This window comes from Sprattus sprattus (assembly GCF_963457725.1).
Source record: "Sprattus sprattus genome assembly, chromosome: 9".
Lineage (NCBI taxonomy): Eukaryota > Metazoa > Chordata > Actinopteri > Clupeiformes > Clupeidae > Sprattus > Sprattus sprattus.
In genome coordinates this window covers 15,483,960-15,547,814 of record NC_137928.1, presented here as the reverse complement: position 1 = coordinate 15,547,814, position 63,855 = coordinate 15,483,960, and the positions used below count along the sequence as shown (strand labels likewise).

At 44.3% G+C, this 63,855-nt stretch overlaps 4 protein-coding genes across 9 annotated transcripts in view; all 4 read left to right on the top strand.

Annotated features, from left to right (window-relative positions):
* Window positions 1–6,223: 6,223 nt before the first annotated feature.
* On the top strand, window positions 6,224–6,703 carry LOC308370207 (uncharacterized protein C11orf87 homolog; the record flags this gene model as incomplete). Its single annotated transcript, XM_080844825.1, has 1 exon — window positions 6,224–6,703. One exon carries the CDS (start codon window positions 6,224–6,226, stop codon window positions 6,701–6,703), a length of 480 nt encoding a protein of 159 aa, XP_080700951.1.
* Window positions 6,704–19,073: 12,370 nt separating this feature from the next.
* Window positions 19,074–28,985, top strand: eif4h (eukaryotic translation initiation factor 4h). Of its 6 annotated transcripts, XM_080844821.1 has the most exons (8): window positions 19,090–19,596; window positions 21,915–22,108; window positions 22,924–22,988; window positions 23,096–23,195; window positions 23,972–24,049; window positions 24,612–24,800; window positions 25,426–25,541; window positions 26,818–28,985. In XM_080844821.1, exons 1-8 carry the CDS (start codon window positions 19,532–19,534, stop codon window positions 26,821–26,823), a joined length of 813 nt encoding a protein of 270 aa, XP_080700947.1. In that variant the 5' UTR covers window positions 19,090–19,531; the 3' UTR covers window positions 26,824–28,985. The 6 variants fall into 6 exon arrangements, with proteins under 6 accessions (XP_080700945.1, XP_080700948.1, XP_080700949.1 ...); XM_080844819.1 differs by lacking the exon at window positions 26,818–28,985 and having other exon boundaries at window positions 19,074–19,596; window positions 25,426–25,580; XM_080844822.1 differs by lacking the exon at window positions 26,818–28,985 and having other exon boundaries at window positions 19,078–19,596; window positions 23,096–23,171; window positions 25,426–25,580.
* A 6,338-nt stretch (window positions 28,986–35,323) lies between these two features.
* rffl (ring finger and FYVE-like domain containing E3 ubiquitin protein ligase) lies at window positions 35,324–49,170 on the top strand (the record flags this gene model as incomplete). The annotated part of the gene is made up of 5 exons (XM_080844818.1): window positions 35,324–35,500; window positions 40,637–41,143; window positions 45,039–45,249; window positions 45,774–45,797; window positions 46,026–49,170. 5 exons carry the CDS (start codon window positions 35,324–35,326, stop codon window positions 46,205–46,207), a joined length of 1,101 nt encoding a protein of 366 aa, XP_080700944.1. The 3' UTR covers window positions 46,208–49,170.
* A 3,552-nt stretch (window positions 49,171–52,722) lies between these two features.
* LOC308369807 (glycerol kinase 5-like) overlaps window positions 52,723–63,855 on the top strand; it is a gene marked incomplete at its 5' end in the record, with an annotated part of 11,924 nt that continues 791 nt past the window's right edge. The window contains 15 exons of the mRNA XM_080844348.1: window positions 52,723–52,845; window positions 52,968–53,061; window positions 53,634–53,709; window positions 53,818–53,911; window positions 54,617–54,748; window positions 54,953–55,028; window positions 55,148–55,209; window positions 55,420–55,493; window positions 56,390–56,450; window positions 58,217–58,343; window positions 58,854–58,958; window positions 60,061–60,155; window positions 60,945–61,048; window positions 61,260–61,319; window positions 61,632–61,765. Of these exons, the coding sequence (XP_080700474.1) occupies window positions 52,723–52,845; window positions 52,968–53,061; window positions 53,634–53,709; window positions 53,818–53,911; window positions 54,617–54,748; window positions 54,953–55,028; window positions 55,148–55,209; window positions 55,420–55,493; window positions 56,390–56,450; window positions 58,217–58,343; window positions 58,854–58,958; window positions 60,061–60,155; window positions 60,945–61,048; window positions 61,260–61,319; window positions 61,632–61,765 (1,417 nt within the window). The remainder of the gene's footprint in view (window positions 52,846–52,967; window positions 53,062–53,633; window positions 53,710–53,817; window positions 53,912–54,616; window positions 54,749–54,952; window positions 55,029–55,147; window positions 55,210–55,419; window positions 55,494–56,389; window positions 56,451–58,216; window positions 58,344–58,853; window positions 58,959–60,060; window positions 60,156–60,944; window positions 61,049–61,259; window positions 61,320–61,631; window positions 61,766–63,855) is intronic.

Genomic DNA, 63,855 nt, shown 5'->3' with positions numbered 1-63,855 from the left:
AGTTCTCCCCCACCTCTGTCTTAGATCTGATTTGGATCCAGTCCCAAGTTAGCTCCTATATAGTCCTGCTCTTCTGTGGACATTATTCATAAACACATTTACCCCATAGAGAAGGCGGCGGCCCCAGTACTATAAGGGACTGCTGTTCTACAGACACTGTTCTTAAACACATGTACTCTATAGAGAAGGCCCCAGTAATATATGGGACTGCTCTCCTGCAGACACTGTTCTTAAACACATGGTCCCCATAGAGAGGCCCCAGTACTATATGGGACTGCTGTCCTGCAGACACTGTTCTTAAACACATGGGCCCCATAGAGAGGCCCCAGTACTATATGGGACTGCTGTCCTGCAGACACTGTTCTTAAACACATGGGCCCCATAGAGAAGTACCCAGTACTATATGGGACTGCTGTCCTGCAGACACTGTTCTTAAACACATGGTCCCCATAGAGAGGCCCCAGTACTATATGGGACTGCTGTTCTGCAGACACTGTTTCTAAACACATTTACCCCATAGAGAAGGCCTCGGCACGTCTGTGTGATGCCGGCGGAGACCCAGAGGGGACAGCTCCTCATTATGTGCGTGTGCATATGTGTGCGCTCAGCAGAAAACAGTACAGGCCTGATGACACTGCGAGAAGCTGCTGTCTAATCCTCTCTGACCTCTGACCTCTCTGAGGTGGACATGTCTAAACGTCTCATCTGCTCTCGGTAGTCCAAACCAATAAGGCCTCTAAAACCAATTGTGACCTCTAATGACCTCTACTCATGCGGACGCACAGTACCGGTACAGACACACATAAGTGTGCACACACAGAGACAGAGATGGAATAACTGAAATAGATGCAGATGAAGTAATAGTACTCTCTCGTTCTCTCTGTCTTTTTATCCTCCATACATTTGTCACCACACATTGCTGAGCCGCAAGCTTGTGTGATCTTATGAGCTCTGGTTTGCAGCTCTGTTCTGTGTCTCAGTGTATTGAGATAATTAGAAATGCTGTACACTTGTCAAAACCGTAGAGAGGTCTTTTTTTAAGTAAGAACAGAACTGCACACTAACTATACCCCTAGAGAGCAAGGCTTTTCAAAATATTTGGGCAGCGCTGCTGTGTCTGTGGACACATTTGTGAACGTTTTTCCCCTTTCTAATACATTTTTGTAAACAAATATCTTGTTGTAGAAAAACACTCCAGAAGACATCTCCCTCAATTAATATTTCATCGACAGTTACGCAAGGTAAATTGTCAGGGACAGCCAAATCATTGTCGGAGCACAGGATAATTGAGGCTTGCATTTAATTTGTCCTTAATGTCTCCTCAGAACAAGAGTGGAACAGACTGCTGACATCAATGCTTTTATGAAGTATACATTTATTAAATAGATTAGTACTAAATGTTACTAATTAGTACACTTCAAACAAACAAACAAACACCTTGAGGTACAAATATATATGCATTACCCTTCATTTCTTCCCAGACAGAAGTTAACACTGAAACGGCTCTGGCCCAGATAGTCTGCCCTCTGGCATAGGCAGTGTGATACCCAGAGAGTGCTCTCATCCTGGCTGGGTGTCTGCCCTGATCTGGGTATGGGCGGTGTGATACCCAAAGAGTGCCCTCATCCAGAGAAAGGAGAGAGAAAGAGAGCGAGAAGAGAGAGATGGAGAGAGGAGAGAGAGGGAGAGAGGAGTGAGAGCGAGGAGATAGAGAGGAGAGAGAGAAAAGAGGGTAGAGAAAAGAGAGAAAGAGGAATGAAAGGGGACCAATGAGACAGAAAAGAGAGATGAGAGAGAGCGAGAGAGAGAAGAGAGTGCCAGAGAGAGAGAGGACAAAGAGAGGAGAGAGAGAGAGAAAATAGGGTAGAGAGGAAAGATAAAGGGGACCAACGAAACAGAGAAGAGAGAGGGGAGAAAGGAGAGACAGACGAGAGAGGAAACAGAGGAAAGAGAGGAGATAGAGAGAGAGAAGAGTGCAGCTGCACGCCTAACCCCAGTCAACGTTTGTTACCCTCAAGAATGGAGACTCAAGACCTGCATGCAAAGTCAGCCAGATCACTGTGGAAAGGCATAGGGTATAGCGGAGACTCGCTACTCCTGTAGGGATGACAAAATGGTATACAAAAATGTGTACAATTACTACACATTCATCTTCATTATGGTTATAAATCACAGAGGTCCTTAAAAGCCACCTTCAGCTTGGCATACTCGCATAATGTTGCGTTTGTCAGTACTTTTATGTAAATGAATGGCTGAACTAGCAGTCTGCAACTTCCATTTCCAACTGTATGCGATGGTGTGTGGCCAGCAATAGGAACTTGCAATGAACAGTTTCACACTCAATTCTCCACAGCGCTTTTATTAAAGTCCCAGGGCGCCGAGCAGTGCAGTGAGGTGCTGTGTGGAGTTTCAGGTTAAATTGTATATGAAGGTGCCTCGGCCTTTGATTCCAATCTCTTTTCCCCCAGCTGATTAAATAACTACATTTCTCCTTCTCCTTTGTGTCCATGCTTCACTGGAAATCGCCACGGAGAGGCAGGCCGCTTCTTGTTTTTGCCCCGCCTGTAATTACCATTGAAATTGAATTTTTGCTGCATTCTGAATCACGCGGTGAGTCAGGGACAGCTGACGCCCGTCCACTCCAAATGGAGTTTCAGTTTTGAGGTCATTGTTGATTATGATTAATAATGCTTTTTAAATGACACCATACTTGCTAAAAACCTCATATAACACTTCATTAGAGAGTAGGAATTAATTGGATGTGGCAATCTGGAGAAATGTGTTAATAAAGATAATCCCCTCTCCCTTGGCACACATGTACATAAATATGAACACACACACATATATATATGCATATTTATACACACACACTCACACTTACACAGAAGTTCACGCACACACATAAACACACTGGCAAGCATACACGTACACACACTCACAAAAAACAGACACACACATAAACCAGTTTCATTCAGTGGAAAATCTAATTAACCCCTACCCCCTCCCTCCTTGTATGATATGCTAAGGTAATGAAATTCCTTCCAGTGTTTTAAGAGTTGGCTTTTCTATATTGAAGGAGCTTACTTCACTTAGTGGGGAAATGTTTCGGTCCAGAATGTTCTTTGCCAAGAGGGGCAGGTGGGGCTAAAGACCGGAGTTGGGAGAGACGGGGACGGTGCGGTGTGTGTGTGTGTGTGTGTCTGTGTGTGTGTATGTGTGTGTGTGTATGTGTGTGTGTGCCTGTGTGTGCGTGTGTTTGTGTGTTTGTGTTTGTGTGTGTGTGTGTGTGGGGGGGGGGTAACAAAAGGGACGTCAGGGAGTTATGAATTCTCTGCTCATAGCGTACATTGTGCATGCTGTTCAGCTCCATAACTAATGTATAAGCAATATCTCCTTGCTTTATGAAAACGGATATTTGCGAGGCTCTACTCTCCGCTCACTACAACACTTGGAGATCTGGCCTTGTGTTGCACGGGCAAAGCCAGCGCAAGCAGAAACTTATATCCCCCAGACTTCTGCTGCCTTTCAAAATGCCTGCAACATGCACCTGGCTCATCGGAGAGACAAATGTCAAAAACTGAGCGCTGCTTCCACACCTAAGGCCTCATGAAACTTTCATTAGATTCCAATTTCGATGAACACTACAGGCATTCAAAGTGATGTAAGTCCTGCTGTCCTGGAGCGAACTTGGTTTCAATGCAGAAATGTCTCGTTATTGTTAACTGGCTTGAATACCTCAGTGACGGTTTCTTGTGTGCCTCTTTCTTATCTGTAGTAATAGTAGAATTGTATGCTTGACATCATGGCTTTAGTTGTAATACTAACATTGCAAGCTTCTGTCTTGAATTGCAACCAGGTCTGACAATTCATGTTTTATTAACATTCTTATGTTCTACAGAGTTGCTGGAAATTGAAAGCTCACCAGAAACCAGTTCAGGAAAAGCCACTGTCATCGAAAATGTGAAACAAATGGGCCTCTTGCACCTTTCACAGTTGGAGACACTGACCTCACCATTGCAGGATCAATGCTGTACAACAGGATTTCTTTGTCTTGCATGAGTGTGTGTGTGTGTGTGTGTGTGTGTGTGTGTGTGTGTGTGTGTGTGTGTGTGTGTGTGTGTGTGCGTGCGTGTGCGGTGTGCGTGTGCGCGTGCGTGTGTGTGTGTGTGTCCGGCATTTGCATTTATTTGTCCAATAGTCTTGGGCACAGCCACCGTGGGATAGCACAGTCGTTACTATGCACTACCCAAGTGCTCATTTTGAATAGTGTTCTCATGCTGTTACTTATCTCTGTAACAATGACATCATACTAGTGTTATACTTTGTTGTGGCTACTCAATGTTTCTCTGTCACACAGCAGGGGAGGAGTTGTCTTTGGGGCTGTCGCTTTGGCAGTTCTCATGAGACCTCAACATTAGCCAGAAATACCTGGGGTTGTTTATACCTGAGTTGCCCTCTGAAATCAAGCCAAACAGTTTGGGATTGAGCAGATCATTATCTCATCTTGTTGCAGGCACAGGGACAAAGCCAGAATAGAATAAGGGCCACAGCTGAGAATAGGATAGAATAGAATTAAATAGAATAATGTGATAAAACATTCGGATATAACCTACACAGTGCTGCACTACTCTTAGCAGTGGACACATCGTGTGTGTGTGTGTGTGTGTGTGTGTGTGTGTGTGTGTGTGTGTGTGTGTGTGTGTGTGTGTGTGAGAGAGAGAGTGTGTGTGTATGTGTGTGTGTGTGTGTGAGAGAGAGAGAGAGAGAGAGATCTATGACAACCAACCAAATTTCTTTCCTTTTCTTTTCTCTATTTGTATGTTGAACCTATGGTGATGGTGTGTGCGTGACAGTGAAGTCGGAGAATAGCCGATTATAGCATACATTAGGCATGTCTCTCCCCTGCATGAACAGATAGAATAAAACCGACCTGGAATTTGACTGCACTGGTCTGAAAATAGCATTCTTAAAATGAATATAATGCTTGTTCAAACCACGTTGCGATCTCATATTTGGCAACGAGAATATATTTCAACCGAATATTTATGTTCTTAGTTAGGCTACGTCTAAGACATTGCTTTCCACGCCCGTAAAGTTAGCCTACACCCCCTGTCCTCCGCTCTCACGGAAAGTTACAACTGACTGAGGGGGTATGACATACACAGCTCCGAATGGCATAGGAGGGAGTGGAAAGCTCGAAGCATATATTCCGAGTAATATGTTGTCTTCAAGTGTTTTCTTTCGTACGTTTGAATGACATAAGGACAACTGACATCCAGAATATGTATGAATGGGGGTGCTGGTTACGGTGAAGCTTGTCGATTATCAAGCACGATACGTCATTGCGATCTGCAGGGATTGGCTGAATTATTTTCCTTTCTCTCAGTTTTTGCAACCACGGCTGGTCTTCGCCTCCGGAACAGCGGGAACCCAACAGTAACGTCAGGTAAACTGTGTGTTTTTATCTTTTCTTAATTTTATGGATGTTATCGTTGGTGTGGATGAGAAAGAATTGATGATTGGTCCACGGCATTCTTAAAGTACGATAATTTAATCAGAATTTCGTGTCTGCGTGCTCGTTTGAATCACTGATTTAGAGGGTTGCCTTATCTGAAGGAATGCCGCAGTTAACAATTAAGGCGAGATTACCACGCTTCACTTTGGCAATTGTGTTGCTGAAAATTCAAGTAAATTGCACACAAACGAGGAAAACAATACACTCGAGCAGGGCTTCCTTAACATTCCGTGCATGGCACAACTTCAAATCTGGTGAAGTGCCCTTCAGATGTTCTACCTTGAGCCTGAACTACAGTTCATGACACAGACGTGCATGACATTTTAGGAAGGGACGAGAATTGAATCTCGGAGGGTTTTTGCACTGCACCGCCCTGCTCCTCGCCGTAAAGAAGCGATTGTGATTCACAGAACCCCCTGTACTGGGTGGTAAGGGAGCTATTACGGCTTTCAAATGCATGGTATAATCTGACTGTGAAACATGTCATTGGCAATGCGTATTTCTTGACTGTGTGAATTGCTCTGTCTAATTTACGATTCTCTATCTGATCCATTTTAGGGTGATTCCTACGGGACTCTGAGACCCTTTACACTCCGGAGGAATGGTCGCAATATAGCGGTTTTTGGAGATACGCTCTGGTGGAGATTGTATTCAAAGCATTTCCCCCGTCATTCTCGGAATACACACTTTATCTGTGAAACGTGCTAAATGAGTACCAGGACATCCGAGAATGTGGCGCTTTCCATACCACACTGCACCCTCAACGGGACTGCCCAAACCAATGGGACCTGCATCGAGCAAATGGATCAGCTGTTCCAGTCGTTCTCATCCACCGCCGTGCTCTTCGTGCTCATTGCGTTGATCATTGGAATCATATTTATTTCCATCGTCACTTTTCACTTTCACAAAAGTAAGATGAAAAAGCGGAAGATACAGAAGGCCCAAGAGGAGTACGAACGCGACAACTGCAGCCCCCAAACCGTTAAAGGAAAGCCGGTGGTCAGGCAGTGTATCATGGTGAGACCGGGGAAACGGTCACCCGCCGCAGTCCAGACAAGTGAACCAAACACACCGTCTCAGGAAGACTCCAGTGTTACACCCATCCCGGAGAACGAGTCAAAAGCGAACACACGACACACAGGACAGGCAAATGACCAGAACTTGCTAGAATCTGTCGCGGTGTCTTGATAATGCAATACCACGAAGCATTTAAGGAACAATGTAAATAGATACCGTGTATTCATACTATTATATTACATAGGGGTTAAATTCGATTCTACAATTCTACAAGCATGAACAATGATAAGTCTTCATTATAGCTTCAGCAGGAGCGCGAAGCAACCACTGAGAGCAGTAAATTACTTTATACAGAGCGAACAATCTTGTTTCTGGATCCTTGACGGTTTCCACCGTCCTTTCCTGGGGGACTTTACCGGCCTAGAGCTTTTTGGAACTGGGGACCACCTACTGGCAAATTGAATTAACTGTAATATAATGATAGTTACTGGGAAATGTGATACTTATTTTCTTGCCGGCGAAGTGTTGCTGTGGGTTATCGAAGTCCGGCAGAGATGCAGGAAGGGGCCGGGCGTGATGTTCATCTTGTATAGTAGACCGCCGCTGTCCAGTGATGAGGTGCTGAAACGAGGACGCGACGCGGAACCCGTAGAACTCCCGTTAGTCGCGCATATTCTTTTGTAGACTCCCTTCTTCTGAGTTTATGGTAAACCAGTCAACGTTAAGTGTTTCAGTAGAGCATAATTACTTCCGTTAAGCTAGCTTATAGCCTCGTAGTTCGAGAGTTAAACCTGGCCATTTTTAGTATACTTTTAACTAAGCGCTGTTCCTGCCGTATTAACCTGGCCTAGACATACGTAATTTTATACCCAGCTAACCCTTTCCCTAGACTGTTAACGTGAAACTGCAGCTACTAGTGGTTGTATACCCTTGTTTTGGTCACGGTGCTGTATAGTGATATTTATGTACTACTACTAAGGCATTTCAGTTTAGTCATAATACAGCTCAGAGTCAATTTAATGCTTTTATTTTGCTCTTTAAACTTCCTTGGTTATTTTCGCTCATATTTTGCTTTAGATAAATATATAAATAATTATTCTTTCTTGATTATTTATTTAAATCATAGGATTATAAAAAGTGTAACTCATGAACTACAATAAATGAGAAACTAATTTTAAAACTGGTGTGTGCATTTTCTTGACACAGTGGTGCTAGGACAATGAGTGACACAGATGCAAATGCTACAAACATTTTGAGAAACACTGGTCTGCCAAACTGATCATTCTGAAACACATATTTTATCTTATATGGGACAGGACGTTTGTTTAACAGTCCTATTCCACATTCATTCGACAAACATTTCCTCAATATAACCCTGAAGTAGTATTATGGAAGGTTGCTCTTAAACTGTAAAACATTTCCAAAAGGAAGCTGCCCAATAAATACAGCTGGTGATTGAGACTTCCGGCAGTGCCATTTAAATCCTGCGGGGAGTGGTTGGGTAGGCTATATGGAGCTCACCAGAATTCTGAACACTCAGTTAAATACACTATAATCAAATTAGTTAAGCATTTTACACACTCACATTGACATACTGGTATGTCTGAATGTCTCTCTGGCCTGTGACACGTTGATTAGCCTGTATCTGCACACTGGAAAGCAGCACATTAGACAGGCCACACAGACTAAGCCCTGAACAAGTTAATTACATGCTGTTAAATAGCCCTTTCTGCCAATGGATTGACAGTTTTCCACAGAAATGGATTAGTCTGAGAATTTCAGCTGGAATGGTTTATTACATGGATTTTCGTGGTGATAATAAAGCATTAACGTGTGTCTTTCTCTCTCTCACACACACACGTACGCACACTGGCATTTTTGTGTCATTTCAATTTCCTTCCAAAGCAGACAACACTATTTATGTAAATATCCTTCATTGCTGAGAGAGGGGCCTGCATGTCAGTAACCACAGGGTGAAGGTTGGACCATGACATCATGTCCAAGCTGTCAGGTGTCCTAGCCTTTCAACTGTGTTAGGTGTCTCTGCTATTCTATTTAAGGCGATCCAATTACCCTCCACAATAGTGCAATGATCCAGCTCCAGTCTCTGTCAAAGGGCTAATTGTTTGATATATACGTGATCCACAGTTTGGTAAAGGGAAAGAAAAACAGTATTAACTGTGATGGCTTACAGATTAGCACGACTCTCTGACTCTCTCTCTCTCTCTCTCTCTCTCTCTCTCTCTCTCTCAATCTCTTGGTTTGTTTTCTTCTTTCTTTGTCTGTGTGTCTTCTTCAAACTGATCTTCTTGTTCTGCATGTGAATGAAGGGAGGACTTGGTTAACTAATGCAAGTTATAATGGATTTTCTCAGAGAGATAATGAGGAGTTAATGATATTTCTTTCCAGCGAAGCTCGCCGCCAGGCACTGAATACCTCCCCTCAGTCCATTTAGAGATGGCTGAAGGAAGAGCTATCACTGCCAACAAACATGGTGAGCCAAACTGGCTCTTTTCCTCCTCTTTTGATGATCTACATCTCTTTTTCTGTTCCTCTGTTTCTCCGTCTGTTTTTCACTCTCATTTGGTCTCTCCCTTTGTCTCTTTCTCTTCTCCATCTCACTGTATCTTTGTCTATCTCTTCCTTTCCCTCTCTCTCTCAATTTCTCTCTCTTTGTCTTGTTCTCTTCTCTCTCTCTCACACTTTCTCTTTCTCTCTCCCTCTCTCACTTCCTCTTACCTTCTCTCTTGCTTAATTTCTCTCCATCGCTCTCTCTCCATCGCTCTCTCTCTCTCTCTCTCTCTCTCTCTCTCCGTCTCTTATGTGTGTTTTATGGTGGGTGGGCAGGCACAGTCATCATCAGCAGGGGCAGCTAGCGCTCCACGCGTAGCGTCTCTCTCCTCACGGCCCACGACACACATTAAGGGGAAGCTACCATGTGTCGACGCTGGAGTGCAATCAACACCGCCTCCCACCTGTGAGCACCACCACCTCCATTTAAACGGGAGCATCATCATTAACTGGCATACATGAAAGAGGTGGGTGGAAAGAGGGCTATTCTTGCCATTCCTTTCCATCCAAGGGTTCACTGAATCTGCCACCCCTCTCTCTCCAGAACTATTGCACATTGTGGGAAGTGTGTTTGAAAGCAGCCTACTCTCCAACATGGTTACACGATTCAGAGGAATAAGCATTCGAGGCTTGAATAAAATAGCACAGCACCTTAATACAACGGACTGTTGGTAAAGTTTACATCACAGAGAATGGCAGTGATGCCATATGGTGTGCAGAGGAGAAGAAAGGGCTGAAAGATTCCGGGAGCCAATGCTGTAAAGTGGCCGTGAAACATCATGGTATAGATTTCATTTATGGAGACTGACACCTTTAAGGTAGGTGTGAGTGTGTGTGTGTGTGTGTTTGTTTGTTTGTTTGTTTGTTGGGTGCAGGTATTTCTTGATATGTCCTTGGTGTTTCATTCACATATAACATGTCAAACACTGGGGTTTCTACCTCTGTTCCATTTCAGTATTTCAGCCCACAGACTTGCCTGAGGTATTTAAATGGGCACTTTTATGACCCATACCTGTTACAAACAAGATATCCCCAGCAGACAGAACTGAAGGTAAATATTCACCGAACTGTAAATGTAGCCATTAGGATGGCATAAATTAGGAGGATGTATCCCACTTGCCTGCCAATTTTCCAAATCACTGGAATCCATCAGTGGCTATGCAGATCAGAAAAGAACAACACAAACAATGGCTCAGCCCTGGATTAGAACACTGATAACACTGAATCCAGGATTAATCCCTACATACTGAAGGAACCCGTACTGGAGTAGAGGTCTCGCTGGAGGATTCATGTTTCAATATTTCTGGGATTCCGTCAAAGTGTCTCACATCCAAGTGTGTTTTTTTCCGTTTTTCATGTAAACGTGGTCAATACACTAATTCTAATCTGAAGAACATAACATGATCTAAGATATGATGAGTACTGATAGAGTGCAGCGCAATAATTCATGGAATAACTTAAAATGGACACAATTAGTTTATATAGAGAAGATGAGCAAATATTGCTCCTGGTTTACTGTTATATTATAGAAGACTAGTTGCAGTCCACAATTCAAATTCAGCATCTGAACTAGAAAGAGTTGGGTTCTTGATAGCTTTCACGTGACATTTGTCCTTTATTATAATAACTGAAGCACCAAATAAATGAAAAAAATAAATGGTGTTGTATAATTGTGCGTAAATGATCTCAGTTGACTGTTTTCAGATTACAATTGAAGAGGAGAATAGCATCTGCAAGCAGTGAGTCAGGTCTCTTCTTCTTGATGGGATTTTCTTTCTTTTTTTTTTGCCTCTCCAATTCCACTGGGCTGCTCACCACTAACTCTGCTTCAGAGCAAAAGAAAAAGATAAGGTTCCCAATTCACAGTTAGCCATTGATCAGTAGAGTCGTGCGATTTCTAAGGCTTCTCTACTCCTGACAACACACACAGCAGCCACCTACACCCTCCCTCCCATTGTCCTGTCAGCAGTCCCTCTGATAAGGGAAGTCCCTGACAGGGGATTTCATGTTTCTTCGCCACCCGCTATCCCAATGTGAGCTGCCCACTTCCAGGAGATATGGGCCAGCCCCCATGACTAACCACAGACAAAATGAGCGACCGCACCACAAAACGGCCATCTTAAACTGTCCCCCTCTCCTGAATGGAAAGCCTTCTTTGCACAGCCCCTGCGTTACCCGTTGGTTGAGGTGGCAGATGTAAGCTGCCTTGGGCTTATTCCACAGTCGCTATCATATAATTGCATCTGGAGGCGCAGTGTCGGTGAGAGCTCTACAGCCAAGCCCGCTGGCTCAGGGCTCCAGGAGCAGAAAATGGCTTCTCGTTCTGGAGGAGGCAGGAGTGCCTTTCCTGCTGAGCCGATACAAAGAGAGAGATGGAGAGAGAGAGAGAGAGAAAGAGAGAGAGAGAGAGAAATACTGTTTTTTTTGGGTGAAGGACGGGACACACTGACCAGATGCAAGAGTGAGATATTACAGGGTCAAGAGTGCCTGTTTCTGTTTTTTTTTATGAGAGTCTGTGAGGTTTTATTTCCTTCATTTTGTCAGCTTGACACATCTTTGCACAAATGACCAATCTCAGGGATGGTTTCATGGCTCCAGTCTACAGTATTTGTGGGCCACATAAAACATGTTTAAAAAAACACTTCTGTTACTCTCATACTTTTTTTTTTTGTACTTCACATGCCAAGGACAAACAAGGGTTGCTCATGTATTATCTGGCCGAATCACTGCTGTTCTTTCATCATTTACAGTGCATTGTACAAAAACCTTGACATCAGTGACCTTTCAGGATTTGAACACAGGGATGCCTGGGTGGTTGAAAGAGAGATGATTTCAGAGTGGCACCCTGAAACAATGTGTAATAGCCATGTTTTAAGGCACAGTGCCATGTTTGATCTCAGGATAAAAGGAAGATGCTTGAGCGTGTGTTTTTTCATGTGCCACTCAATGGCCTGCTGGAAAACCTCCCCTGTCATCTCCTGGCCACTCCAGACATTTTTAATCAAATGACAGCCACGGCTCACCAAACAAAAGCACATGGGTTTCTACCTTCAAAGGACAAATGCCTCTGTTGTGCAAACTACAGGTGGTATACAGAGCAACTGCGGCTTCATATCAAAACGGCAGTGACAGTGATTGTAACCTGTAATTGGGTCTCTAGTGGGAAAGCCAGTGTTGCCTTTTTTTGGCAAAGACATCACATGAGGCACAAACAGTTCCAGAACGCTGGAAACATTGACTGGAGTCATCCAATTAAATGCCTCTGTATAAAGACTGCTGTGTTGCATAGCAGGGTTAAATGTGTTTCCTGAATTATACCGCTTCTTCTGTTTTCCCACACCTCTGTGCATCTGTGTGGGGGTGGGGGTGGGAGGTCTAAGTGAGGTTACTGTGTGTCTGTGTGTTTTGGACTTCAAATGGACTTTCATAGAGTGCTGTGTAGTGACAGTGGGAGCAGTAAAAGCAGATAAGACCCAGTCCGCCATTTTTACCATTAAACACAATGCAGAGAAACTAGACCGTGTCTTTGTCTACACGACGCAGGTGACCCTTGCATCTCAGATGAAACCTGACTGGGAATCCACACTGGGTCGGACCTGGACCAAGCGTGTCTCTGAGTAAGCAGCATCCAAGGGTGGAAGCTATAAGATGATTTACTCAGCACACATCACACACACACACTCTTCAGAGGATAGCCAAGTTCCCTGGAGACTCAGTGTGAGATACAAATGACAAGATGTGACCTTTGAACTCTGGTCTTTACAAATCCTTTGGGCCAAGGAGCGATTGTCCTTCTTTTCCTGACAGGATAGGATGAGATAGCCAAACATCTCCAAGGACCTGACCTAAATGGTGAATGGCACAATATGGCTACATGCTTAGGGCAGACATTTCAGCACGCAATACTATGGATATATGGAACACTATAGAGTGTACAAGTCAATCGGAAGTTTGTAGTCTTTTGTGTTAGGATTTAACATTTCCTGGTTTCAAACTAAAAATCCCAATAGAAAAATGAATACGTTTTCGCAAAATCGGTGAAAACAAGGTGCGAGTAAAACAGCGGCAGTAGAAAATGTAGTTATCAGTCGGTCTTTTGAAACTAACTGTTAAAAATGTTGCTACCAATATGCTGAAGCAGAAAAAAGATGATGCCTCAAGCACCATGTGGGACTCTAGAGTAGTAGACTCTAGAGTGGTATCCATGGTTACGGACTGAGACAACTCTCAACTCGCACCACACGGTTCCTTGTAAAACTTAGCATTACAGCTGTAGCGCCTGAAACCTTTGATTTGTTCTATGCAACAGATTTCAGTTAACAAATCCAATCAATGTCTTTACTTAAGGTCACTGCGTGGTTGTTTTGAGAACACTTGTGATCCCCGATCAGTAGTAATGATTAGCTTATTTTCACCTTGTAAAATAAGTCTGTTGCTATGCGTCTGCTACCAGACAAAAATAATGGACAACAATGTATCTAACTGAGGGTTGGAGGTTGGAGAGGTGCTGAAGCCCTCTGGGAGGCAGCAGTGGTAGACACTCTGGTGGGCAGTGGTGACATAGAGAACCCCCCATGGCTGGCGGCAACGATGCAGAGGACCCCTGGGCTGGCAGCAGAGGTGAAGAGGACCCTGGGTGTTGCAGCAGCAGCAGTGGTGAAGAGGACCCTGGGCTGACAGCAGAGGTGAAGAGGACCCTGGGCTGGCAGCAGAGGTGAAGAGGACCCTGGGCTGGCAGCAGAGGTGAAGAGAACCCTGGGCTGGCAGCCGTGGCCTACTGGTTAGGGTTTCAGGCTGGAAACCGTAGGGTGGCCGGTTCGATCCCTGACCAGTAGGAAAAATGTGGGCGGGGAAGTGGTAGACCACTGCTCTCCCATGCCCACATCCACGGCTGAAGTGCCCTTGAGCAAGGCACCTAACCCCGATCACTGCTCCCCGGGCGCCGCCAATGGCAGCTCACTGCTCCGGGTTAGTGTGTAACCTCACTTCCCTGGATGGGTTAAATGCAGAGGTGAATTTCAGAGAGTGTGTGTCTACACCACCTCTGCCATGGAGAGGACTTTCACTTTTTTTTTTTTTTAAGAGGACCCTGGGCTGGCAGCAGCTTTTGACGGCAGCAGCAGTGGCGATGCAGAGGCTCCCTCCTGACCTGGACCAGCAGCATTGGTGCAGTGGACTCTCGGGCTGGCGACGGTGGTTCAGAAAAAAACAGAACCCAGTCTGTTCTCGCTAAAATAATTTGCTACATTCATTTGACTCATTAAGAAGAAGCACATATAGTCGTAAAAAATAGTTTTTTTTCTCTTTGTGGCTTACACCACAGTTAATTGACCATTAAGACCTCCTTGGGTTAAATCGATTAATCCAAAGAGTCACGCCCAAGGACACCCATATAAGAATTGCATAATTGCATTACTGAATCTCAGTGTGCTGTAATGCATTCATAAAACTACTGGTCCACTTACATGGCCCAGAGACATAGAGCAACTTAATTGTACGTCTAATCCATTCCCTTGACTATCTCCTTCGGCCCTGTTGTGATTAATTGCTACATCATTTGTGGTGTGATTGTCTAAATGGCCAAAGTGACCTCAATTATCATTTCAACTGTTGAGCTCTTTGGACTGATTAATTTCTGGACGCTGACGAGATAGTCGCTGGTGAGATCGGCCCCTACCATCCGTCTTGTCGACTTTCGCCCGGAAGATGGAGCAAGGCCACGGCGGCCTCGTTATTTTCATGGTGACAAAAGATGTATTTTTCCCCCATGGTCCGTTTGCTTTCCTACTGCAGCCATCAGCCCTGGCAGTCAGGGCTGAGGTAAAGGAGCTGGAGCAGATGGTCCACACATGACTGAATGAGATTGCAGCACCTGTGTCCCCCTGGCCCGGCCACCCACTCCCAGACATCATAACCCCCCATTCATCCTTCAGTAACTATAACTATGCCTTCGGCCAACAGGAGAGATATATAGTATTTCTCCCTTTTCTGTTTCTTTTCCCCACACAAACACAGAAACACTCTCAAACACACACACACACACACACACACACACACACACACACACACACACACACACACACACACACACACACACACACACACACACACACACACACACACACACACACACACACACACACAGGCACACAGGCACACCAATAACCAGTATTTTATTACTGAACAAATCCATCTGTTTTCGGTTCAGCTTCCTGGTCCAAGGTGCCTTGATGCCAACCTGCCTGTCCCTTTTCTTTTTATCCTAATCCTTGGCTATTGGATGCACATGAATCCCTGGCGTGCAGAACAGCCGGTTCCCAACCCCCCCAACCCCCCGATCTCTCCCCGCCCATCCGGCCCTCCACAGCAGCTTCAGAAGCGTGGCACTGTTGGCGCGGGCAAAGCCCCGGACAGCTGAGAGAGACAGCCGCTACCCTCTGATGGATCATCTGTTCTTGCCGTGGCCAGCAACATCCATTCTCCTTGCCCCTCACCACGGGCATCGGCTGGATCAATAGGCAGACTTCAGACCCAGCAGTCAGTAATTGGAGCTCTACAAGGCCATCACGCCATGTTTCCTGTCCGTGTGGGCTTGCGTAAACAACCACTCTCTGGGCCTCAGTCAGCCCAAGACCAGTGGTCCAGATTTGTGTACACCTTCCCATAAGTAACTAAAATCAGAGGCCATTGGCTGGTTTCGGCCCATAAAAGAAAACCACTCGAACATCTAAAGTTACTCATTTAGCAGATGCTTTTGTCCAAAACAACCTGCAATACAATGCAGACACAAATTGTATCAGCATGCATGCTCCGTGCTGTGGACAGGAGTCACTAGGTCTCAAAACCATGACCTTGATCTATGCTTCTTTTACGCTTCTCTGACTTTCGAGATGTGTGAGCTTCGTTTAACTTAAGTATTAGTTTCTCATTCTTTCCCTGGCAATGGAGACAATGCAGACACTGAGACAGCATTGAGTTTCTGAGTGGTTGATTATTGCATGGAATTTACAACATCTCCTCCGGAATCCTAATATAGCTAGCAGCCATATTGTATCGTAGGAGACACTGTAGTGAAACATGCCTTTGTCTTCCAGCATCAAGACACTCCTGAGAGAGAGAATATAGGGTAGAGAGAAGAGAGAGAGAGAGAGAGAGAGAGAGAGAGAGAGAGAGAGAGAGAGAGAGAGAGAGAGAGAGAGAGAGAGAGAATCACAGCAGAGAATTTAGAGTTGGTCATATTCTTTTGAGTAAAAAAAAGGCCTACAGCAAAGGCCTACAGTAAGAAATGCTATGTTGTATACAATTAATCTAAAGCTCTATTAGCACAGTACAAAAATCATAGCATGTGTAACCATGACAACCTGAGCCAGAGAAATATTACTATACACCCCATAATGGAAAGAGCATGTTCTTTTCCCTCTCCTGACTGCCAGGAAGGTCAAAGAGACCACCCTCACTCCCTCCGTCATAAAACACTGCTTTGCATCATACAACATACATTACAGACATGGAGTCAATACATGCTTGAGCGCTCGCATGCAATCATGCACAAAACAGCTCCAGTGTTTCCTAGGGCACATTCACATCCATGAGTGGAGTGCACCCTCCAGACATCATCAAAAATGAAATATTACCAACGCTAAAAGAATAAACCCATTCCTGTCTGTTTTATGGCAATAATAAAGGTGACACGGTTTATTCCTACTGCGCAACAGAGGTGCCGTTGATTAATATGGCAGAAACATAAACTGCGGAAAAGCAGCACTGAAAAGTGTATTTTTCGTTAAGATTGGAGTTAGAGGTAACTGCACCGATTTTCTCGCAATCATGGTTTGCCTCAGGCACAAGATATAGTATCTTTGCCATGTCGTTTGCATGTGGCAGCACATATTAAAACAATTGATCAAAAGAGGTGTGAGTGAACAGATAACAGAGACCCTCTATCATTCACATCACCCTCCTAAATGTACACACACACAAACATAGTTTGTCACGTGCAAACATATATTTTCACGTTCTAGCTCACACACACACGTTGACACAAACATATTTTCACAAACTGGTAGGCACACACACACAAACTCACACAAACACATTGCTGCAAAAAGTCTCAACTTCCCTCTGCTTAGGGCTATTAAAATGTCCCCTCATCAATCATGGAAATTCAAATGATCTGAGAGCCTCCCAGCATTATCTTCGGCCTGGTTCAGCGGAAATCAATCAGCTAGCTTCAGCGCATGCTAATGAAGAAGGCGTGAGACGAGGAGGAGGAGGAGGAGGAGGAGAAGGAGGAGGAGTGCTGTGGGCTGCCTCAAAGTGTGACGGAGGCCAGCCTCTGCCACATACTGACACCTACAGCAGAGCAGTCATGGGTGTGTAGGAAATTGAGTGTGTGTGAGTGTGTATGTGATCTGGTTTGTGTATGTCTGAGTGTGTGTGTGTAAAAGAGAGAGAGGGATGTAAAACGTGTGAGCGTTGTATGTGTAAGGTGTCTGTCTGTGTGTGTGTGTGTGTGTGTGTGTGTGTGTGTGTGTTTGTGTGAGGTGGGGGACTGCTCACGAAGACATCATCCTCAACCTGTGCTTCAACTCCCCAATAAACCCATACAGAATGAGAGGACACAACACAAAAGGAGGAAGACCTGCTGAAAAGACACGTATTTTTATTATATTATTGAGTGATTAATATGCTATCAGAGATTCCTCAGGTCACTTCACATTTCTTTTCAAATCCCTTTTAGGGCTTTAGGATTCCACACCTTCCCTTGTTCAAAGTCCCCACGATTTAATTTATCACATCGAGGACAGAACCAAATGAGAGGCCGTAGAAACCTCCAGCAGCTCAGCATTCAGCACGTCTGTGGCTGATATTTCCCCCGTCACCCCCTCCTCACTGATGGAGGCAGACACAGCTTTTAACAGGCTATAATTGCACTCCTCTCTTCTTCGAAAGACCCTGAGGCCAAGACATACCAGGGGAAAAAAGAGGGGAAAAGTGTGCAGAGGAGAGAGCAATGCTGTCGGTTTTTTCCCACCCTTCTGGAGTGTTAATCTAGTCACCTGGCCCTGCTGTCGCAAGAGGCTTTGTTGCCTGTACACCTCAGGCATATTAACAAAGCCTCTCCCTTTCTATCACTTCCTTCTCCAGAGCGTGTTGTCAGCACTGTGTGCTTATACCACCACCCAGTGGAAGAAGTGTGGCATTGCAGCTCAGTTAGATTGCTCTTGGCTGTCAGAAGATCTTGAAGCTGCAGTCTGCCATTCAGTTTAGCGAAAGGTTGACACCCAATCAAATTTCACGCCTTCCTTTGGTGCTGCTGTTGATTGGCTTGGATTATTTATGGCTGTGTGGCTCATAGACATGACTATGGTGTGGCTGGCTACGAACACAGAAGTTCTCGCTGAACTGATATTCAGAGCACCTTGAGGAGTTATATAAAGTATATAATAGTATAAAGTATAAAGTACGCTGACTATACAAACATGCAGAACAACCCAGCGGCATGTTTATTTGTTCACAAAGAAAATATGAGCTTGATTAGACTCATTAGGTTGATGACCAACAACACGTTTCTCCCCATTAAATCTTTCTAACTGTCTTAAGGCTCTTTGCAATTCATACCAAACAATATAGCTTGTGTGAGTAGACCTAGCCAACACACGCCAGGCCACATCAGGAATATGTTCATCATTGTAACATAGTCTACCATATTAGGGCAACTGTCCGTGTAATATTATGAGGTATTTGAGCATCTTCAACGTGGTAATAGCCTTCATTAAAAAAACAACTACTTGTCGCCTCGGTCAGTTGTGTTATCTATCACTTCACCAATCAATTAATATATTAATCAACCAACCAGCCAATTAATCTATCCGTCAATCAGTGAAGACTAGTAATCCAACGCAACCACGCTTGATGCGGACCCCATGGCTGCACTCTGAAATGTATGCTAGCCTGAACTGCTCTAGCAATTGCGTTGTTTGGAGTGTTCTGGTATCGTATCATTGCACATATTACAAAACAACTTGTTCAAGGTGAAGTAAATGTTAACGGACAATACTGTCATTTGGCATTGACAAAAATGTGGGACGTTGTCTTTCATTAAAGCTAGTGTGAAGCACGCTAATGTCGGCTATTAACACTTTCGACTTCCTACATTAAATGCCCTCCGATGATGGCCTTACACAACCATTGAAACGCATTCCTCTTAATTAAACGCACACTTGTAGTAGACTTGTTGTCAAAAATAATTTACACTGCAGATTATATTTTCCTCGAAAATGCTCTTCAAACGCTATTCTTATTTGCTTTATTTCTTGCGAAAATGTACGTGTAATATTACAGGCAGTGTCAGGACAACTATAACGTCCGCTATATTGGAGGTCCTTACCTATCAGACTTGCTTTCTCCTGGATAGCAAGCGCTGCAATGGCGGATTACGATAACTACGATGACCGGGACCGGGCTTATGGTAGCTTTGGCGGTGGAAGAGGGTAAGGAAATTTGTGAACAATTTGGAATAGTTTGCGCCTGCTGTCAAAAAACCATTAGATTGTGTATTTTCACATTTACAGAAGAGAACGTTGCAGCCATGATTGGTGTAGGCCTAGCATTCACAAGCGGGGTTTGGCTCCTGCACATTACCGATATGATGAATGGAAGGCCGGATAGGGAATGAGGAAAGTGCATGATTTCAGGGTGCTTCCAGTGGGGAACGTTGACTTCTGATATTGCTATGGTTGTAGTCACATAAATATGCTGCAATCTGTAATATCTTATTTCTTGATTGTAACGTAAGTAGCTCGGAGCTAGCATGCTAGCTAGCTACGGTCTTTGCCAGCAAGGCACTTGGCGCCAGGGTCTCGGGGAAAAAAACTGCCCACATGGACTGCATGTTGTGCTATAGTCAGCAACTCTGCTGTTGCGAACAGAATGTCGATGCTTCCGATCAATTAATTTCATTGTGGCGTCGATTTAGCTTATGTGCGGCTTATGTTAGATTTCCTGTCAGCGTTTAGCTAACGTTACTCTCCCTTTGAGCCGTTTCTGTTCTTGGATGTAAGGTGTACCGATATCTAGCTAGCTAGCTCACTAGCTAATATTCACAGACAGCCATAGACCGCAATGCATGACCAGTTTGGTGGGCCCAAATCGGTCCCCCATTTTACCCCAGACCCTCGTAGCTGCGGCACATGACAGGCAAGTTGCCAGTCCATTAAAATGAACCAATCGGGTATCATTTTAAAGCTCTTAGTGACTACGGTTTCACTGTTTTTCTCTCTCTAACAATATGTCCAGTCGAGGTAGCGAGCTAGCTAGCTCACATTCTAGTGTAACGTATTAAACATAGACAATACAACATGGATTTGTTTATATGTAGCTATTCAGTTGCTTAAAAGACGGTGCTACCTAATGCAAAATAATTGCCAATCACAAGTGATTAGGGTGTTATCAGAGCCTCATGACGTGCTCCATGAGACATATCTGGATAGAATGAGGGCGCCTGCTGCGTCGAAAACTATTCTGTGATGCACGCTTGCAAGTAAGCTGAGTAATATCGGTCCTTGCTCACATGCCACTATGTCAACTACTTGTTTGACCTGTTCCGCACTTCATGTGCATTGGATTTTGTTTGCAATTCCATTTGCTATTTAATTACATTAATACAGGCATGATGGACACGAGGTTGTCAATATAGCCTACATCGAGCTTGCAACTGATGACTGATTGCAGTAGATTGCTGCCTCTGTCATATTTGCCATATTTGGGTTGAACATAAATGCCAGTGCAATTGCAGACAAAAAACAGAAGGGATAAGCTGCTATTTCGTGCTAGGGTCCTGTGGGTATCCACCATGACACCTCAGCTGTGGCAATAAGGGCTTGTAGCTGTGCCCTCTTCATGGAGTCTCTGGTGTTGTCCTCAGCTGTATGACCCCAAAGGAATGCCACAGGCATGCAGAAGACACTCAAGACCTGATACGAGACCCCACTTCGTGTGTCTGACAGGGCCAAGACTGAAATGATACGATGGACAAGAAATTACTGACTTCACCTTGGAACTGTCACAGCTTTGCTTCTAGCTTTATTCCCTTATACCACGCTACTTGTTATTGCATGTCTCTCTATCCAAACAGCATAAAGACTATTTGTGATAAGAAGAGTAATCCTAAAAAAAAACAGTAGTTTGATGTGGCTGCAACTCCAATACATACAATTATGATATGGCTGTTATAAGGAAAGAGACATTTCTTGTTTTGCTTAGTTGAATGTGCGGTGTGCAAATGTACAACCATTGGTCTTTTGCTTCTTGGACTCAAAGCTGCTGTGAAATTCTCATAGCGGATTTTGAGTTGGCAAATATTTCTTCAAAGGTTGATACCCTATGTTTGGAAGATTCATGCTGTAGCCTTTGGGTGATCAAATGAAACTGGGTTTTGGCTCTGTGATGGTGGGTTCAATCCATGACTGGTAGATTTGATCAGATTTAGTTTGATCTTTTCTGATTATGTGAATCTTTTTGTGTAACATTGTACATGAATAATGTATTGAATGAATGAAATACTATGTTAGATGCCATGTTTTGTGAATTGCTTTAAGAGTTTGCAAAATGCTTAGCCATCACATTTATGTACTAAGCCCCGGAACTGGTCAGTTGGATATGACCACGCCTAATGCACAACATGCACACCCATTTCATAATCATTATAAGTACCATGTGACTAGCTGTAGGACAGGTGCCACTGTACCTGATGCAAAGCTTTGCAGGCCCTGCCCGGCTTTTCTCTGACTCCTTTTTGAATTTTCGGCAGTCCCAGGGGCAGAGATGGCGGTGGCAGGGATGGACCCCGCAAGCAGAAGGAGCTCCCCACGGAGCCGCCGTACACCGCGTACGTGGGCAACCTACCCTTCAACACGGTGCAGGGTGACATCGACTCCATCTTCAAAGACCTCCAGGTCAGGAGCGTGCGGCTCGTCCGCGACAAAGAGACAGACAAATTCAAAGGTGAGCTGGCCTTCTTCTCGTCTATTGAGCAGGTCTGAGGCGAAGACCTTGGATGGTGAAAGAGGACAACTTTAAAAAAAAATGGAGGGCCGTGAAAAGGAACAGCAGCTGTAGTCTAACGTATTATCCTTTCTTTTGCATTAGGATGTTTTTTTGAAGTGTGGGTTTCAACAAGTCATTTGTGAAGCATTGCTACATTATGTATTTATACCTTTGCAATTTGTTTGCTCACTAAGTAGCACAATGTTTGGAGATCCCATTTAGACTTTCTGTCCCCTCAGTTTCAGCCCCTCCTCTGGCATTCAGAACAAGAAACACTTGTTTTTGCCACATGCCCAACAGAATTCATTATGCCTATTCACATTGGCCTGTCAGCTCCCCTTTTGTTAAGTAGTAGCGAGGTGTACCATGGTAACAGCAGTGTGAAAAGTGACGTCAGAGTTCTTTACAGCACGCTTATCAGAGAGCTCTTCCGCCTTCCGCTTCCATTGCTGTAAAGAGAGACTGGCGGCGTGCAGGCTTTGGCCAAAGCTCAGATTAAGCCTAATAGCTCGAGTCATCTCCCCCTTTTTTTTCTCTTTTTTTTTTTTTTTTTGTTGGAGCAAATTGGCTAGTTCGTTCCATAGAAGAACATTTCAGAATGACTCGCAGTAGTGAGGTTTATGAAAAGCATAACTCATCAGGATCTCTTCCGTTGCATTGTATTAATCACACTGTTGGCAGTCCAATAGCCTGATCTGTCTCTCTCTCTCTGTGTGTGTGTGTGTGTGTGTGTGTGTGTGTGTGTGTGTGTGTGTGCGCGCACTCGTCTGCAGGTTTTTGTTATGTAGAGTTTGACGACATCGAATCCCTCAAAGAAGCTTTGGCGTACGATGGTGCAGTGAGTATCTAATTCTTCTTTCTCCAAATGCTGATGACTGTTCTTTGTAGACAATGACCACGCTGGGCAGCGGGGGCTGACAGCCTTTTGTCTCATTTCGCCCACAGCTTCTGGGAGATCGTTCATTGCGGGTGGACATTGCAGAGGGCCGAAGGCAAGAACGGGGAGGAGCTGGTGGCTTTGGTGGGTTCCGAAAAGATGACAGAGGTACCTGCACCGGATTCAGACTACCTGGGCAGTGGTTGTCACTTCCTGTGCGGAGTTCTCAGAAGTTAGAGTGAAGGACTAAATAAGGACAGATACTGCTTTCAAAGCAGAGCTTGTCATGTTTTAGGAAAATCCAAATATTCCAATAATTTTTATAATCACAATCCAAACAGAAATGTGATATTGTTTGTATGTTTCTTGGTCTGGTCTTTTCACTCTCCTCAGTAGTGGGTTCTCTTAGTACCTGTCCGTTTCCTGATTTCCCTAACCCTTGTATCTGATGTAAAAAAAAAAATAGCAAACCCTGCCTGTGTGGTAAACCTGAGGTTTAGTGACATGAGACTTTGACTTCAGGAAATATGGACCGAATGATGTCCACTCACCTGTCATCTCATACTCATCTTATAACCCATCTCACTGTCCTCCATCCCCCTGTCTTCTTTTGTGTTTTTTAGGGAGAGGTAGTCAAACTGCTGATGCTTTCTTTGTCCTCAGCTGCTTTTTCCTCCTTTTCCGAATTACTTGTAGCTCTACCTTACTAGCAGCTTCGCTCTCAGTTCTGGATGCTTCTCTTAGACTCCCTCTCAAGTCAAGACTAACCTCTCCAGAAGGGCGTGGCAAAAGAAAGCGTCTGGTTAAGGCTACAGCACGCAATGAGATGGGGGCTTTCTTTCTTTCCTTCCTTCCTTCCTTCTTTCTCTTTTCCTCTCTTCCTCTTTTCTCTGCCCTGGCCCGTTTGCTGGTCTCTGTTTTAAAGTTGAGCACTGTCCCACCAGGTGGACGCGGAGGCTCACGTGGTGGTCCCAGAGGAGGGGGAGGACGAGACGACTTCGACCAATCTGGAGGAGGAGGAGGTGCGATGAGCGTTGGCCATGAAACAAAACAAAAAACAGAAACACAATTGATGAATAGATAATTCACCTTGACGGCCAGACTGTATGCCGTTTGGCTATTCAGTGTCTGGAGCAGGCGAATGGAAAAACTACACCTAACGCCAAAATATTATACACCCCAATGTTAAGCATTCATAACAGAATGTTTATAATGCAGGATGATTGTTTGTTTGTTTGTTTGCTCGTTTGTTTTATTTAATTTTGGTTCCTCACTACCCTACCCCCCATCAGCCACACCCCACAGGACCCCTGCTCCACTTCAAAGCTTAATTTTGACATCCACATTATTTCCCAAAGGGTTTTCATCTCATCCTCATTAGTCATGAGTTTACAGTGGTCTACCGTCTGGTGGGGAAGCAGCCCTTAGAGGAGGTTTACACTTCAGAGCTGGTCTAAGATCACTTGCACACCATGATCATGAAATCCACAGATCCCTGACCAGAGCTTAAGGATTACAAGGCAAAAAAAAGAAAAAAACTACTCTACTCATCCTGTGCGTCTTTTCACTCCTCTTCTCTCATAGGAGGCTTTAGAGACGATGACTTTGGTGGGAGGAGTCGCGGTGGCGGCGGCGGTGGCCGCCCTGGCGACCGTAGAGGTGGCATGGCCGGTGGAGGCAGAGAGGGCGGTGGCCCACCCATGGGGGGACGCTTCAGGGACGGACCTCCCCGAGCTGGAGCTGGAGAGACGGACTTCAGAGAACCCTCTGCTGGTGGCACAACCATTCTATTCCTTAGCTCTGAGCATTGCTAGGCACTGTAGAGAAGAGGGGAAGAAGAGTCAGAGTACATTATGCACTGTAGAGAGGAGGGGAAGAAGAGTCAGAGTACATTATGCACTGTAGAGAAGAGGGGAAGAAGAGTCAGAGTACATTATGCACTGTAGAGAGGAGGGGAAGAAGAGTCAGAGTACATTAGGCACTGTTGAGAGGAGGAGAAGAATAGTCAGAGTACATTAGGCACTGTAGAGAGGAGGAGGAGGAGAAGAGGAGTCGGAGTAAATGATGCACTGTTGGAGTACATTAGGAGAGCTAAACGGCAGAAGAGTGGGCTTTGTCTAGTGATGGCCTGAAAGACTGGCGGCTTTAGTGTTTGTCATTTCAACCCTATGTCTTAATCTCTGGAAGAAATGTATGTGTGCTATATGTCTTATATTGGTATTCTCTTTGTGCGATTTAGTATGATTAGTACAAGTATTGGTTTATTGCAACTTCTCTATCGTAGTTTTTTTTTTTCTGTGAAATGTTTCGATTTTATACGTTTCAAGATTTCTTGTATTGTCATGCATTGTATGGTCTGATGCAATTTGTTTTCCTTTCTATCCCTTTCCTTCTCCAGAGGAAAGAGCACAAAGACCAAGGCTGCAGTTGAAGCCGCGCACGGTCAGCGCACCACTAAACCAAGTGGCCAACCCCGACTCGGCCATATTCGGCGGCGCCAAGCCGCGTGAGGAGGTAATGTCCAACGACAAACCCTAAGAGACTGCTGCCTGACACCGTGCACTTGGGATAAAGGGCAGGAAGGAGGCTTGGGTTGAGAGGCGGAGGAGGAGGAGGAGGAGGAGGCGGAGGAGGAGGCGGAGAAGGAGAAGGAGGAGGAGAAGGCGGTTGGGGGTGTATGGGTCCTAGATGTGTCATGCCAATGGGGGGTAGGAGGAACAGTTATCAGTTCTACCTGACGAATGGAGACCCTTCCTCTTCTCCTTCTCAATTCAGTTCGAGTGCATTTATGTATTTAAGGATTTAAAACAAAAAAAGATAGAAAATAGAGTAGAGGGGGAGAATAAATAACACATACACGTGCACTCTTGTCATTCAGAAAGGTTGATACACACACACACACACACACACACACACACACACACACACACACACACACAAAGGAGTATCTCGTGAATGCATGGCAAACCGTTAAAAGCAAAACAGTTTTTTACGTCCACCTCTGCTTCCCTGACTTTAGTGCCTGCTTTGTACCTTAGCTGTGTGGAGGAAAGGTTCAGTCATGTTGGCCGAACATAAGGAGAGGCGATTTTCTTTTTTCCTTTTTTTTCCGTTGTTCTGATGGGGATGCTCTTTTATTAAAAAGAAGAATGCATCCTAATTTCGGTTATAGAACTTGTAGAAATAGTGTTCAAGATTGAGCCCCCTTTCACCTTGGCGTGCACTTTTCCCATGTTGATTCTGCAGAGCACAGTCTGTGCTTCCCGTCCCAAGGTGGCTTTCTAACTACTAAACGCATTGGCGCCTATAGTCATTTTATGTTTCGTTATTAGTGTTGTTAGATATTCTACCTTAACTGACATGAGCTCTGTTGCAGCCAGTCTGAGCTCAGCTTGAACATGAGCGTAACGTTTTGAGTACTGCAGAATAGAGAATGACACACACACATGTGCACACACGCACAAACACAATCCACAGAGATTATGTGACGCACTGATAACACAGCACAGGCGCTAGGGGTCTATAGTGTGGTGCTCACTGGGTTTTTGGTCTACCGGAGATAGTGTAGCTCTGAGTATTGAAAGAAGAGTCGTCCTGTCACGCATTCGGTGTTACAGGTGTTCTCCGCATCATAGCAGTGTGTTAATCCTCCTGTTAGAGTAGGATCTGGTTATGTCTGGTTCCAACATTATCTTCAAATGTATTGTTATGTGTAATGGTTTTGCAGCCCCACTCGTTGATGACTACTGTCTAACCTTGACTTGGTGTTTTTTTTTTTTTCGATCTGTAGGCCTAATGTATCCATGTGGCTGCATTATTCCGGAAGGCTAGACTGTATCTACGGGCTTTGTTCACCAAAAATCTTTCAAAGACGTCTTCCCAAAGAAAAAAAGATGGCGGGGCAGCAGGGTGCTGGGCTTCTCTCTCATCCCTGAGTACCAACACGAGCAAAACAAAAACAAAATGACAAATAAAATAACATAAGCCCTCACCTGATTGGCTATGGAGCAGTTGGACCGAGGGTTTGTGGGAAACGTAGTCCCAGGTTTATGCCCCTTCTTTGGGAACTCCCCCTGCCAGACCTTAACTAAACTCTGAGGACAGTGGCTGCAGTGTCCTGCTGTTGGCTTTGGGTAAGGACTGTATCAAGTGTAATGTGTTTCTTGCTTTCCCAAGGCATTGTTTTGTGTGCTTGGTTTAAAAAGAGAAGAAGAAAAATAAGTCTGTTTTCGTAGTTCAGACACTCGGTCCCGAAGGTGTCTCTTTAAACGTTGACCTCCTAAATTACTTCTCTATTTGTGAAATGAGCTGTTTTCCTCCTCACCATTTCCACTGTCTGAACAGTTTCAAATCAGAAGAGAATCTGAACCTGAATCATTTTGTTGCCTTGTGTAATTTCTGGCGTAACCTTTTTGAAAGATTTTTTGACCTAAGTCTGTTAAATACCAGACAAATGCTTTCTGTAATAATGAAGTAAGGGGTCCTCCTCACACAACCCCATCCCTTTCCCCTCCCCCTTCCTGAATAGGAGCAACATGAATGCACCCTAGGTTTGACATGGCCGCACTATGGGCTAAAAGCTACGTCTTTGTCAACCAACATTCAACTTCCACAGCTTGATGGTTATGTATTTAATTCAAAACAGTGAAATAATAAACGGCGCTCACTTAAGTCAAATGCTTTATACATAGGAAGCTTGTTGAACAAAACTCAACCGCTCTCACATGTCAAACTAAGGTGGCAGGCGATTTGTCTGTCCAATAGAAGAGTAGTTAGAAATCTCTCGGATACCCATGTGCCGCAACCATTTTATTTACATTTTATTGGACATGAAATGGAGAAAGTGACACCCTTTTCTTACTGTATTATAGAAAGAACAGCTGTTTTTATTCTTTCTTTTTTGTTGTTGTTTTCATTATTTCCTACACTGTTTATGGCAATAAAATGTATCATCTTACAGAGTTTCTAATGAATGTGTTCAAAGGGAGGGGAAGGGGGCTACCTTGACACGTTTTCCTCTATTGACTGAACAAAGATGCCTAGTAGGAACGTAAGGCAGACACGCTGAATCAATGTTAAATAGGCCCCATATACTTTTTGAGTCAATCAGATTTCGCTATGTACACAGGTAAAGATGAACATTTTATGTGGCATTCCTGGGTCGAAAATATATGAGCAAATTTCATACGTGGCAGCTTAGCACCAACACGTCAACCATTCTGTGTTTCATCCAATTACAATTATATATATATATGGTGGCAGAAGGGTGCTTTAGTTGTGTCGAACATAGCCTACAACACGATCTGAATTCTTGGTTGTGTGTTTGATTTAAGCGAGGTCAGCGACATGCCTTCAACATAAAAGCGAACCCCAGAACACTACTCCAAACGCTTGAATAAACAGGTGTTCTGTATCAAACTGCATAGCCTACAAGGTGGTGAAATTTGCCATCTATATAACAACGGCACCTGTGCGCTTCTAATAGGCGATTTTCGCCACCCTTCTGAACAAGTGTTAGTAGCCTATATTGATTGGGAAGAATTTCAGGGGGAAGAGTTTTGAGTGAAATGTGAAGACGCAGCCTCTAACGTGGTCGAGTGTCATGGGGCTTCAACCTCACAGTCCGGACAAAACCATCTCCAGACAAATCCAGATCGAGGGTTTAACTGATGCACACTCCTAGTGGGTATTTCGTGTGATCCAACTACAGGGCACTTTATTATGCTGTTCAAAGTTTGTGATAGTAAGGGTAGGTGATGCTGTGGTTCTTATGGAATGGACAGAGGCAAATGGTTCAAAGTTTGTGCGTGTTTAATTTATTTTCCTCAACTACCCATATTGAGATGATGGTTTCTTTACAAACGTCAAGCTGCAAACAGGAACGTTAAGACAAGGTAAATGTAAAATTGTTTTGTTTTGTTTGTGAATGACTTTTAAATAAAAGATAATAAACTGGAATATTTTTGCTTTCCCCAATTATTCAGAACATAGTTTTAGCATGACGTTTAGGCCTACAAGTATCACTTTTATGTATGGTTTTGAGGTTGTCTGAAAACACAGCTATTGTTGTCGACCACATCACATTTGTCAATAAATTTGCTCTAAATGATCAAAGGGTGTTCCTTTTTGCTAAAGCAGATAATGTTATTTTTATTTCAGTCAATACACACCAGAATGTTAGCGGGCATGTCTGGAAACGTTTCCATAAAGTATTCATAAAATGTTTAATGACAGCGTTCACTTGTCCCATATGTAAAAAAAAAAAAAAAAAAAGTACATCCTCCTACTCATTCTAAATCTACGCGCACATGATTCATCAATCTTTAAGCATACCAGTAGAGGTCGCCGTTTGACCATGCACGGCAGCAATTAATGGTTTTACGTGCGTGTGCATGGTGTTCAAAAATAACGTGCGCGCCCATGACGTTGAATTCTCTTCGGTCCGATAGAGGAAGGGATGGTATGAAAGTGCTGTTCGTGGATAGCTGTCTGCCAGACTTTAAACTTGAAACGTTGACGACACTTCTTATGCGTCATTTCAACTATTGTTTACACTTCGAATGGGCGTTATTGTTGAATGGGCAAAAGTTTCTAAAATTAGTTTATGGAACTTGTTGCTTGAAGCTCAACTTTCTAACACAAGGCAACCTGCTCGGATCCAAACAACGTTAACGTATGCAAACTTGCGACCTGTGGCTAGTTAGCCTGTTAGCGAGCTATTATCAAATTTGACGTTGAAATATTAAAGCGATTTGAAAACGTTTGAGAGGCATACTTTGGATACATACTCCTTTTTAAGGTAAGGAGAATAGTTAAGTATTTTAAAAGTTTCGCTACCTTGTTTTCTGGCTTACTCGTTGACAACATCTTTGTATTTTTTGAAGTGTTGATAGTTAGATAGCTGAAGTTACTTATTTGAGGTAATGTAAGTTAACTAGCTATTACAAGTTACGTCAGAAACAGTGGGTAGCCTTACTGAATATTGGCATAAATTAAAGTAAGAATAGTTGTGACAGAATAGCCAGTGGTTTTACGCAAGTTGTGTATGTCGGATACAACGTTACTATTGACAGAAGGAGGAAGTGGGGTAAAGATCAATATTGGCATACTTGGCGGACACCTATTAAATGTAGGGGTTATTAACAGAATATCCTGAGTCGGTTATACCTGATGTGGTATAACCTTTGTATAGCCAGCTTATCAAGTCTACAAAGAACCAAGTTAATTAAACCTCTGCACTCTTATTCATGTTGATTTGCTGACCAATAATTCCCCGTTGCCTCATTCAGGTAATTTCCTGCTGGAAGCAGTCGACATGACGGCCTGAGCTGGACAGTTGTCAAATTCTCTTCTCGTCCACACAATATAAGTGACGCAGGTGAGGACCAGTTTGAGGGGGTTAGCCAGTGTGTGCGTTGCAATAAAGGCTGAAATTAAGATATGATTAGGATAATGATAATCTTTCCAAATCATACTCGGATACTGAAGAAGGAAGAGTTGTCTTAGACTGTCGTGTTTTTAGTTTTAGTTTTAGACCCCTTTCATATAACATCATGGAATGTTGTGATGCATACTTATTCAGAGTTTGTCTAGTTTCATAGCTGAAAAAACTTCAAAGCTGTATAAGAGTGTGACAACTGTCTTTTTGTGGGCTGGTTGGTATGTGTTGTTTCCCTGTGCATGTGTTACTATGATGACATGACTGGCCTCGGCTATCTACCCATGACCTGACAGCACTGCCCTCCCTCTTCCCTGCCTGCAGGGGCATGCAGGCCCCGTGGCTCTGAGAGTTGAGTAGCTGTTATACTGCATGTTGTCTTGCACAGCCTGGCCATTGTTGGCCTGTCAGAGTACCGGTAGGGTCTGTGGTGCAATGACACTATGGGCTGCTATGGGATGGGTGGGGGCATGGAGTGACAATACAGCGTCAGTTGGGAGAGGAGAACGTGGGAGCCAGCCTTTTGTTGTTTTGGATGTTGCGCGGCCCGCTGTAACTGCTGACGCAGAGCAATGTTTGGGGCGAAAAGTCGGTGTATGAGAAGGGACACACAGCCACAATTAAGTGATCCCTTTAGGTTTGATAGTTAGGTTTGGAGTCCAAGTTGGCAAGAGGTAGGCTTACGCTCAACATAAGGTTTTAAGTATTGTCACAAACAGGGAAGCATATTATTGTTTTTTTCTTCTTTTAACTGGATTACATTTCATCATTGGACCTTATTAATACGTTTGGGGAAGGCGAATGGGAAGGAGGCTCTACAAATGAGTGGATACTGCCATCTGTTAATACCTGAGTACGATAAGCTCCATGCTCATAAATGCCATTTAATACGGATTAGCCAAAGCCAGCGAGGTTTCATGCATTGGAAATGACCCATCGAGGACAGGCAGTTGAAATGAAAGGATATTGTCTGTTCTGTTCTTCAGACCTTGTACTGAGAAGGGAGAAAAGGATTGTTTCAGTACCACTGTCCACCTCTGGGACCTGGGTCACTTTCCATGCAGCTGTTACTCTCTCCCTCATTCTTTCTTTCTCGCTCTCTCTCCATGTCTCTGTTTCTGTCTTGTTCTCTCCTCTTGTCTGGACACAGCCACAGGTCTCACAGCTGTTGCCACAGAGCTAGGTGAATCTGGCCCGGTCGCCATGACAGTGCCTGTGCGTATAATTGACTCGCACCGGTTACCTCAGCGAGCCATGAATAGAACACCCCGGGGAGCTGGTCCCACCGTCAGATCACTAGTTTGTTATTTGACACCTGAATTAGCTCTGTGTGTGTGTGTGTGTGTGTGTGTGTGTGTGTGTGTGTGTGTGTGTGTGTGTGTGTGTGTGTGTGTGTGTGTGTGTGTGTGTGTGTGTGTGTGTGTGTACATGTATTCATGCAAACTCACACTGAGCATGTTTTGCCATATTTAGTCTGCTTTACACACACAGGTAAAAACAAATACTTAAAATCTTCCATCTTACACTTTAAACAGACCTCGCACTGGTTATTGACTCCAGAATCAAAAGCACCTCGGTGACGTAGGTGTAAGTCACTACTCTAGAGAGGAAGACCCGGTAAAGGTTCATAGTAATCAAGTAGCCCAATTCTGGAAAGACTTGCTCTTTATCTCGAATAGGCCTTGAGAGGTGTCTACTGCCAGAGCTGGGGCTCTAATGGATGATCAACAGCCAGTTTACGTCAGAGGCCGGAACACCCTGTTGGCATTTGAGGTAATGCCAGTCTGCCTGCACACTGCCCCCGACTTCATATCTAAAGAGGAGATGATTCATGAACGTAAACAGGCTTCCACAGGGTTGGATGGCGCACAAAGCAGTGAAATAGTCTTCTTCTTTGTCCCCACTGTTGGCTCCGCTGCATGGTGGTCCCTTCACAGAGCGCCATGAAGTGTAAGACGTGTAAACAGTTGGGGCTGCCCTGACATTAGTTTAGTGTCTGTCTCATCCGCCTGCTGCTCCAAGGCATCATCAGCCATAATAACAGGCCTCCTGTGAGCATGTGCGGTCGCACCACGGCTGTCACACAAACGTCACACACCTGCCCTGTATTACCGATGTTTTTGGTTTTACGCACACACAATCAAACATACAACTGACTACATAAACTTAAACAAAGTTCCAAACCATGTATTTAAGTGGACAAGGTTGGTGCACCAACTGTGTGTCACTGAAAAAATAATGGATTACCGACTTGTTGGAGAGATCGTGGCCTCAGCTAGATGGTCGGTACGACAAAGAAGCGCCAACGGAAACCCAGAACATTTATTTTAGTATCTAGCTAATTACACTTCTAATTGTCTACTCTAGACTGATAGAAGGGACACTAGAAATGGTCGCGGGTCAAACCACCTTGATAAGGTGTTTTACCTACCTGTAAATGTAATTATTTACTATTTACGTAGTAATTAATTTGCTATTTAGCATATAGAAAATTGCTATGTTTATGTTTCAGGGTCTGTCTAGTCACCTGTCAACATTAAGAAATGGTGCTAGCCACCTCTTATGTTCATTGTTCTGTCTTGTGAAAAGTTAGTCTTCTTGTCTTGTGCATCTATGTAGACCTTGTAAATGAGAGGCTTAGAGAGTGTGTGTGTGTGTGTGTGTGTGTGTGTGTGTGTGTGTGTGTGTGTGTGTGTGTGTGTGTGTGTGTGTGTGTGTGTGTGTGTGTGTGCGTGTGCGTGCGTGCGTGCGTGTGTGTGAATAGCAGGTATTTCATGGAGATTGTAGCTGCTGGTTATTGTCCTCTGCTCATATAGAGGCGTAGCAGGTTATATGTTTAGTGAGACTGCTGATTATTGTCCTCTGCTCATATAGAGGCGTAGCAGGTTATATGTTTAGTGAGACTGCTGATTATGGTCCTCTGCTCATATAGAGGCGTAGCAGGTTATATGTTTAGTGAGACTGCTGATTATGGTCCTCTGCATTTTGAGCAGCCTAGCAGGTTTCCTGGATATTTTTGAGAAGTTATTTCACGTATATCTATGAACCCTCACTCTGTCTCTAAGCTTTTTGGCCAAACCCACATTTTGACAGCAACCCGAGGCTCGGTCCGGCACAGAGCGGTTAGTCTGAGGTTGGTCTGGCCGAGAAAGTGAAAGTGGTGTTTTGACCTCTTTTTTAATTTTTTTTTGACTGCAGGAGAAAGTGCAGCTGACACTGAGCTTGTTGTTGGTTTTGAGCTCCCCATGCTAAACCAAAATACTAAGCAGATAGCTTAAGCTACAAGCACTTAAAGTGCAGTGGAATGAATGGATAGATCGAGTAGCTTTTCCTCAAAGCTAATCTGACTTCTGATAAGCGTCACTTAATGTACCGTGGCATTACTCACAGTGCACACTTTGTATTGTATGTTAACCCAGAGGCTGGATAGTGAATCACATTTTCATAGTGTGTGTGTGTGTGTGTGTGTGTGTGTGTGTGTGTGTGTGTGTGTGTGTGTGTGTGTGTGTGTGTGTACACTTTGTAAGTGTGTGTTTGCCTGTCATTTTGTCAGCGAGTGTGTGTGTGTGTGTGTGTTTGTTTGTGTGTGTGTGTGTGCGCATGCACATCTGACTGTGTATTTGTGTGTGTGTGTGTGTGTCTGTGTGCATGCATACACATCTGTCAGTACATGTGTGTGTGTGTGTGTGTTGGTCAGAGACACCTTAGCAGGCGCAGTGCAGTGAGTCCCTTGCTGGTCGGCCGCTTCTCTGAATTAATGATGGGAGGCCTAGTTGTGCGTCCAGGAGACGGCCGTCTGCTCCCTCTCCTCCTGTTTCATATTCAGAGCCAGAGCAGCACAGCACAGCTCACCTGTCTACAGCTCTCTCCCCGTCTCTCTCATCTCTCTCAATCTCTCTCTCTCTCTCAGATTTCTGCATACATTATTTTCCAGGCCTTCTCTCTCTCTCTCTCTCTCTCACTGACTTTTTGCATACATTAGTGTCCAGCATCACCCCCTCCTTCTTTCTCTTTCTGCCTTTCTCTCTTCCATGATTTACTTCCTTCTCTCTTTTTTCTCTTGCTCTCTGTCATGTTTGTATTATGTGTCAGGTATCTGTGTGAATTGCATTTTTTTCTTCCTTTCAGCTCATTTTGTTCACCCTGAGGTAGATTGATGGCTTAAAATAAGTGTGCCACAAGTGACCCAAACTTTATAAGATTGTTGTTTGCCAGCCATCAACAGAACAGAAGACCAAATAGAAAACATTATTTTAATGCGATTGGGAAGATAAGCGAGTGAATGTGACAGGCTGTAGCGGAGGTGTTCGCGTAAGCAGTTAAACAGGGGGTGATGTCGGAGCGGATTTCAGGGCAGACGTGACAATTTCACAGTGGTTTTGTTCTAAAATTAATAATTGTTCATTGTTGTGATCGTTGTTGTGTTTATTTGAAAGAAATACAGGCTTGCAGGCCAAAATACAGGCGAATTTGGGCGATTTTTATGCACAAAATTATGTTTCCGTCTGAAAGTGGGTACATTCTGCAAATTCCGTCCGTTTTGTTATCGCAGAAAATTGTTGGCCCTACCTACTTACCTTAACCAAATAGATGAGTTTTACAGGGAAAGCTCTTTCTGTGTGTTTTTAATTTGTAGTTACTTTCTCCCTTTCTCACCCCTCTCTTTCTTTCTCTTAGATAAGAGATGAGACATTGGTACTCTTGCTGTACTTTTATTTGATTTTGTATCTGATGTATTAAGACTGGTCAAGGTGTGAAATGTTGTAGGCGTTTTAGCACAATATTGACTTGAAAGCATAATGTGTAGACAATGGAGTGTAAACCTCCCCCATCTCTCCCTCCACTGCAGATCAGGAGCATGTGGGCCTCGTGCTGTAACTGGTTCTGTCTGGACTCTGCTACAGGGGACGAGGGGGGGGCCAGCACGCGGCACCAGGCCTACACTAACTCCGGTTTCAGCAGCTTCCCCTCTCCCACCGCCGTGGACCACACCTGCAAGGCCTGTGGGGGACGCTTCGACACATTGACCAGGAAGGTGAGGCCACTCATGTCTCTCTCACTCTCTCTTTCTCACTCTCTCTGTCTCCCTCTCTCTGTGTGTCTCTCTCTCTCTCTCTGTCTCCCTCTCTCTGTTTCTTTCTCTCTATCTGTATCTCACTCTCTCTGTCTCTCTTGGAATAGAGAAGAGTACTAGAAAGTTGACTGAAGTTGACGAGTTGTCAGAGATAATTTTCTGGAAAGTGTGATCACAATTTTTCACATGTTCAGTCTACACACAGAAGATTAAGTCAGGACCTCACACTCCTTTATATTATTGGATTTACTAACAGATGTATTGACAGATGTTTTGAAAATAACTACATTAAAACATTCAAAAGATGGACTTCTCAGCTAGTGCAATATACTGTTTATTGTCATTATAGACTTGAGGTTAGATTTAGTAAGCCTTAAAACCCTTCCCCGTCAGATGTGGTGGAGAGGTCGCGAACCGTGTACATTCACTGGAGTACAGCAAAGCTTCCCCACATGCAGGTGCCGGCCTGGACCCTCCCATGCAGGCTCCGGTGAGAGATGCCTGGGGCTTGATGCTAATGACCCAGGCTAGTGTCCTGGACCAGCTGGATCATGCTTTCCTCTGCCCCTATTCAGGACGATCCTCGTGAAAGGGCATCACAGCCCTGTGGCTGTTTAGAGTAACCCCTCCGCTTCTCTCTCTCTCTCTTTCTCTCTCTCTCTTTCTCTCTCTCTCATTCTATCTCTCTCTATCTCTCTCTCTGTCATCCCTGTTAGCCCATTATGTGTGTGAGACACACAGCCGACCTCCGCAGCTAAGACACACACACACACACACACACACACACACACACTACAGGAGCTGTTCAGCTGGTTACGGACACCACGGCTACAGAACCTCTCAGGTGTCCAGGCCACGCCAGGGATCGATGTCCTCCCTTCTAACAGTCTCAGTCGTGGCGTCCTCGAAACGCCTCGCACCCACCGTTATGTTTGTCACATTCCTCCACATGCCCCTTACATAACATCCCACACACAATGGCTTAATCCTGGGGCAATCTAGCTACTCCCCTTTCTATAGAGGTATCAATCACACATGGGTGTGTGCATGTGTTTATGTGTGTGCTCGTATGTGTGCTTACATGTGAGAACGTATAGGTGAGCAGAGTGTGCGTGCATACATGTGTTAACATGTGTGTGTGTGTGTGTGTGTGTGTGTGTGTGCACTTACTAGTGAGACCAGATGCAAACAGACAATACATGATGGAACGAGTTTACATTTTTGTTAGGGACAATATGAGCCCTGTTACCAACACTGAGCGGTAACCTGAAACATTGGTATATATCACTTTTTTCAGCGATGTAGCCCCTGTGAATTTTTTTCAGCCAAGTACCCCCTAATCAGCGCAAAGCATTTTTGAAAAAAATATGTAATACACAGCGCTATGCCATCATTGTCTGATTTATCAAACCTCACATAAAAATGTGGAGGCAAAGGGTAGTAGCTGCTCGAAAGCTTTCTCTCCCAGGTCAGGGTGCTCCTGCTTCACACACACACAAAACTGTGTGAGTGTGGATGTGGCAAACTTCATCTGGAGACCATGGTCAGATGACAGTGTTTCCTGTTTAGTTCCTTCTGTATTCTTCGGACAAGAGAAATGGGTTTCTCACCTAGTCCAGCTGTGTAGATTTCTCCTCCATGTCAGAAAAGTAGTTAATTAAAAATACAAATTTTGAATCAAGTTGGTAAAATGTCCCACGATGACCAACTTGACTGGAGCTCTGTCTACATCCTCACTAGAGAGAAAATCATCCACCTGAGGAAAGCAGGTGAAATCCTCCTGTGCAGAGGCTCTTCTCCACAGCTCTGCTTTTTTTAAGGAAGCCTTCCACCTTGCCATACAGGTTTAAAAATGCTGGTGTCCTTTCCCTGCAGACATATTCGGTTTGTTCAGTTTGCTGAATATATCTGACAGATAGCACATCTTTGCAAGCCAGTCTGTGTGGCATGGGGAGATCTGTGCTCAATCAGAAAGGTGTGTAGCCTACTTCAGATTGTAATTCCAACCGCCGGTTGAGTATTCTCCCTTGAGAGAGCCAACGCACTTCGGGGTGCAGCATCAGTTGTGTGTTTTCAGATCCCATGTTTTTGCAAAAATATTCCCGCTTATTATACAGTTACTCGCCAAAGCGATAAAAGAACAACTGATCTAACTGAATAAGAAATATTTGTATTGAACACCTATCCTGTTCTCACCAGTTAGGCCATAAAAGATACAGGCTACAGCTTTTGCTATGTGAAAGATGAGGAGCTATTTATTGATAGACATCAAACATGGATTGGCCATTACAGGCCTATCAAAGGTTACTGTCCTTAAGCAAAGTATGTGGGCGTGATGACGCCTGGTAGCTTTGACCTTGTTTGCAAAGTTTGTGTATGTTCGGTTTTTATGATGTCGCAGAGAAGTTCAGTGCTCAGTCTGCACAGTTTGATTGACGGCTGTCACAGCCTCTTGATCACTGCCTTCACTTTTTCACATTTCACACAGGACACCTGGTCGGCCTAGTGCTTACGTTTGCGTATGTGTGCATGACTCCTGTATACGTGTGCATGACTCCTGTATATACGTGTGCATGACTCCTGTATGTACGTGTGCATGACTCCTGTATGTACGTGTGCATATGTGTGCATGACTCCTGTATGTACGTGTGCATGACTCCTGTATGTACGTGTGCATGACTCCTGTATGTACGTGTGCATGACTCCTGTATGTACGTGTGCATGACTCCTGTATGTACGTGTGCATGACTCCTGTATGTACGTTTGCATATGTGTGCATGACGGCTGTATGTACTTCCTCACATGCATGTGTGTGAACCTGAGAGTTGGAGAGGAGCGGGGGGGGGGGATTGTTTTAGTATCATTGCCCCTGCATCTCTGTAGAGCCTTATCACGCTTCGTGTGGTGAATGTTAGAGAACATGAAAACCCTGATATTCCCCGCACCCCCCACCACCACCACCAGGCCTGTTTTGAATAGGTGTGGAGCAGAAGCGATAGCAGAAGCAGAAGAGGTGTGGAGCATCGCTGTATGAGCAGGAGTCAGACTCAAACACTACTGCCACCTGTGAAATGCTGCTCCTGCCATCTGCACTTGTAAATGTCGCACTGAGGCTAAAATGAAGAATTCATTCCCAGTGTCATACCTCACTGGCATCATGTGGGAATTCCAAATGGTTTGGCCCTGTTAGAGTGTGTGTGTCACTTAAGACAGTCCGAAAGGGGTGTGTGTGTGCATGTGTGTGTGCCTGAGTGTGTATCTGTCTGTCTTACAGCAGTCAGGTGTGTGTGTGTGTGTGTGTGTGTGTGTGTGTGTGTGTGTGTGTGTGTGTGTGGGTGTGTGTGTGAGAGACACAGAAGTCAGTGTGTTTGCAGTCCTGCATAGCTTGACCCTGAGTCCCTCTCTCTACCTCTACAACCCCGCCCATAACAGCCCTGGGGGTGTTGTGGCTGTAGGGCTAAAAGAGCTGAACCACAACAACTACACAATTCCTTGAATGAGCTCACAACTATTTAGTATCATTGGAATTATGTAAGACCTCTGCTGTAGTTCTTTGTTGAGAAGGCGCATATTAACCCACCCCTCACAAGTACAAGGAAGTCTTTCGCTTTCAGGTGTTCTGATTTCCTTTGTGCATTTGTGACCCAATTCAGCAGTTCAGAGTTGTTTTCACCTGGGATGACCTTTAGAAACCTACCGAGTGCCTGTGGGTGTCAGAAACTAGCTTTCCTGCATGTTCAGTAGCTTCAGCTTCAGTGTGTGTCACAAAACGTAGAATTTGCATTTGAGTTTATTAGAGCACTTTGCATTAATTTTCGGTGACTAGTTTAGTTAATACAGGGCTTCACTCAGTTACTGTTTTTCTTATCACTGTGTGTGTGTGTGTGTGTGTGTGTGTGTGTGTGTGTGTGTGTGTGTGTGTGTGTGTGTGTGTGTGTGTGTGTGTGTGTGTGTGTGTGGGTTGGTCAGCAGGCCGGCTGGTCACATTGTAAAGCTCTTACAGACTTGTCATGAGACTTGACATGAATGAGATGCCAGCCCAGCCAAATGCTCGTCTGGAGGTTTAACACAGTGAATAAATAGATCTAACCGATGCATCATGTGGATGGTTCGTGATTTTGTTTTGTTTCTGTTGTTTATGGAGGACTGGGGTTGCTAACCGTTTCAGTTGTTTAGAGAGTTTGTGGTGATTGGTGGCAATATGCGGGAGATTCCCCTGTCACCTCTCAGTGTCAACTAGACTTGTTGTGGTTACTGTCGGACATTCCTGTTCACAGAAACCAGTTGATCAGGGTCAGCTTATTTAAAGTGAAACTTCGGGATTTTCCAACCTGGGCCCTGATTTAGTTTTAAAGATCTTGTTTTTAGATCTTTTTGGGTCCAAACTTTTACTAAGGACAAATATCAGTCGAGTATTGAGTTGGAACACTTTAACTGGCAACTGCCAAAAAAGCATTACATGGGGCAGCATCCACGTCGAATGGACCGTTTTTTCCGCCACTAACAGTCTCATAATACTATTTTATGTGTCTGACTACATGGAAAGGATCCCTACAGAGATAGACCTGTGTTTACCTCAATAACTTTCATTTTCTACAGAAACTGAAACTTCCAACTACAGAAACTGTAGAAACCATCATTCCTGTGCATAGCAAAGCAAAACGAGTAATTACATGGATAAATGGACAATGTAAAGTAAAATACTAAAAAACTAAATAAATTAGGTAAAGTTAGTAAGTGTTAATTAATGTGACACAGAACCAAATACTGATAAATAAATACAAGATACAATATGCCTTCATGGTCTGAATGTCTATTAGCATCATAGAGTTCCCTTGCAGAGTTGGTACCAGTGAATAGCTAGGTACAATGTTTGACACCCATCTGTACTGTTCTCTATCTATGGTGTCTATACGTGCCGTTCTCTATCTATGGTGGTAACTGATCGTGTGTCTCTCTCCACTCCTGCTCGTTCCTGCCACAGCAACATTCCCATTCACAGAAACCAGTTCAATCAGACGTCGGCATCCACTTCTCAAGTATGCCCCTCTGGTGGTTAAGTAACTGACTGTGTGTCTTTCTCCGTCCCTGCGACAGCACATGTGCATGGACTGCAAGAAGAACTTCTGCAGCCGCTGCTCCTCGCAGCTGGAGCTGCAGCCGCGGCTCTGCCTGACGTGCCAGCGCCTGTGCGCCACACTGTTCGACCGCGCCGAGCTGATGAAGCTGAAGGTGAAGGACCTGCGCGACTACCTGCACCTGCACCAGGTGCCCACGCAGATGTGCCGCGAGAAGGAGGAGCTGGTGGAGCTGGTGATCGGCCAGCAGACGCCCGCCGCCAGCGCCACCAGCCAGGCCACCGCCAACGTGCGGGGAACGCAGCAGCAGCAACCGCCGCCGCCGCCTCAACCTCCGCCGCCCCAGGCAGTGCCAGCGCAACACGTACACACGCGTGCACCGGGCAGCGCCCACACACACCACACATCGCAGCAGAACGGACAGACGGCACCAATGGCAGGCCCGGTGTCTGCGGGTCTGACCGTAACCCAGCCGCGCTCAGAACCACACAGGCCTCAGACGCCGCCGGTCCAGGAGGACTCACAGGTGAGAGCCCACAGGCTTCACTTAACCATGAGCAGATCTCCTGCACAGCTCACACTACACAGTGCTTGGCAAATAAGCCCATAGTCCAAACCCTAGAAGTCCCCTAAGTCCCCCTCAGACTGCTTGTAGAAGTGGTTTCTATGCTGAATAGGAACTGTAAGCAGGCGTTGAGCTAGTTCTTTTTTTTTTTTTTTTCATCAAGTGAGCATTTTTGTGGTGTACATAGTTCCTGAGGAGCTTTAGTTTCCCTTACAGCAGTTCTGTTCTTGTCACCGCAGCATGAGGCCCCTCCCCCTCTGGGCACCTGTAGATCTGATCTGCCTCTGTGCTCGAACGAACACAGTTCATCTCATCACGAGCCCAGATCACTTTTTGCTTTCAGCGTAGATCTTGAAGCTAGTGCATTGCTGTGTCTCTCACACACACACATTCACACACATACACACACACACATACACACACACACACACACACACACACACACACAGAATGAATGAGAGGGTGGAATGCCTTTGAAACGTAACGCTCAGGCCACCACTCAAATGCTGGGTAGGGAAGCAGGAGTCCGTGTTTTATAGCTTAATTTTTATTTATTTTTTTCATGTCAAAATACCTGAGTGTGTTGACCTTTGACCTCCAGAGCCTGTCTGCGCTGGCACCCTCTGCGCCAGAGGAGGGGCCGGAGGATGAGGCAGACACGGAGCTGCAGGGAGAGCAGGAGTCGCAGGTACCCACCTGCCACAGCGCTCTCCTGCCTCCTCCTCGCGCTCCTCTCTCGCGCTCCTCTCTCGCGCTCCTCTCTCGCGCTCCTCTCTCTGTCTTGTGTCTTTCTCCGTATCTTTATGTCACGCTTCCCTTAGTCTCATGTCTCGTCGCTCTCTCTCTCTCTCTCTCTCTCTCTCTCTCTCTCTGTACTTTTCTCACACTCATCTTTTTCACTCTCTCTGTCCCACTTCTGTTGTTTCTCTCTCACTTTTATTTCTCCCCATCACTTCTCTCTTTCTCTTTCCCCTTGATAACTTCTCTGTCTCTCTCTTCTCCTCTCTGGACGGAGACCAACTTTATTACCCAACACAGGCCGAGTTACTGACAGCTAAGCACCAGTTTCGACCGCATTAAGATAATCATGCCAGGCCATTACCAGCAGAGTGGAATAACAGCTCTTATATCCCAGCAGAGTGGAATAACAGTTCTTATATACCAGCAGAGAAGAATAACAGCTCTTATATACCAGCAGAGTGGAATAACAGCTCTTATATCCCAGCAGAGTGGAATAACAGTTCTTATATACCAGCAGAGTGGAATAACAGCTCTTATAAACCAGCAGAGAAGAATAACAGCTCTTATATTCCAGCAGAGTGGAATAACAGTTCTTATATACCAGCAGAGTGGAATAACAGCTCTTATATCCCAGCAGAGTGGAATAACAGTTCTTATATACCAGCAGAGTGGAATAACAGCTCTTATAAACCAGCAGAGAAGAATAACAGCTCTTATATTCCAGCAGAGTGGAATAACAGTTCTTATATACCAGCAGAGAAGAATAACAGCTCTTATATTCCAGCAGAGTGGAATAACAGTTCTTATATACCAGCAGAGTGGAATAACAGCTCTTATATACCAGCAGAGAAGAATAACAGCTCTTATATAACAGCAGAGTGGAATAACAGCTCTTATATACCAGCAGAGTGGAATAACAGCTCTTATATACCAGCAGAGTAGAATAACAGCTCTTATATACCAGCAGAGTGGAATAACAGCTCTTATATACCAGCAGAGAAGAATAACAGCTCTTATAAACCAGCAGAGAAGAATAACAGCTCTTATATCCCAGCAGAGTGGAATAACAGCTCTTATAAACCAGCAGAGAAGAATAACAGCTCTTATAAACCAGCAGAGTAGAATAACAGCTCTTATATACCAGCAGAGAAGAATAACAGCTCTTATAAACCAGCAGAGTAGAATAACAGCTCTTATATACCAGCAGAGTGGAATAACAGCTCTTATATACCAGCAGAGAAGAATAACAGCTCTTATAAACCAGCAGAGTAGAATAACAGCTCTTATATACCAGCAGAGTGGAATAACAGCTCTTATATACCAGCAGAGAAGAATAACAGCTCCTATATAAAGGCTGCTTTTGCTCTGATTGCAGGGCAATCATGGTCCGATAAGACAGTTTGTCTCCATTAAAGGCCCTGTGTGGTGTTTGAACAAATGAAGTCGATGAAGCAGACCAGGGTCGTCATTCTTTATACAAACCTGCTGACTGCCTGGTTATTAAGATGGAGTAAATATTTAAAATCTGAACTGTTTAAACAGAGCGTGTGGGTCATGGTCTAGCTTTACAGGGCAGTGTGGGGTTGGAGCAGGCAAATGGTAACGGAGTTACAGAGAAGAGCCTGTCTGGGTCAGGTCAGGCTGATCTGATGTGGAACTACTCATGTCTACTGCTCGTGCACTTCTGTGCTTCTCCAACCTCAAGCATTCATCTCCTTGAGACACTCTGAGAGCAGTTGGCCCTGTGCTAATAATAGCCTGTAATACATAGAATGGATGTGGCTGGGACTCACGGGGTCATGTTAGCCGGATGGGTGCTGGGTCTGGGCCAGGTGTGTCTAAGTTGGTTGCCATCAGGGTCCCTGCTCATCCAAACCTTTATCGTTCTTTAGCTTGTGTGTGTGTGTGTGTGTGTTGTCGTGTGGCACTGATAGCGGTGGGTCTGGCAGTTGTGCTTGCCAGAGCTGTGCCGTAGGGTTTGCCGTAAATGATTGTACCTTTTGTAAGTCCAGAGATAACGGCGAGTGGGTAAGATCTGCGGGGAAGGCGGTGCCAGGGGAGGCTTGCATTGTAAAGTTACTCCCCACTGACTGACGTTTGGCTGCTTAGCTCTGCTGATCATTGGGCATTATTCAGGTAATAGAATGAGTGTGATGGTGAGAGTACGTACACACACACACACACACACACACACACACACAAGCCTCTCATACAAGCCACACAAACACATACACACACAAGCCTCTCTCATACTAGCCACAAACACACATCTGATACAAACTTCGTTCTTTCACTCACACACACACACACACACACACACACACACACACACACATATAAACACACACGCACCCACATCAATCATGCACAAATCGATCCTGATCTGTGCTGGAGAGTATCAGTTCAGGTCTGTCGTATGTGTGTGTGTCAGGTGTTCCCTGTGTTTATGAAGTCCCTTGTGTGGTCTGTACCAAAATAAATATTGAATTCCAAAGAAGAGCCAAATGTGTCTTGTGATGTGGGCATTGCTGTTGTGCAAACTAATAACCGTGGTGTTGCAACATGCCATGGTGACAGAATGGTTGTGGTTTGACCCTGTGGAAGGAGTTCCTGTTGAGAGTGGTGACAGAAGTTAAGAGCAGGATATCCTGACACATGCAGGGAGTGTAAAAAAGCTCATAGAACGCTCACATATTCAGTTGTTGCTCAGAGCTCAGTCGCAAAACATCTGCTCATGCATTCTTCTCACGCCTGGTCCTACCCTCTTCTGCCCCCCCTCCTTCCACTCTCTCTACACACTCTCTCTCATTCTCTCTCTCGCTCTCTCTCTCTCTCACTCACACACACACACACACACACACTCTCTCTATCTCTCTGGTGTATTATTCAACTGTAAGAGCAAGTGTATGCACAGGAGCATAATAATAAAACTGTGTGTGTGTGTTTGTGTGTGTAAATATATGTCATAAGCCAACAGAGATAACAACAAATGATTATTGATTAATGTTTTCGAAGTAATTCAAGATGCGCAAGTTGAAATAAGGAAATTAACCTGGTCCTCTCCTTCTCTCTCTCTCTCTCTCTCTCTCTCTCTCTCTCTCTCTCTCTCTCTCAGTCCTCTGACACGGAGGAGGTGCTGGTCCCTGGGAGAAGGGCGTCTCTGACGGACCTGTTGTCAGCGGAGGACATCGAGGCTCTGAGCGTGAGGCAGCTCAAGGAGATCCTGGCCAGGAACTTTGTGGACTACAAGGGCTGCTGCGAGAAGTGGGAGCTGATGGAGAGGGTCACGCGCCTCTACCACGACCAGAAGGACCTGCAGAACCTAGGTAGGATAATACACATAAGCACACTCACTCAGTCGCTCATTCACATGCTCATTCACACCTTACACTCTCACTCTCACACTCACACTCACACACACACACACACACACATTTGGAGGGAGATGAGAGCAGAGAAAGAGAGTTGATGAGTGTTTTGGATGGCGCTGGAGAAGCACTATTCCAAACTCGTCAGTCTCTGTGGAATGCTTGCTCACACGTGCTTTGCTCTATGGGCAGAGACCAACCCTATCATGACTGCATAGACTTTTAATGAAACTATGACCCCTCTCGCACAAACTACCCAAATCCCTTCCCCAGACACCTGGCCGGCAAAACAATTCTAGCAGATACCCGATACATTTACACATCATGCTTGTGCACACACAAACATATAAACACAGGTAAATATGGAATCCACATACTAGAGAATATGAACACACAAACACGCTTTATGCTTCACATAATCTTTACAGCCTATCCAGATTTGTAAATTATTAATCTTTTTTTTTTTTTTTTTTTTTTAACAGTTTCAAATGCCTCTGATGGCACAGGTGAGATTATTATCATTATTACTTAGTTATTCTGGTCACTGACAATGACTTGTTCTGCACTCTGAACAAAACACATGTTCACATGTTGAAGGTTTTTAGCCACAATTTCATGGAAGGTCAATGGAATGTTTAATTGACCTGAAGTAATGGCAGAATGTTGTGGCCGTCGTCTTATCAGTGCACTTAGTTCACTCCTAAACCACCCTTCGTTTGTTTCTGTCTTTGCAGACTTGCCCTCCGGCCCGGTCATCGAGGAGAACCTGTGCAAGATCTGTATGGACTCGCCCATAGACTGTGTCCTGCTGGAGTGCGGCCACATGGTCACCTGCACCAAGTGTGGCAAGCGCATGAGCGAGTGCCCCATCTGCAGGCAGTACGTGGTGCGCGCCGTGCACGTCTTCCGGTCCTAGTGCCCCCCTGCTGCACGTCTTCCGGTCCTAGTGAGCGCCAAGCACGTCTTCCGGTCCTGAAGCCTCGCCGCAATCGCTGGCGTTGTGGCCTTTAATTGGCTCACAGACACTCTCAAACACATGCATACATACTCCTACACTCCCATAAGCTCAATACTGTCCTTTGATGCAGTACAGCTTTTTCCCCCCTGTGGAAGAATTGAGGTCACCCTTTTTTCCCCCACCTGCTAATGTCTATTAAAACAGATTGTACGTCACACAACAGCCTGCTCTCTTCACAAACGGGCTAATGGCACTTTTATCAGTGGACTTTGGTGCCATCAGCGCCCTGGATGGCGGTAAAAGTGCTGTAGCTCTTGGCTGGCAAGTCTGACGTTGACTTTAGTTTTTATGGTTAGTGAAAGAGCATGGTCTAGGGCATTTATCAGGTGCACTCAACCCCAATGAGAGCCACTGACAACTCAACCAGGAAGAGGAAGTGGATTTTGTGTTATTTCTGCAGGCTGGGGGGAGGGTGCACCACATGGGGACATGACGACTTCACCCAGTTCCAGAACATTACAAGGCAACAGCTGTCCCATAACTGTCTCCTTACTCACAATGATCACGTGACCAGTCATAGGATGACCATTTGTGTGTGTGTGTGTGTGTGTGTGTGTGTGTGTGTGTGTGTGTGCGCGCCTGTGTGTGTGCCTGTTCTGGTTGCTTGTGTGTGTGTGTGTGTGTGTCTGTTTGGGAAGCAGGGGTTTATGTAGTTGTCTAAACAGGACTGACTCTCTCCCTAACCTTAGCCCCGCCCCACCCACGCACACACACACAGTCTCCACAGTTTCTCTGTCCTCAGTGCTGATGTGGCTGAGCTTTAGGCTGGTTGGCTCATGTTTCAGCTGGGTGGAATCTTCCGTCTGGGACGCTCAGACTTCCTCCATTGACCCATCTCCCCTGTCTGCCCCAAGATAAAGGAGTCTCGACATAAAAGCTCAATTTCATTTTGCAAAACATAAACTCCAGACTAAATCTGATTTTAAGGTTGATGACCCCTGCGGGATAGTTTATGTGTAAACTCCTTGAGCCCTGCTCTCTCCAGCAGTCCATTTCAAGCACTTTGAGTCACGACACTGATGTCATAGAGTTTTTTTTCTTTGAGTCCAACTTAAAATTTCCATTGCTCTTGTCTTCTGACACAAAAGTGCCAGTAAGAATGTGTAAAAATACCCACCCAGCGCTGAGTCCCACAAGAGCTGGTAGACAGGATAAGCATTGTTTTACCCACAGCAGAAAAATCAAGGTCGGCCCATAACTGCCTGTGGTCTGTTTCTTTCATTTTATGTTAGGTTTCTTCAGTATTTTATTTTTTTTGTCTTCACCTATCTCTTGCCGTCCCTCATCGACTCTGTGTCTGTTTAATTGACCCGGATGGTCACTGTGGATGGTGAACATATTGTGGTGACTTACCACATTTCCACCTGTCACTGTTGGTCTGTGACCGTTCCAAAACACTGAAAGAGATGGTGGTTTGCCATTGTTTCCCATTAAGGCACCCTCAGGATCTGATGATCTGTGAACTATCTGTAACTCCTTGTACTGGAGAATAATAACGGGGTGATCCCTTCCAAAAGTTAATTTGATGGGCCATTTTTTATATATATGTATAAAAAAGGCCTTCCTGCACTTTTGAAATAGTTAATGTGGAGTCCCAAACAACATAGCATTTCTTTCCAGACTAGTAGGTTTGCTAGTTATTTACTTCCATTTGACTAGGTGTGTGTGTGTGTGTGTGTGTGTGTGTGTGTGTGTGTGTGTGTGTGTGTGTGTGTGTGTGTGTGTGTGTGTGTGTGTGTGTGTGTGTGTGTGTGAGAGAGAGAGAGAGAGCAACGTCTTGGATGAGAGCCATCCTTTCTCAGTGCCTCTTGTGTTGATCATGCGCAGTAAAGCCCTGTCTAGGCTGTGAAAACGAGCACTCGCACTCACCCACCCTTTTACCCAAAGAGCCTGTATCGGCTTTGATTTGATTTGTCATTAAGCAGTAGATGGGCATCTAGCCTAGTCCTGTCCTAAAGTGCTGTACAGGATAGACTCGCTACTAACCCCGAACTGCCATGAAAAGGGAGCGGGTTGTCTGGATGGGCTGGTAAGGTCAGTGTCCCCACAGCGAATATCCAGGGGGCTGCCGCCGCTGGCACGGATCTGGCCCGGGTCTGGCCCAGGTCTGGCCAGCAGGAGCTGCTATCTTTAACCTGTGGGGCTCGGATGACCAGCGAATGTCCATGTTTGCATCGATCGCTTCCATTCCCCCCCCCCATCCACCCATTGTTTTGTTTTTTTAAAGACCTCACGGACTGTGGGTATTGATCTGTAATTCTCTTTAAGCGCAGCCAGTCAAGCTGATGGAAACTGTATCAGTTGACACCCCAAGCAGAAGCAGCTAGTGAGGTTTTACAAGTGTCCTTCATAACCAGCCTCCAACCTGACCAGCAGTGGAATGGATATCACATTCCAGGAAGTTGATGCACAAGTATTGTATAAGCACATGTCCCTAAAAGTTTTTTGTTTACCGATAAATTACATTTGAACCAAATAGTTAATCCTAGACCGTAATCATTTTACGCCACTGATATGGCAAACTGCAAGGAATGGGGATGTACATTGGGAATTTCTAATCTCATAATATGAGTAGCGTGATGCTGTGACATGTTAGCTGACAAAACAAAACAAAAAAAAACATATTTTTCTGTAATAGGACTGTGAATATCATAGAAACCTAAGTGAAATACCTGAAACTGTAAAACAAAGGCTGACTTATTTTGAATCATTTTGTCTTTAGTTTATGCTGTACAAAGGGACCTATCCAACTTCTCAACACTTTTGATCTGATAGCTGTTTGAGCCAAATGTTCTAATTTCTTCTTAAAGAGCTAATGATTTATTTTTCTGAATAACGTGTTGGAAAGATTTTTTTTTATATCTGAACTACCATTTTCTCCTTGTGTGTTCTTGTTTGACCATTTTATAATAAAAAGTAATTCTATCTCTCAGTTGCCTGTATACTTGACACTAGTGTCTCCAATCTTTGTGTTTCCTCATAGAACATTTCAGAACGGGTTTTTCCGGTGTATGTGTGTGTTTGTGTGTGAATGTGCAAAGAATCTTATCAACTCGTTAGCTAGAAGAAGGACTCAAATTTCTCTGTGGATTAATAATGTTTAGCTCAGGGAGGTGAGGTTTCATCTGAAGTTACTGGTTATTGTTGTTTCTCAAACAGAACCATCCAGTCAGGCAGCAGTGTCTCCAGGGTACGGCTGACTTCAGGTATCCAGGCAGATGATGTAATACATCTCAGAGGACAGGCTCTGTGGGAGGGCTTTGAAACACGGTATAAATATGCCTCTGTTTAGGAAGATACACAACATATGTCTCTTTCTTAGCCAAATGATTAAGTGCTGAGTTAAGACCAAAAATACCCCAAATCTGGAACACTGACTTGACAGTGCCAGTTCCGTGTTTACTTTGTGTAGTTGCATATTTGAGGGGAATTTGGTGATGCTGTTTAAAGGCACCCAGTGCAACTTTATGTAAACATTCAATGAAAAATAAACATTCAATTTCTAGTCTTTTTTACACGTAGTAAGTTTCAATAACTCCATGCCATTACATATCGACATTCATGGAGCAAAGATGAGACGTCGTTGTGTGGTGAGAACTGATAGAAAATCGTAAACAACAACAATCGCCGGTGGGGAGAAGCCATTTTTCCATTGACTGGAAGCCTGCTTTATTTATTGTAGGTTACAAAAAATAAAGAAAATGGCGGCGATCAGTCAGTCAGTTCTCACCACACAACGACGTCTCATCTTTGCTACTTGAATGTCGGTATGTAATGGTATGGAGTTATTGAAACTTACTACGTGTAAAAAAGACTAGAAATTGAATGTTTATTTTTAAGCCTCGAAAGTTGCACTGGGTGCCTTTAATGGAATGCCCTGTTGTTTTTTTGTTACGGTGTCAAGAGGACCTTGCACCAAAGTGTGCCCTCTGTCACAGACTATGATGCCCCTGTGAGTGTGTAACATCTACCCAAGAGAGGGGAGTGTTTCATTTGTAGGCCATAGCTTAAAGTTAACCTGTTGCATGTGCATTCCTGAGGCATTGCTGACTTATCTTCAAATATTGATTTACATCTCAGCATTTCTCTTGTTGACAAGCTTGAATTATCTGTCAACATGGGGTTAGATCTCCTGGGTATTGTGAAAGCCTAATAATTTGCCTACCATTCCAATTTAAACTAGTATCCTACTCCTAGTGCTCAAAATTCCTGTCATCTCACAACCAATGAGAAGTGTTGAAAGAGACTAACCAGCAAACGGGTAATGAAGTCAGAATGATAAATAGGTGAAGCTTGTGTGGAATGTGCATCTGAAAAGTTAAGGCAGATGCATGATGACATCTCTTCCATGTTGAGAGCTCCAGTCCTGCACTGGACAACACTGCCCTCTTGTGGCAGTTGTCTCTAAACTCACCTCGAATCACTTGATAGGATTAACTTTGCATATCCTTTTTTAAACGATTCAGTAATGTTTGTCATTCAGATATAAGACTTGTTTGTAGATAGTTTACTGATCCTCCTTTAAGTCAGTTGTTTTAAATAGTGAACCTGAGTTGAATAAGGAACTGATTGCTCATTTGAAAGTAAGATACTGATGGACAGGTTGTGGTTAGATAAGGTGACATAACACAAATCTATCACAGGTCTCAGTTTATATTGTCTGTGTTGCTTCTAAACCAACTTGTGGCTACATTAGACCATATTATATCACAGTTTGCATTTTTGGGTGTTATATAAAGACTCCAAAACAGAGTCAATGGCGTTTTTGCTTGTCTAAAAATCAATAGAGTATACATCAGAGAAACAGACATGGTGCTTGTAAACTGCAATCAGTGTCAAATCAATCATATTGTAGGCCTATCTGTCTAGGGCTATGTAGGCTAATTTTTGTGTACTTGGTTTCGGAGGATCCTGAGATGTATGGACAGAATGCAGTCAAACAAAAGCCTAAGGTGCAGAAACAATACTGCCAAGGCTAGTCAGCTGGCTTAATTTAAGCTATGAAATGAAGCCTAGCCATGGAAAGAAAGCTTAGTTTTTTCACATAGTTCTTTTCAGATGTGAAAAGTGTAGGCGATTTTTGAATCCCTGCCAGACCCATTTTTTAGGTCTCAAAAAGAGGACATGTCTGAGCAAAAGAGGACGTCTGGTCACCCTATACTATATACTTCATCAGGCAGTTACTGCAGAGTTGACCCTATGGGGTATAGCCTGTATTGGGCCTACACAGCAGTATGTTGCCCTCGGTTGCTGGCAGTAATCGGAGCCTCACCATGCTGCAATGCCCTCAGCTCCTCTTGCAGCCCTCACCTTACGAGACCTTATTTGGCCAGCTGTGTGATTCTCTCAACATGGATTGCATCCAGTGCACGTGAAGCAACTATGTGCACCTGTAGCTACTATACACAATGTACAATGGCGAGCGTAACACAATACAAGGCCTACACATGCAAGGTCAAAACCCTTCATATTAGGTCCAAACCCCCTGAGTTGCAGGCTAATGTTTTCAGATTAAGCACCATGGCTTTTCATTTTATCATTGTTATCTGTGTTATGGCACCTCAATGAAAATACTGTCATCAGCCCTGCTGAATGGACTTGACAGCTGTGCATTGCTTCAAAAGATTGCATGTTGGCATGCAGTTTGCTTTGTAGGCCTACTGTTGATAGATGAATGTGGTTAGGGCCCCACTTTAATTCTGAGTGATGAAACCACTTGACCGATGTTTACACAACAGAAGTACAATGTAGGCATCTTTCAACGGTGAGTGGGCAAAACAGTCTTACGTGTAAGAGGACAATATTACTTGGAGTATTAAATTCAAGAGGAGTTTTGTCAAGAACTGTCATTCTAGTTGATGGAAGTCCCGTCCAAAGTGCAACCGAACGAAAGGCAGTGGTCTGTGTAATTTTCAATAAACATTTCAATTAACTCCTAAATCTAAAAAAGTCAATGCGTAGGATAAGATGCTTGATAAAACAGAATCCAATACAAACTTGTGTATTCGCTTAGTCTTCCAAACACACAAACATGGAGTAGCCTATCGGTAAGTTTCTTTCTCTTTCAAGATCTAAATTCGCGCCCCCACAGAATTTAGGGGCGGGTCTGTAGTTGAAATGTAAATGCATAGTGGTCCACAACAAAAACGCTTCTCACAGAGCAGAAAGCGTTGGTTAGTTTCAGTCAAAGTTTCACTTAAAACCTGATGATAGCATAATGAACGACGATTAGCAGAACTGCCAGGTGGAACTTGTGTCGCTAGCTAATTGACATATTGACGTTTGTTGTGTATACACGAGAGGGTATGAATGACAACTTTAGGAAAACACGTCCCAAGATTTTGCTGCGAGTGTGTGCTGTGACATATGTTAGCTTGAGCTCTACGTTAGCCAACTCGAATTTGTGCTAAGATATGGCTGCTCGTAATGGATTCTGTAAGAAATCCTACATTGTCGCCGTTGATGTAGGGACAACGACAATTAAATGTCACGTGTATGATAAGGAAGCTACCGTAAGAGGATCCTCCTCGACAAAGGTAAATAGTCCAAACTTTCCTGTTTTAAGAGTGTGTTGACTCATGTTGGGGGAAAAAATACGTTTTCTGTGTTTTTAAAGACTTAATGTCACTATTACAGCGGGTTATTTTAATTATTTCAGGTGTGTCCCTTATATCCCAAACCGGGTTATGTCGAAATGGATCCAGAGGAAGTATGGCTGAGTTTCGTGGCGGTGGTAAAAGGTGCTGTTCAAGGTGAGTGTGTGTGTGTGTGTGTGTGTGTGTGTGTGTGTGTGTGTGTGTGTGTGTGTGTGTGTGTGGGTCAAACAGGTAAACAATTGTAGACGTATAGATTAGTGAGTGGCACTTTAGCCCCAATAAACAGTTGACCCACATCATGTGATGGACCACTAGTTGCCGTGCGCTCATTTAACCTCGTTCCCCACGTTCAGTGCTGACAGACATGAAGACAATCAAGCATAGACTAGGATGTGCGTTGAGCAGCAGCTTAGTTTGTTCAGAATAATTCTGCTTTATGGTTTGGTTTAGGCACAATCAAAATTAATAATCCATTGGTGGTCTGACATGATTCATTTCTGAGTGTAATCTCTATTGTATTGTCATATATCTGGCCCATATTAGTAACGTACGTAGCAATGACTACGCCATGCCATTCATGCCAGCAAAACACACACACATTGATAAGGTCTGAGTTGAATCAGTTTGGGATCAGCTTTCATGTCGTTCTTAAAAGATGATTCCACCAACCTCTCCTTCTGATCTCAAGGCTTGTAAAATTTTACTAACGTCTCCAATCTGATGTTTAGACGCAGGCTTGCAAATGAAACAAATCGAAGCTCTGGGAATATCCACTCAGAGAGGAACCTTCACTACATGGGATAAGTGAGTTTACCGGGCGGCAAGCTAATTACTGACTACTTCCTTGTATCATGTAAAGGAATGTGCACGTATACATGAGTATGTGCTTCATACACCCGTCTTTCCCTGCAGGAACACTGGAGTGCCTTTTCATAACTTCATCAGCTGGCAAGACCTGAGAGGTGGAGAGTTGGTTACCTCATGGAATGCCTCTTTCACAATGAAGGTCTGCAGTTATGCGTGGTATCATCTGTACAAAATAAAATAGGTATCCACACATTGCCTTGTGATCCTTATCAGTGAGTTTAATAAGTCATGGCTGAATTCACTTTCAGGCTCTGGTCTGAGAACAGGGTGACATCCACTCAGCACTAAATTAAACTCCCTTTAGGAGCATAAAGGAGGGTGTGGATGTTTTTTGTCCTTTCTCATGAGTGCGTGTAACCTGTGACCTATTGTCCATTCCTTTGAATGTGTGAACACTTCTCTACTGCCCTGCAGTGAGTAGAGTCTGGGGCACAGGGCACACAGCACACATGCATGTAAAGCCAGCCTTTACTTAAAACTCCACTGATATGGTTCACATTTTATGTTATATTTCCCTTGTTACATTGTAATTGCATTAAGTAGGACATAGCATCGTTTAATGTGTACGAATAGAATGAGCAACAGCATTGTGAGGTTAAGGGTTAGGATGAGTAGTATCAGTATCAGTTACAGTGTGTTGTGTTAACGTTAATGTGCCACGCTGTACGTAAGGTATATTAAGGTTAAGGGTTACGATGAATATACTGTACATGCATCAGTCGAAGTACACAGTATCAGTCCCAATGGTGTTAACGTTAATTGTCTCGCTGTACCTAAGGCTATAAGTACAGTGTTACGGGGGTACTGTCAAACGGAGTGTAACTGCGATGTGTCTCCACTGCAGGTTGTCCATGGTGTGTCTAAATTACTGCATCTGGTCACGAGGCAGAAGATCTTCCAGGCAGCCAGCATCATGGTCTTCTCCCCCCAGCACGTCACCTTCCGTCTGGCCTGGGTCCTGCAGAACTGCCCTGAGGTAAAGATGGATGTCTAGTAGACACTGATGTCTGTTTGTGTTTACTGGATGCTAATCTTAAACAAAAGGGTCAAGCTGTATCTGGCCAATGATATCATCTCTCTGGGAGGACCTTTGCTTTGCTGTTACAAAGAGAAACTGTTGTTAGGATAACTTTTATCAAGAAGAATCTTTATTTTATTTGAGTCTTTTTATGTTGTTTAGGTTCAGAAGGCTGTAACAAATGAAACTTGCTGCTTTGGAACCATTGATACCTGGCTGCTGAATAAACTCACAAAGGGTAACTATGATGCCTTGTACTAAAAAAACCTTCAACAGTTCCCTCTAGCAAAGCTGAACAAACACACAATGAGTAGGATGTACTAATTCAGGGTTTATTTCTCCTTTTGTATGGGTTAGGAGCCGCACACCTAACTGACTATTCCAATGCGAGTGCAACCGGAGTGTTTGATTCTTACCAGGTAGGCTATCACACCAGTGTAATACAATCAGTATATGTGTATTGCTTATGTTTGTGGGTGTGTGCGGGGGGAGGTTATAGATTGTGCTTTGTGTGTGTGGGTGTGCTTTGTGTGTGTGTGTAGGCCGGGGATTGTTGATGTTTTGTGTGTGTGGGTCTATTGTGTATGTGCCGTGACGTGACCTGCCGTGTTGTCTGCGTCTCTCCTCAGATGTGCTGGAGCGGGCTCCTGTGTTCCCTCGTCTCTCTTCCTCTGAGTATCTTCCCCACAGTAGAGAACACGGGGTAAGAGCTGAGTATCTTCCCCACAGTAGAGAACACGGGGTAAGGGGTGAGTATCTTCCCCACGGTAGAGAACACGGGGTAAGAGCTGAGTATCTTCCCCACGGTAGAGAACACGGGGTAAGAGCTGAGTATCTTCCCCACAGTGGAGAACACAGGGTAACAGTGGAGGAGTTTTCTAGTCCTACCCATAATGCTGTGTGACAGAAGCCTTAAGGCCGAAATATACTTCTCAAACTCCGTTACTCCGTGGTCACGCAGTTGTCTCGGCGGGCTCCTTTTCATTTATGGTTCTCCAGCGGTTGTGGGTGCTGCAAAGCAATAAAAAAAAAATGGCGTACCATACTCCTAGATGATTGTATTTGTAAATAAAAGTTGTTTGTTTTACTCTTTTTTTTTGCGTCGATTTTTTTCTAAAGTTACAGAGAAATAGACGCTCTACAATGTAAAAACCCCGTTATTGCAACTGAAAAGTTCCTCTGAGCCAGCTATCTAATGTTGGCATACCACTATCCACAAGATAAACAGCTGTGTATTGCCGGATTGACGGAGACGGATAGTAACAAAATTTGGGAGTCACGTCAGGCCACGGAGAGGTGCTTGGAGAGGGTTTGCCACGACGGAGAGGACTCTCTGTGTCTCTGGGCTTTAAGGGTTATGTTTCGAAAAGCTGAATGACCCTTATGTATACATATGTGTATAAATACATATGCCTATAAGAAGTAGAAATTCACATTGTACACAGAAAATGTATAAAATAAATGTAAGTTCATGTCTACAATTAGGGTTTTGTACAGGACCTATTTTCTTTAAGAGTGCACCAAGCACCAGAGAAAAGCTCAGAGCCAAATTCCACTCTCTGTCCAACCAATTCCTTTCTCACCTGTCGCTCTTCCCAGCTTCTTCTTTGGATGTACAGATGAAAGCATCTTTGGTGTGCCTGTTCCCATCATGTCACTGGTGAGTTCAAAGTTCATCTTTGGTGTGCCTGTTGCCATCATGTCACTGGTGAGTTTGAAGTTTTGCTGAAAGCTTTCTAAGTTATGCATGTTTGTATTATGGAGTTATATAAACACCTCTTTTTATATCTAAGTTAAGTAAGTTACCCTTTTTGTCACACACTCTAGGAACAGACACACACACACACACTAGGAGCAGTGAGCAGACACACACACACACACACACACACACACACACACACACACACACACACACTCTAGGAGCAGTGACATTTGCCCTATTCCTTTTGACCCATCCTCTACTTAGAAGCAGTGAGCACATACACACACAAACACACGGGGAGCAGTGAGCACATACACACATACACACACACACACACGCACACAAGCACACAAACACACGCGCACACACGCACACACACGCACACACACACACACACACACACACACACACACACACACACACACACACACACACACACACACACTAGGAGCAGGGAGCACACACACACACTATAAGCAGGGAGCGCACACACACACAAACACACACTATGAGCAGGGAGCGCACACACACACTAGGAGCAGGGGGCACACACACACACACACACACACACACACTAGGAGCAGGGGGCACACATACACTCACACTAGGAGCAGGGAGCACACACACACACACACACACACACACACACACACACACACACACACACACACACACACACACACACACACACACACACACACACACACACACACTAGGAGCAGGGAGCACACACACACACTATAAGCAGGGAGCGCACACACACACAAACACACACTATGAGCAGGGAGCGCACACACACACTAGGAGCAGGGGGCACACACACACACACACACACACACACACTAGGAGCAGGGGGCACACATACACTCACACTAGGAGCAGGGAGCACACACACACACACACACACACACACACACACACACACACACACACACACACTAGGAGCAGGGGGCACACATACACTCACACTAGGAGCAGGGAGCACACACACACACACACACACACACACACACACACACACACACACACACACACTAGGAGCAGGGGGCACACACACACACACTAGGAGTAGGAGGCAGTCGGCAGCAGCAGTGTCGTGCCTGGAGAGTAGTTGAGGGAGCAGTCAGGGCTTGATTGGCTTGTGCCAGGGCACTTCAGCCATGGATGTTTAGGGCGGGGAAGGCATTGTTCATTCACTCACCCCGCCCATATTTGTTCCTGCTGGGCCAGCGAACCGCGACCTTTTGGACACATGCCCACTCCTTGTAGCATAATGCTACAAAACAAATTTATTAGTTACCCTAACCGTACACATCTTCACAAAGCTACGTTGAAGACATCATAAGTTATGTATTGTCCGTGTATTGTAATGATCATTCCATTTACTTCGGAAGTCGGAACTCAGAGCTGGGAATGATGTCACAACCCGGGTCGCCTGCCTTGTCATGTCCACAAATAGAAGTTGGACAGTACTGTGTAATTAGACACATATTTCACGAAAGTGCCAATAAAGTTGATGCATGGGGGCGACCAATGATGTTGGGTTGGGTGAAGTTCATCCGACTTCTCTAAGTTCTGAATTCCGACCTCAGGGGAAGCTCCTGTTAAAAATTCCGCCTTGGAACTGGGGAAATTCTGACTTCCGAGTACAATTGGAACACACCATAATAAAGCTGGTTTGGCATCATGTTTGAGTACTCAGTAGTACCTTCTGTGTCCTGCAGATGGCAGACCAGCAGGCAGCCATGTTTGGAGAATGCTGCTTTGACATAGGAGATGTGAAGATCACCATGGGAACAGGAACGTTCATGGACATCAACACAGGAAATGAACCGCACACTTCATTCACAGGTTAGGCCGAGCCCTGTGGTGTTTCACCAGCATAGCTGTGATCAAAGGGGCAGCAATATGTTGAGGAACACCGAACCAAGACTTATAAGCCGGGGGTCCTCAAAGCTCCTCCTGGGTGTCCCATGGACCACACGACTTCCATCTGCCTCTACTCCAAGCATTACATTTACATTTACATTAAGCAGACACTTTTGTCCAAAGCGGCATACAAGGGAGAGAACAGTCAAGCAACGAGCAATAGAGACCTAGTGTAACAATAAATACTATTTTACATAAGAAATAGAAAAAAAGAAGTGCAGGAATGTAACTGCTGTAAGTGCAAGTCAAGTAGGGAGGTGCTCTCTGAAGCATTATAATGCTCTTTATAAGCTAGATCAGGTATATTCAGCTGTATGCGGAATAAGCCTATCAGGTAATCAGCATACCTGAAATCTCTTCATCAAAGTCAGGTATGCAGAAGCTGGAACCCCTCCTTTATAACCTGTTTCCTGTTTTGTCTGCCCCTTTCAGGTCTATACCCAATCGTTGGCTGGAAGATTGGTTCAGACGTGACATACCTGGCAGAGGGCAACGCCGCAGACACTGGTACTGCCATTCTGTGGGCACAAGAGCTGGGTGAGGAACCTTGTGTAAACTGAAGTGTACAGCCCAACCCAAAGCATAATCCAAGGTTTAGTGACAGGCTCATTATAGTGACTCATACTGCATTACTGATTCACCAGACTGTCAAGACAGAGTGCTGTTTCATGCATTTTTTTTTTTTTAAGTATTGAAAATGATTTACTCTGAAGTATGTTCAAACTAATACTGATACTGAACTACTGAAAAGTTGATGAGATACCAAGATAATTGAAATAGTCAGGTTACTTAGGTTTGTTGCTCCTGTTGCTCCTAGTCAAAACTAAAGTCCCCACAGCTGGGAGGTTGCTCAGGACTTCTGGGAGGTTCTTTGACTATAGCACTTGTTGTTTGCTGATTTTGAATTAAGAGAACGGTTTCATCTATATATGTGAAATTTAAAGAAAGAATTTTAAAGAAAGATGATCTCCACGATCAGCTCAATGCTGACTAATCTCCCAGCCATATGTGTCAGATTAGTTGTCTTGCCCTTGCAAAACCCATGAGAGATGTACAGTGCATAGGTAAGGAGTATAGATGATTCACATGTCTGAGAGATGTACAGTGCATAGGTAAGGAGTATAGATTATTCACATGTCTGAGAGATGTACAGTGCATAGGTAAGGAGTATAGATGATTCACATGTCTGAGAGATGTACAGTGCATAGGTAAGGAGTATAGATTATTCACATGTCTGAGAGATGTACAGTGCATAGGTAAGGAGTATAGATGATTCACATGTCTGAGAGATGTACAGTGCATAGGTAAGGAGTATAGATTATTCACATGTCTGAGAGATGTACAGTGCATAGGTATGGAGTATACTGTATATGTAGGTAGAGATACAGGATATTCACTTAGAATACCAGATCTCTAATCACAAGCAAATGCTTTTTTCCCCAAGAGTTCATGTCATCACACACACACACACACACACACACACACACACACACGTAGCACACAAACAAACACACCTTTAAGTATGAGTTTAAGTATGAGTTTGCTTTTTTCCAAAATCCACTGTGTATGTATTGATGAGAAGTCATCGGTCTGTGGAAATCATTGTCTAGAGGCTGAAAATGGCGTGTGTGTGTTTCAGAGCTCTTCTCTGAGGTGAGCAAGACATCAGAGATGGCGACTGCCCTGGAGGACTCTGACGGAGTGTGTTTCGTGCCGTCTTTCAGTGGCCTACAGGTAGCTAATTCTGACAGAACACATTCACAGTCAGGGTTAGGAAGGTTCCTCTTGAAATGTAGAGCTATCTGTACAGTTACCGTTGTTCAAAATGGAATAAGAAATGTATCTTTTAATTACTTCAACAAAGGAATGTAACTTATTACATTTGTAGTTGTGTGACTTATGTGTAATTGTGTTGTAGTAGTGTGACTGATGTGTGATTGTGTTACAGTAGTGTTATTGCTAATGCTATGCTAATGCCTTTTAATGGAAAAGGCTCAGAGTGAAATAGTGGGTAGCAGTCCCGGGGGATAAAGTGGAAGTATAGGTGGAAATAAAGGTTCGGTTGGACGTGGTGATTTGGAGAGACGGTGAATCCATAACCACAGTATTTGTAAATCCTGTCCATTTATAAACCATTATCAAGAAAATGTAATCCATTTGTTCCGTTGAACTGTCTGTGCCCCTGCCATTGTAAATCCATCTCCTCAGTTTATAAATATGGGGACAGATTGTTAACCAGAGGGGTAGGATTACATCCCTTTGGGTACGGTTTATAACAAGAGGAAATGGATTACAGATCCGAGGGGATGGATTTTCCTCTCTCAAACATCCGGCCTCGTTAACTTAATACGACTCAGTTGTAATGTGAGTAAGCTAAACAGGGAGCTTTTTTGCTTCTGTGTAGCATGTACTTGTAATGTATTGTTTGTTATTGTAGACGTAAACACATCTTCAGTCTTATCGCTGAGTGCAGAGATCGGTTTCCCCAGTGTCATGTACAGTATGTTCAATATGTCCCTCCAGGCACCTTTAAATGACCCAGGCGCCTGCGCTGCCTTTATGGGCCTGAAACCCTCCACCACCAAGTCCCACTTGCTGCGGGCCATCCTGGAGTCAGTGGCATTCAGGTGAGCCTGTGGTGGTGCCACGGTGCCTAGCCTGTCATACACCAACACCTGTTTTGTGGTCTTACTGTTTGAATACATTGCCTTGGTTCAAATTGAAAAACAAATGTCAAAGGAGACCTCCCACTGACACAAATCAGTAGGCTAATATACTTGATTTAAAAATAAACATTTGATTCAGTTAGTGATTAAAAGCTGTTGGTTTTTCTCTCAGGAACAAACAGCTTTATGATATCATGATGCGAGAGACAAAGGTACCCATCACAAAAATCAGGTAATTTTCATAGTATCTGTTATGCTTCTTGCTTCGGGTATTTCGTCAGGGATTTTTGCTCTGTGTATTGTATTTCAAAACTAATCATAATATACGGTTTGTGTGTGTGTGTGTGTGTGTGTGTGTGTGTGTTTGTTGTGTTTGTGTGTGTGTGTGTCTGTGTGTTGTGTTTGTGTGTGTGTGTGTGTGTGTGTGTGTCTGTGTGTGTGTGTGTGTGTGTGTGTGTGTGTGTGTGTGTGTGTGTGTGTGTGTGTGTGTGTGTGTGCGCATGCGTGTGTGTGCATGTGTGTGTCTCTGTATGTGGGGATGCAGGGCAGATGGAGGTGTGTGCTCCAACAACTTCATCATGCAGTTGACGGCTGACCTGTTGGGCAGGAAGATCGATCGGCCAAATCATTTCGACATGTCCAGCCTGGGGGCAGCATTTGTTGCCGGACTCGGATCGGGTAAGAGCGTGCTGCTCCTCTCCTCTGTAGTCGTCTGCCTGTTCATCTCCTACCTCTATCCCCTTTTCCCCTCAGCCCTCCAGAAAGACTTGGTAGCAACACCAGGTTTTAAGACTTTAAATGGCGAGAGATTTCCATTGCTGCTCAGCTGACCTAGTTGAATCATCTGTTTACATTGTTAGGCCTGTAAGTCATGCAGCTGGGGAAATGTGCTCCACATATCTGCCTCTGCTTACTGATCAAATGCGGATGCTTATAATTCAGACCCACGTCTGTGTTCATGCCCTAGTACTTCTCCCTCTAACTTTACACTTCAGACCCTCTGTCTACAGTCATGCCTTGGTACCTCTGCCTTTCTAACTTTACACTTCAGACCCTCTGTCTACAGTCATGCCTTAGTACTTCTCCCTCTCTAAGTAGGCTTATTCCTTTCACTGGGACAGTTCTCTTTGCCAAAAACACGTTTGGCCGATGTTGACATATAAACCATTTATAGGATTTATCTTGTCTCGTTGTGCCATTGCTCTGATAATAAACTTGTGTTGTCGTAGCGTTAGGCTATAAACCGCAGCATAGGTCATGCAAGAAATATGGGTTCACAACAACCTTGCTTGCAGCCGTAAACAATCGTCTCTGTAGTCCTTTTCATCTTAGAATGCTTGTTAAATGTGCATTTAAAAGCTTTAGTGTTTTCCCCCTATCAAACTTCAGTTCCTTTCTTTAGTTTTATGTCTTGAGTTCCTTAGTTTCCAACCTATGTCTGATTCTAAGATGCTGTGGCTTTGAGCTCCCTGTTCCCTGCATGCCATTTAAAGAATGCAGTCTCTGCATATATGGGGTAACATTAGATTTAGCACATAGACCTATAGGATCTATATGTGTGCAGTCTTTAACTACCATACGCAACTAGCCGCACGGTTATACTGTTTGTGTATCTTACATCAGTATTGGGCAAATCAGGAAGCGAATGTGTCTGAAGTACACCTGTGTCGACCATGCTGATCTTGTTCCAGCTCGCATGTCCCCCTCTGGTGTGTTCACTCATGTTTCCTCTCATATGTGCGATAGATGAATCACTGGGACCACCATCTGTTGGTTACTGTGATCAACATGTTGCAGATTATATAGCACGGCTTCATGCAGAGCCTGTGCTCAGTGCATGGTCTTGTGCAAGCGGTTAGAGTATTTTACCGTGGATAATGTTATGTTTTCACAGGTTTATGTCATTCACTTGCATAGGAAGGTCAGCATGACTGATTTGATTTTACCAATGGAGATAATAGGTCAAAAAACCTCTCTTAAGATGACTACAGGCCACTGGTGCCTGTTAGTGCAGAGACTACGGTGTGGGGCTTTGACAGGAGTTTTAAGCCCTTGGGGACATTAAGATCTTATTAGGGATTTTATTTAAGATTTTATATTGCTCTCCAGATACACATTAGGGCAACTGTATTGATCCTCAGAATATTGCTCATGTGCTGTCTGACAACAGCTGAGGCCATTAAGGAAAGTAATTTATTTGTGTCAACATGTATCCTGTAGTTGGGCTATTGTTATATACTATAACACACTCTGTACCGGACGAAGATTTGTATCATTATTTTGTAATAATTATATATTAATAATAATTAAATATAATTATTTATTCTGGAAAGTGCAGATCATGTGATTATACATATGCTACAGGTGTATAGCTGAGTACATCTAAATGGCTTGTTAATTCATGTGTAGAGGTAAAATGTCTGTACAAACAGAGTGCTGAAATCCGTTGGTCCAGTATGTTACATTGAAAACTGAGTCACTGCACTGAAAGGTCACTCTGGGAACACAGATGTGACGGTGAAATATAGCGGGTAAATATTGTGGAAATATAATGGGCACAGACGGCTGTTGCCAGTCATGTTTCATACATGCTTTGATCATAGCTTCACATTTGACATAATCGTGTAAATACACTCTTCGCCTGGTTGTATTTACTCATACTCTCCCTGTCTTGCCTTTGATTTGGTCTTTTTCTTTCACCCAATTCAGTAAGTCGCTGTGTGTGTAAGTGTGTGTCCCTCTGTAAGTGTGTGTGAGTGTTTTTATCT

Coding starts and splice junctions, on each gene's coding strand:
- eif4h (XM_080844819.1), top strand. CDS start 19,532: ATGGCGGATTACGATAACTACGATGACCGGGACCGGGCTTATGGTAGC. Junction 22,109..22,923: donor AGAGACAGACAAATTCAAAG/GTGAGCTGGCCT, acceptor ACTCGTCTGCAG/GTTTTTGTTATGTAGAGTTT. Junction 23,196..23,971: donor GTTCCGAAAAGATGACAGAG/GTACCTGCACCG, acceptor CTGTCCCACCAG/GTGGACGCGGAGGCTCACGT.